Source organism: Lissotriton vulgaris, chromosome 3_1, assembly GCF_964263255.1.
Source record: "Lissotriton vulgaris chromosome 3_1, aLisVul1.2, whole genome shotgun sequence".
NCBI classification, from domain to species: domain Eukaryota; kingdom Metazoa; phylum Chordata; class Amphibia; order Caudata; family Salamandridae; genus Lissotriton; species Lissotriton vulgaris.
In genome coordinates, this window is record NC_141689.1 from 842,060,088 (window position 1) to 842,132,176 (window position 72,089).

The 72,089-nt window shown below is 49.0% G+C and overlaps 1 non-coding gene and 3 pseudogenes across 1 annotated transcript; all 4 read right to left on the reverse strand.

The window, feature by feature from the left end:
* Positions 1 to 34,294: 34,294 nt before the first annotated feature.
* Positions 34,295 to 36,796, reverse strand: LOC147727104 (28S ribosomal RNA; annotated as a pseudogene).
* A 468-nt stretch (positions 36,797 to 37,264) lies between these two features.
* Positions 37,265 to 37,417, reverse strand: LOC147727105 (5.8S ribosomal RNA). The gene has a single exon (XR_015309616.1). It is a non-coding gene; the product is annotated as a 5.8S ribosomal RNA (ribosomal RNA).
* Positions 37,418 to 47,574: 10,157 nt separating this feature from the next.
* On the reverse strand, positions 47,575 to 49,366 carry LOC147727106 (18S ribosomal RNA; annotated as a pseudogene).
* A 5,292-nt stretch (positions 49,367 to 54,658) lies between these two features.
* Positions 54,659 to 55,771, reverse strand: LOC147727107 (18S ribosomal RNA; annotated as a pseudogene).
* Positions 55,772 to 72,089: the final 16,318 nt, after the last annotated feature.

Genomic DNA, 72,089 nt, shown 5'->3' on the forward strand with positions numbered 1-72,089 from the left:
ATATATGGCGGTGAAATATTGTCCGGTCGATATTCCTCCCACTCCCATTTAGTTCCATTCGCTTGGGGATATCCATCTTTGTCTTGATGGCACTCTTTATTCAACCGGAAAAGCAGTCTGCCCACTGTAGGCTTCCTAGTCACAAAAAGCAAAGTATACCAGGCTCGACAGGAGCCATTATGCGAAAAATGGAGAGGTATTAACAGTGTACCTCCTTTCTTTTGATGTGCAGGCATCATCCCTCAAATCTAACAGTTTGTGGCATTCGTAGCAATGTGGGTATGATGTAACATCCGAATAAAAGTGTTATTGAGGTAAGATTGTCAATGCTTAATTCTTGATATGGGAGCGTAAAGAAATAATGCTCCTCTGGTGTCGGTGTAGTAACAACAAACAACTCACGAGCAGGAATTGTCTCCTCAACAGACCATGTTATTGTTGCTGCAGTCACCAGGACAACAACAAACCCTACAGCGCAAAAAATCTTCTTCTTTTCCATTTTAGTCACAGCACAAAACAATTCTTCCTGAAACTAAAGTAGTTATCAGAGCTCTTACCCCTGGGTAGCCGTTGATTTCTTCACCACGGACAAGACGGGTGTCACTACTCTAATGCAGGGCTGATCCCCCCCTTGCCACATCTGCTCTCCGTATCACTTACCCAGGGAATGCTCAGACAACTTTCACAAGCGCTGCAGATTTTTCTCTCGGTCTCAAATTATATCTTGTTGCTCCAAGGACTGTCTGGTCCGGGAAGAACTCCTCAGATCCGTCAGGTGTCATAGCACAGCCTTTCTCCACAGTCAGAACCTCTCGATGGTCGGTCAACACAGCAGGCTCCACCAAGGTAGAAAATACCCGCCAGCAATGGGTACTGTGAATCCAGTTTTTTCGGTTTGTGACTCGAACTGCTGTTCTTGTGGCAAGTAGCACTTGCTCTGGCCCATGCCACCTTGGCTCCAAACTGCTCGATCTCTCAAAGGACTTCAGGAGAACGAAATCACCAGGTCGGAGACTGTGGCCTTCACCTGTGGATCTATCAGGAAGTGCTTCTCGAACCTCTTGATGAATAGAAACCAAGTTATCAGTTAACTGTTCCAAATAGTCATTCATTAAGACACAAGGTACATCATACACAGAACTTGGTTTAGGAATTCCCCAAATATTCATGGGCCTACCAAACAGGATCTCATAAGGTGTGAGACCTGTTCGAGAATGAGGCACTGATCTAATAGACAACAATGCCAGTGGCAATGCATCTGGCCAAGTCAGAGAAGTAGAAGCCTGTATCTTGGCTAATTTCAACTTCAGAGTAGCATTGTATCTTTCCACCAATCCTGCTGATTGTGGGTGGAACAATGCATGAAACTTTTGTTTGATCCCTAATCCTTTCAGGACATACTTGATAATGTCCTCTATAAAATGAGGTCCGTTATCACTCCACAAAAATCTACAAATACCATCGCAAGGGAAGAATTCCTTCAAAAGCACCTTTGCCGTAGTAATTGCAGTGTTGTCCTTTGGGGGGTAAGCCTCAATCCATTTACTGAAGGCACATACCACCACCAGGACATACTTTAGATTGTTACAGCGTTCAAGCTGAATATAATCCATCTGCAAAACTTCAAAAGGTGCAGTCGGTGTAGCAAATCCTCCTGCTGGAGTTTGTGTCCCTTTCCAGGATCGAATTGTTGGCAGATCATGCAGGACTGTACTACTCTCTTAGCTGTGCTAGCAATTTCTGGATGCTCCCAAACTTGTGTAAGCAATTTCACTATTGCTGAAGCTCCAACATGTGCTAGCCCATATGCCATCTGAACCATAGGTTGTACAAAAGCTATAGGCAACTTCCATCTATCCATCTGTTTGTTTCGCCAACATCCTTCATCATCCAACTCTCCTTCCTTGGACCATTGCTCCCGTTCTTTGTTAGAAACTGTCCTCTGTATCTCTAATACTTCCTTCCTAGCATCGTGCCACCGTTCAGCTTATGACATCACTACATACATAGAAGTAGTGTCAGGCTGCATCGCAGTCTCACGTGCCACTCGATCTACAAAAGCATTTCCTTGTCCCACCTTATCAGTCACTTTCTTGTGCGCACTACATTTCACTATAGCTATCTTCTTTGGATATGTTAATGCAGTCAGAAGACTATGCACTAGTTTTCCATGCATTATATGCATCCCGTGTGATGTCAGAAAACCTCTTTCCTTCCAGAGCAGGCCAAAATCATGTGCCACTTCAAAAGCATAGCGGCTATCCGCATAAATGTTCACACACAAACCTGTACTAAGCTCACACGCTTGTGTCAAAGCTATTAGTTCCGCTGCATTAGCTGACTTCTGTGGTTTGCGAGCTGTCTCCACTATTGTGGAAAGCGTAGTAATTGCATATGCGGCTGAAGTTGTACCATCCGGTAACTTCAGACAAGACCCATCAACCCAAAATTCTCCACATACATCTGGAAGGGGCGTATCTTGCAAATCAATACGACCCTTTGTCTGTTCCTCAGTCAGGAAAATACAATCATGTGTTTTTTGCGTCTCAGACTGAGTCGCCTGAAATGGCAACAACGTGGCTGGGTTTAGTGTTGCGTCAACTCATATCCTGTCAGACGAGCGCTAGTTAAGTGCTGCATCTTTGTTTGATTCAAAAGGGCATCAACAGCATGGGGTACCAGCACCAACAGCTTATGTGATAAGAATATCCCTTCACTCTGGCGTATTGACACAGCTGATGCTGCAACCGAGTAAAAACATCCAGGCAACGCTCGAGCAAGAGGATCAAGAACTGCTGAAAAATATGCACAAGGGCATTGCTTATCACCATGTGTCTGTACTAAAACTGACAATGCACATCCATCTCTCTCTTGTACGTAAAGAGCTTAGTGTAATCTGGAGTACCTAACACTGGTGCTGAGCAAAGGGCTTGTCGTAACTGTCGAAAAGCATTCTCACATTCATCTGTCCAAGGAAGGCGTATTGGAGTATCTTTTGTCAAAAGTGCTAACAAGGGTTTAGCAATGTATGAAAACCCCAATTTCCATTGCCTACAAAAGGAAGTGAGACCTAAAAATGCTTGAACCTTTAGGCCTACTTAGTGCAAGGGGTTCGCCCTTCTCTGCACGGAGTCCTCAGACCATAGGAAGAAGTTGGCAATGAAACTGGAAAATACGAAAGCAAAGTTTATTAAACCTTTAAAGGTGGTACTCCAGTCCACACAACACCCTTCAGTATTGAATAGAGTAGCACACCGAACTAAAGCACATGGCCCCTTTTATACACAACTAGCAGCCCGTCCCGACGTTGTCCGGGTATGAATTGCTGCCGGACAGTAGTATATTGTTTTGTAGGATTTCGTTTTGATAGCATTTCTTATCTGTCACAGGCCTGTGAAACGCTCCGATTCAAAGTGCACTGCTGATGCACTTAAGAGTGCGCGTTCAGTAGTATGTGAAGTCGAGTTTCCCTACTTTATTTTTCCTTGTAATATTATATAGCGCGAACTCGACAACATGGCATGAGCACAATTTACATTACAGAAGAAAACATTCATTTGTGGTAGGCACGGGGAGACGAAGCGATTTGCCTGGAATCACAGGATGTTGGGCTGATGCCGAGATTCGAACGTAGCTCCCCAGCTCTAAAGTTTGCAATTCTAGAACTTGCGGCCGGAGGTGTGTCTAAAAGTGTATGTCGGTGCTGGCCATCAATAAGAGAGACCTGTGCATTTTTCAAATGGGTGGTGAAAAAATGTATGTTGCTGGAGATGTGGCCCGCCGTTCCACCAATGTACTTACCGGGCATCACTCCGCATACTTTCATTACGAAAGTATCATGACTCCGAAATGCCATTATAACTCATGGCATTACATTTTGTATGCTTTTTCCACACATACATTTACAATAAAATTAGTTGTAAATGCATGAATGGTAAAAGCATGTTTTTTTAAATGTTTGGATAAGGTAAGTATGGGTATAGGGGTATATGTTTTGGGGTACTGAGGTATATGTTTTGGGGTGTTTGGGTATTTTAAGGGTTCAAATATAGTTTTGGGTTATGGGGTACAGGGGTAGTTTTAGGGTTTAGGGATAGGTATGGGTTTTGGGGTACAGGGGTATTTTTAGGGTTCAGGGCTAGGTTTGGGGTATAGGGGTATTTTTAGGGTTCAGGGGTAGGTTTGGGTTTTGGGCTATAGGGGTATTTTAAGGATACAGGGTTAGGTTTGAGTTTTGGAGTACATGGGTATTTTTAGGGTTCAGGGCTAGGTTTGGGTTTTGGGGTACAGGGGTATTTTAGGGTTCAGGGGTAGGTTTGGGGTTTTGGGTACAGGGTTATTTTTAGGGTTCAGGGCTAGGTTTGGGTTTTGGAGTACTGGGGTATTTTTAGGGTTCAGGGTTAGGTTTGGGTTTTGGGGTACAGGGGTATTTTAAGGGTTCAGGGCTAGGTTTGGGTTTTGGGGTACAGGGGTATTTTAGGGTTCAGGGGTATGTTTGGGTTTTGGGGTACAGTGGTATTTTTAGGTTCAGGGCTAGGTTTGGGGTTTTGGGTACAGGGGTATTTTTAGGGTTCAGGGGTAGGTTTGGGTTTTGAGGTACAGGAGTATTTATAGGGTTCAGGGCTAGGTTTGGGTTTTGTGGTGCAGGGGTATTTTTAGGGTTTAGGGATAGTTTTGGGTTTTGGGTTACAGGGTATATTTATAGAGTTAAGATGGGTTAGTGTTTATGGGTGCTGGGGTATTTTGAGGAGTAAGGGTGGGTTATGATTATGGGGTGCAGGGGTATTTAAAGGGAGCAGGGTGGGATTAGCACACAATATGAGACATGGCATGAAGGGCGGAATGTACCACATGCCCCCAGCGTTTGTCACGCCCCCAGCACACGCCCTCAGCACAACGCAGACATGCCCACAAGGGACTACTTTGCTGGCACGGTTCTTTTACCTTTTAAATGTATATGGTGAGCGTCTGCATAGCCTATGTCCTTCTGCTGCAACTGCCCTTTCCAACGCTGTATTGGGTGTTGTGATTGGTGCTGTGGTCCTGAGATTACCCGCCTCAAAGGTTTGGGCTCTCTCTTTATTATATTAGTATGGATAAGGGGGCTCAAAAGGAGGCGGTACCGAACACAAGAGCAGTTTCATGACCATACAAGGACATATTGGAAGGCACAATCGTTAAGTGGGCGGAGTTAACAGTCTTCGGAAACTAGTAAACACATTCCTATCTGGAACTAATTAGTAACAGCCGCAGACTCTACTGGACATGTATGGACATGCTGGAACTCTAAAGTTTGCAATTCTAGAACTTGCGGCCGGAGGTGTGTCTAAAAGTGTATGTCGGTGCTGGCCATCAATGAGAGAGACCTGTGCATTTTTCAAATGGGTGGTGAAAAAATGTATGTTGCTGGAGATGTGGGCCGCCGTTCCACCAATGCACTTACCGGGCATCACTCCACATACTTTCATTACGAAAGTACCATGACTCCGAAATGCCATTATAACTCATGGCATTACATTTTATATGCTTTTACCACACATACATTTACAATAAAATTAGTTGTAAATGCATGTTATGTTATGTTATGTTATGTTATGTTATGTTATATTAATTTATTATGCGCACAGATACTCCAGCCAAGGAGCGTCCTGGCGCAGAGACAAGGTAGAATATAACACAACAACAGAGTGAAAAACATAGAAGCAGCTAAAACAGGAATGTTTTTATGGCCCTCCGGAAAGTCAAGAGGTCCTCCTTCAGGCGGATTTCAACAGGAAGGGAGTTCCATGCTGACGCGGCCTTTACACTGAACGAGCGGCCTCCCATGCGACTGAGCCTGAATCTGGGGACCACAGCAAGGGCCAAACCCTGGGAACGGAGGGTACGGGTGGGAACGTAGAAGGAGAGACAGCTAGATAAGCTTTCCGGGCCTATAACTCTCAGAATCTTAAAGGCAAGGCACAGAACCTTAAAGAGGATGCGCTTCCTTACAGGGAGCCAATGTAGGGAACGAAGTACACCTGCCACCGAGCTGAATCTGGGCAGTCCGACAATCGCCCTCGCCGCAGCATTCTGAACCCGCTGCCGACGGGTTAGCTCGGCCTGGTTGGCCCCAGCCAGAAGAGAGCTGGCATAATCCAGGCGGGAGATGATAGTTGCCTGGATCACCAGCTGCCTGGTTGGGGCGTCAAAGAACTTCAGAACAGGTCTCAAGCCCCTTAGCAGTCCAAAACAACAGGCCACAGTTTTTTTGGTGTGCCCTACAAAGGAGAGGCCCGCATCCAGCCAGACCCCCAGGTTTTTTACCTCCGATACCGGGGTCGGAGTGGGTCCCAGCTCTGAGGGCCACCATTGGTCACCCCACAGCTCCACTCCCTTACCGACAACCATCACCTCCGTTTTTGTGGCATTGAGCTGGAGACAGTTGCCTGTCAACCAGCTAGCCACTGCCTTCAGTCCAGACTGAAACCTGGGGGCCTCAATCTCTTCATCCCCGCTGAGAGTAACCGCCAGCTGTGTGTCATCGGCATATGAGACCAGAGTTAGGCCCCACTGCCTAGCGACATCAGCCAGCGGTCTCACGTAAAGGTTGAACAACGTGGGACTCAGCGAGGACCCTTGCGGAACCCCCATGGCCAGCGGTCGGAAATTGGACTTGAAGGGAGGGATGGCAACACAGAAGGAGCGGTCATCTAGAAAGGAGCGGAACCATTGCAACACCTGGCCGCCAATGCCAATCTCCTCAAGCCGATGCAGGAGGATGCTGTGGTCTACCGTGTCAAAGGCGGCGCTAAGGTCTAATAATATGAGCGCCGCCGTTTGACCAGCATCCAACCTTGCACGGAGATGTTCCACCATCACAAGTAACGCGGTCTCTGTGCTGTGACCGGCACGAAATCCGTTTTGTGTGGGGTCGAGGGCATTGGTCCGTACAAGATGTTCAGACAGGGCCAGATTGACATAGGCCTCTGTAATCTTGGCTGGCCAGGGTAGCAACGAGATGGGGCAATAACTTTCGGGCTTGGACGGGTCCAGTGAGGGCTTTTTGATAATTGGGGACACCACAGCTTGCTTCCACTTAGCTGGAACTACTCCCGTTTCCAAGGAAAGGTTGACAAGGGAACATACAGCTGCACGTCCCAAAAAAGCCTGATCTCGAAAGAGAGCAGGCCTTACTGGATCAGACGGAGAACCAGATTTGACTTGTAACGCAAGTTTGTCAAACCCGTCCACGGTGAGGGGGGGAAGACAAGCAGAGTAGTCTGATGGTGGGTCCCATTGGTGCTTTCCCGACCGGACCCTATGCTAGGGAATGTCCGATAGATGGCTTGGACTTTCCCCAGGAAATAAGAGGCAAGGGATTCACAGTGGGAAAGGGAACTTACGGTCGTAGAGGTAGGCCACTTTGCCATGAGATCTTTTACGGCCTTAAAAATGGCTTTCGACGGATTAGTACTGTTCCGGAATTCTGCGGCATAAAAAGCCGCTCGAGCTTGACAGATAGCCCGATGGTAGAGCTTGACGGACCTGGCATATGCAGCTTTTAAATCAGCCCCATAGGTCTTCCTCCAGGCCCTCTCAGCCCGTCTACAGGCACCCTTCAGAGCCCGAAGGGCGCCATCGTACCAGGGACTCGACTCTCTAGAGTTGATTTTAGTCGATACAATGGGCATCAGAGAGTCCAAGGCCCTAGTGATCCAGGAACAGAAGAGGTCATACCCCTTTTCTACATCCGTCAAAGGACCCAGCGGCTCCTCTAGTAGAAGACGATGGAAGTCTTCTAACCTAAGTTTCTTCCAGGCCCTCTTCTGAACCCGTCTAGCCGAGGAGATGGAAGGGGTGGCTGAGACAGGGCAAAGGATGGACACCAAGAAGTGGTCTGTCCATTCCACCGGCAAGATGGAGGTAATTTTAGTCCCCGGCAGATTGGTAAACAAGGGATCTAAAATATGCCCCCCCGAATGGGTAGGCTGGGAGACCAACTGGGGAAGTTGAAAGGCCTCTAGGTCAGAGGAGATGGAACGCACTGTCAGACCTGAGAGGGTGTCGAAATGCAGATTCAAATCGCCCATGATGGAAAAGTTGGCACAATCTGCGACCAAAGGGCCAACAATGTCGGGGAAAGCATTTCTAAACACCACATCGCTGCCGGGCGGACGATAGACGACCATCCCGGAAAGCGTAAATTCAGGGCTGACAGAGACCTTGAACAAGGCACTTTCACACCCAGAGATGTTTAGGGGAATCCAGACACAGGAATAAGTGGACCTTACTACTAAAGCTATCCCCCCACCTCTGGACACCCTATTCAAGGTGTACATAGAATAGCCGGGTGGGCAGGCAAGATTTGAAATAGCGGTGTCCGCATCCTGTAACCAAGTTTCAGTCATGGCAAATATGTCCGGAGCTTCCTCCTCGATAAGGTCAAAGATGTTCTGATAATGTTTCAGCGCAGACCTGACATTCAGGTTCAGGATCCGCAAGGAGGAAGGAAGATCTGTAGTACGACGGGTCGCCGGGCCATTAGTACTAGGGAGAGGACTCGGAGAGTCGAGAGCCCACCCATTACAAGGGCAATGGTACGGGCCCCGCAATGGATGTACCGGTGGAAGGGTACACCTACAGCTTACCTGACCGATGGCAAACAGGCACTCCCGTGAATGGTAAAAGCATGTTTTTTTAAATGTTTAGATAAGGTAAGTATGGGTATAGGGGTATATGTTTTGGGGTACTGAGGTATATGTTTTGGGGTGTTTGGGTATTTTAAGGGTTCAAATATAGTTTTGTGTTATGGGGTACAGGGGTAATTTTAGGGTTTAGGGATAGGTATGGGTTTTGGGGTACAGGGGTATTTTTAGGGTTCAGCGGTAGGTTTGGGTTTTGGGCTATAGGGGTATTTTAAGGATACAGGGTTAGGTTTGAGTTTTGGAGTACATGGGTATTTTTAGGGTTCAGGGCTAGGTTTGGGTTTTGGGGTACAGGGGTATTTTAGGGTTCAGGGGTAGGTTTGGGTTTTTGGGTACAGGGATATTTTTAGGGTTCAGGGCTAGGTTTGGGTTTTGGAGTACAGGGGTATTTTTAGGGTTCAGGGTTAGGTTTGGGTTTTGGGGTACATGGGTATTTTAAGGGTTCAGGGCTAGGTATGGGTTTTGGGGTACAGGGGTATTTTAGGGTTCAGGGGTATGTTTGGGTTTTGGGGTACAGTGGTATTTTTAGGTTCAGGGCTAGGTTTGGGTTTTGGGGTACAGGGGTATTTTTAGGGTTCAGGGGTAGGTTTGGGTTTTGAGGTACAGGGGTATTTATAGGGTTCAGGGCTAGGTTTGGGTTTTGGGGTGCAGGGGTATTTTTAGGGTTTAGGGATAGGTTTGGGTTTTGGGTTACAGGGTATATTTATAGAGTTAAGATGGGTTAGTGTTTATGGGTGCTGGGGTATTTTGAGGAGTAAGGGTGGGTTATGATTATGGGGTGCAGGGGTATTTAAAGGGAGCAGGGTGGGATTAGCACACAATATGAGACATGGCATGAAGGGCGGAATGTACCACATGCCCCCAGCGTTTGCCACGCCCCCAGCACACGCCCACAGCACAACGCAGACATGCCCACAAGGGACTACTTTGCTGGCACGGTTCTTTTACCTTTTAAATGTATATGGTGAGCGTCTGCATAGCCTATGTCCTTCTGCTGCAACTGCCCTTTCCAACGCTGTATTGGGTGTTGTGATTGGTGCTGTGGACCTAAGATTACCCGCCTCAAAGGTTTGGGCTCTCTCTTTATTATATTAGTATGGATAAGGGGGCTCAAAAGGAGGCGGTACCGAACACAAGAGCAGTTTCATGACCATACAAGGACATATTGGAAGGCACAATCGTTAAGTGGGCGGAGTTAACAGTCTTCGGAAACTAGTAAACACATTCCTATCTGGAACTAATTAGTAACAGCCGCAGACTCTACTGGACATGTCTGGCCATGCTGGAAGTGGGGGATGCTAAATATAGCCTGTTGCTGGGCAGACTTCAGGCGCAGTTATCAAGAAGGTAGGACAAAGCAAATGACAAGCACATGGGGATGTATGGCATACAAAATGGCCGCTACAAATACAAAATGGAGTCGGTACGTTTGCTACGACAATGGTCAAATACAGCATGTCTTCTGCTAATGCTTAACTCAATCGCCGTTGATTTACAACAGTTGATTGGCAAGTCATTGTCAGCTGCCTGCATTTCTGGTGGAGACTTCAGCATGGGGTGGTTCAGCTGTTCTTTAAAGTTCTCCACCCATCTTTGTTGTTGACCTTTGTTACTTATGATTATATTTCCAGCTTTGTCTTTAACAGGTCTTTCTGGATTGCTGTATCTGCCAGAGAGTTCCCTCATTATGATATAAGGTTCTTTCAAGTTTCCTCGGCTTCTGTCGCAAGACCATTGATGAATCTTCACCTGTCTACTCTTAAGCTTCTGTTTGCACCCTTGTTGGTTTCATTGTACTTCTCCTGAGTTTTCGCTTTTCGGTTGGCTGTACTAGCTCTAAATGCAAATATCGGTTTTTTGTAGGCCTCGTCTTAGTTTACTGTGCACAGTGGGTGGTTAGGCACAGGACCTGGCACGAGGTCAGGACCTGCAGCTAACGCCATGCTGCACCTAGGTGAAGAACATGAGCAACAAGGGTTTGGTAGCCCATGAGGGTTTTAAGAAAAGCTCCTGAATGTCCTTCTTCCTTTCCCAACTGCCCATGTACTTCTCCCCCTTGCTATCCAAATGGTATACCCCTTCCATTCCTCGTATATTCTTTACCCTTGGTTGTTATGCTGCACTTGCACTGTCATGCCACTACACCTCATGGTTGCCCCTGCCCCCCCCCCCTCCCTGTCTGTGTGGCTTTTCCCTGCCACAGCACTGTCTGGTGACTTGTGCTGCCCAAGCACCTGTGCTGCTACTGTCCTTCCTTGCTGCCCCATGCTTAGCCCTGCCTCTTTCCTCCTGCTGTTCATGTGGCATGTCCCAGCATTCGCCCTTCTTGGTTGCTTGTGCTGACACTGCACATTTGCTGCTACTGCCCTCTCAGGCTGACCCTGCCCCCCCTTGCACTGTCTCCCATCCATCTGTTATGTTGTCACTGCCACTGTGCTGCCACTGCTCTCTCTGGCTGCACCTGCCCCTCTCAATGTCCAGGTCGAGTGCCTCTGCCTCCTCCCTTCCTGGTCCCTTTGGCACCACTGCCCCTGTACCGCAATCCTGCTATCTCTACCCATTCCTCCTTTCAAAAGTCCAAGGGCAGCCAAACACTACTGGAACCCAAACCAACATGCATTTTTTTCACTGTACTCCTGGTATACCATATACCATAGCACAAGTTTCACTTCCATGATAAAGTGGGAGTGAGCAAGCATCAACATAGCTTGCATAGTCCCTCAGACCATGGAAATTAATCTTGCACTGTGTTTTCAGTGGTATGGAGTCAGGGTATCCACATTAGGCCATCTAATACTTTAAAAAAAACAGATTCGGGGCATGGAGGCTACATCCATGAGTCCTATAATGGGGCGCACAATATTTCTCTACCAGTTGCGGACAGCCAATCAAGTTGCCCCATCCCGCTGGGCTAGTACCGGTTTCCTGTGGCCGAAATGACAGACAGGAGAAAAAGTTTCTTTGCACATGGGACCCCATTAAAAAAACTGAATTGTCACAGGACTCGAACTGGATCTACCCATCCAGATATTACTATCTTTTAAACACCTCTATGACCACACTGAGCACCTTCTTAATGCAAATTTCTTGGAAACGGTGGAACAGATTTATACAAGCTAAAGAAAAGCACTTTTATAGGAATTAACATGGGAATACGATTTGGGACGCTGCTTTTTTGCCGCCTCTTGATGGATAACCCGATCATTTTCCAGGAAGAAGTAGATGTTGAAAAGCGTTTTTTGTTTTGAAAGTTTTGTGAATATTCATTAAACGGTGCCAAAGTTATTAGCAAAACAAAAAAAAATATTCCTAGGGAACTCTAGCCCAACTAAACTACACAATGGTGACCACCATTGTGAATTATATATATATATATATAGATATCGTCCACTCCTCCCTTATCCAGGAAATGAACACGCACTTGTAAGGATCTCGCTTTCCAATTTCTTTATTTATCCAAAGTTCTCAATATCAATTCGATTACCAATGCGTTTCGCTGCCAACTGACGGCTTGATCACGGTCAATATTCAATCTGCCCACTAACTTCCTTTAAGGAGTGGTTACACAAAGCCACATGATTATTAAGTGACTTCCTGTCATTACAGCTCAGAATTATGGGTATCGTAGTTCATTTCATATATACACACATTGTATTATCAAACACATTGTTTCCTTCTCATGCAAACATTATTATACATCATATTGTCGCAATATTATTGATGTCATTTGGGTGTTATGAGGTCCCGGCTCTTTTTATCCTGATACATACCCCAATTGGTCATACATTTATTCATTCATTGCCAGAATTCCGGGTTTACCATTGTGAATTTTTCGGGTATCGCCCTCTAGTGGGCCAATTTACCAGTGATATTTATTACTCAGAAATAACGCCCTCCAGTGGGCATGAGGATCTACCCTTCTAATCGCAACCTACAACTGTGTTTGCATGAATATGAGAAGCTCTCAGTTTACAACTAATTCTAATGTGTTTGTCTGTTACCCATATACTTTTATATCATATTACGGAAGGAAAGGTTTTTTATACAATTTATAAGTCATTTTCCCAATCTAATGGTTTCACAGTTAGGTGTTTTTTGTGTCTGTTTGTCTTATTATATACAAATTATATATATATATTACCTACTGGCGGTCGCCAGTAGGTAGTTATAGTTAGGATTATTTTCAATGCAAAATCTCAACATTCTATTGTGAATAACTTTGGCGCCGGTTGAGGAATCTGCCTGAAAATTTGCTCAAATTCGCCTCACGGCGCTCCGGTCCTTCCCTGAAAGTTTGGGGGGGGATTCGTCAAGCGGGGGCCGAGATAAAAGGGGGGTCCCAAAACGTGTTTTCCCCATGTTAATTTCCATAGGGCGGTCGACCTCACTTTTAGCCCGAACGGCTGAATGGATTTCCACCAAACTTGGCAAAATTGTAGGGAGTGCTAGCCCGATGTGCCTTTGCTATGTCTTAAGATATGTGCTCCAGTGGATTTTGAGTAATTTAGGTTCAAAAAAATATATATATCTATGGCCGCGCCCCGGTACGTGCCCCGGGGAGCGCTCCAGGCACGCTACGCGACTTGCGCGTGGAAAGCTGATTGGCTCTCGGGTGTCTGTAAACATTCCAAACAGTCCGGAGCGGCCGCCATCTTGTGTCTCGGTAGGATCGAGACACAAGAGGTGGCAAAAACAAAGGGGGAAATGACCAAAAGGGGGCAGGGTAGACCCCCCCTGACCCCATAGGTTTGATGTGGGGGCTATAAAAGGGCCCCGCGGGGCAAAAAAAATAAAAGAATTTTTGTTTCCGATTTTTGCGGGGGGAGCGCCCGGTACGCGCACCGGAGAGCGTACCGGGGGTCGTACCATGAGGAAAAAAGAATGAAAGAGTTTTTTAAAAATGAAGCCTTTTTTATAAATTGGAGGTAGTTCTAAAAAGAACTTTTTTTTATTCTTTTTGTTGTTTTATATTTTTTTATTGTTTTTTTGAACATTTGTTTCTTTTTTTGGCTTTTCTGAACAGTTTTATATTTTTTTTGTATTTTTTATGGGGAGAAATATAAAAAAGGGAATTGAAAATGGCTCAACTGGAGCACAAAAAAACAGGAAAAATTATGGTTTCCTCGGGCATTTGTGGTGATCCATAGCAACAGTGTTTAGTGTAATGCTTGTTTCACCATAACTAATGTTTTTTTTTACAATAAATACAAAAAATGTTGTATCACCCAAACTTTGTTTGTATATTTGGAATCACTTCACTTGCTTTCGGACCCGATGGAGTGGGTTCTTGAGTTGTGGAGGTTCTAGATGATGATTGGGGTAGGTTACTGCAGATTTCCCTCACCTCTGCTGCAGAATAGTTATTAGGGTGTAAACGCTGCATGTGTCGTATCATAGTATGATTCCCAAAGGAATATTTTTTAGCAGGGTTCCCCCTGGATAGCACAGCTTTACAGATGAGGCAAGTCACCTTTGCAGCGTTTACTTTTTTAAAACCCCTTGGGATTTTGAAAAACTCCCATATGAAGTGCTCTCTTGGTTTGTATGGGGGATTGTCTTCATGCAGGAACTGCCTTGTCCCTTCCTCCTCTTCCTCCTCCTCCTCCTCTTCTTTTTGACCACCAATGTGATCTTCTGGTGGTCCTTGTGGTGGTGGTGGTGGGGCAGATGCTGCAGCTGCTGATAGTACTGTAGCCATATCTGTAAGAAAAAAGCAGGTCTTCCTCACTCAAAGAATAAAGTGAGAATGAGGAAAAAAGTGGGGGCTTTCATCATTTGGAAATCAAAACTGTTTTGAACCAATGAAAAGTGTTATTTTCAGATCACATGACCCGACGCGCTTACGCTACGCGCCCCGGGGCGCGCCCGGCGGCGCTTACGTAGCGCGTTTGTATGCACGTGGGTGCTTCCGGGTGCGCATACGCCGTGCGTATCACGCGGACGCGGCTACGCGAAATGTCACGATGATGTTTTCGTTTGCGGCATTAGCGCTAACGGGACGCTCCCAGGTACGCGTCCCGGGGCGCGCCGTAGCAATGCGCTCACCGGTGAGCGCATCGGTACGCGCCCCTGGAGCACTCCGGGGCAAACAAATAATTAAAAAAAAACATAAAAAAAATAGTATTACATAATTATAAAATATAAAATTCATCATAAAAAATATTACATTTCATACCTATAGAGATTTGCTATTAAAAAACCTATGAAATTCACTGAAAAAACCATAGGTTTTACACCATTATAGTTAGGAATTAGCATTTAAAAAACCTATGAAATTCACTGAAAAAACCATAGGTTTCACACCAGTTATAGTTAGGAATTAGCATTTTAAAAACCTATTAAATTCACTGAAAAAACCATAGGTTTCACACCTGTTACAGTTAGCTGGAAATTTTACTCGCATAAAACCATTGAAATTCCAACGTTATAGTTAGTTGGACTCACTATAACTTGCGCGCCTGCAATGCACTGCTGATGACGTCACATATTACATCACTCATGACATGGTCAGTGACATCACTCATGACATCACTGATGACACCATCCTTGTGACAGAGTGACAGACCTCCTTTCAGTGTAATGTAACCCTTGAAACACATATTCAAAAATAGAAACTAACATTTAAAAAAAAAATGGAGATACACATACCAGTTACAACAACCAATTCAGTAATTCCACCATCTATATACACATCCACTTATTCACCAACAGTTCTATATAGTCACTCATACATATACTCATTCATCATATGTAGTGATACACCTGTACATCCTGTTACACACCAACAGTCATCCAAAAGTTACTCACACACATACTGACACATGCAAATAAACGATTGAACATCCATTTATTTGCATATACAGCTATAGACACACACTACCACCTTACTTCTAAGGAAACTTACACATACTTACTCTCTTAAACAATCACTTATAGAAACACATACTTATTTAAACAGGAACTCTTACAATCTCTCACTCTCACATATACTCACTTATATACATCAATACTCACATATACTACATTAAAACATATGTAGTTACTGATAAAAACACTAGCCAAACAGTCATTCACTCACTAACACACACATATACACACTCATCCACCCATACAGTCCTGCACATATGCTGTCTTCAAAACACATACAAACAGTGAGTCAGTCATTGATGCATCTATGTGCTAAGTAATACCCCTACCAAACCATACAGACACTCATACTGATACTAAAAAAAACATCTAATAACCCATACACACACACATGTAGCTACTCACTAACCCATGCAGCCACTTATACACAAAGTGAAACACTGATACATATATTTAAATATTTAAACATTACTCGCTAATATATGTATTCACTAAGATACACTTAATAAGCCAGTTAACCAATCAATTTTTTTTTTAAAAACATCCATTTAGACACTTATTTAAAAATGTATTCTTCCATCGACCTTTACAAATACATATGTAAAACATATTTATTTTACTGAAAGACACACATTCACTGGATGGTGTCATCAGTGATGTCATGAGTGATGTCATTAGAGATGTCATCAGTGATGTCATGAGTGATGTCACTGACCATGTCATGAGTGATGTAATATGTGACGTCATCAGCAGTGCATTGCAGGCGCGCAAGTTATAGTAAGTCCAACTAACTATAACGTTGGAATTTCAATGGTTTTATGCGAGTAAAATTTCCAGCTAACTATAACTGGTGTGAAACCTATGTTTTTTTCAGTGAATATATATATATATATAAACTTTTTCACAGAAAAAAAACGCTAAGAACCCACCATTCAAAAGGAGGGGGGTGGGTCATTCCAGACATTGCTGCCGAAACTGACTGCTCCGATCACTTTTGACAGATTGAACTGGTGCTCTGCAAATTGAAAGTCCCAATTCAAGTGTAGGACTACCAACCACTTTGTGTTAGATTCTTCGACATTTGCCAAAAGATAAATAATTACACCAAGTTAAGTAGTGGACTAATTGAAGCAGTCCCTCTTGTGTTTGTTCAAGGGTCACAACTGCTGATCTACTGCTCTCTGTCCTGAAGAAGGTCTCACTGATTCACTCTACGGGTGGCCGGAACATCGACTATCTAATCCTATTCCTGTGATTATGGTTCATACAACTAGATGATATATTTATTACAAGATTCATCTTGATTACACAAGCTAGGATTGGACTGTTTCACAGATGAAATATTGACTGATTGTACAACTCTTTATTTCATTTGCTTTGTTTTCGGTGTCTGTGACCTGAATTTGTTGATCTGTACCTTGTTTGTTCAATTTGATAAAAAATCCATAAAAGTAACCATTTTTAGCTAAATGCTATCTCTCTCCGTGTCTCTTTCTCGATTAGATATTTATCTGATGTGTGTTAGCTGATCGATTCTGATCACGTTTTTAAATTTTACTCATTATAGCAGTCTCTGATTATTCCGACAGGATCATTCAGAATTGTGTTTTCTTTTCCTGGACTGGCAAGCTACTAATGCAAAATAAATCCCTTTCAGGATTCAATACCTATCTTGTAAAGAACCCACCATTACTCGCATCGTCCTCCTTCTGGTTTTCCTGTTAACTCTTATACTGTTTCTGTGCTCTCAAACAATTTATGTTTTGAGAATGACAAATAGTTCAAAGAAACATGTACCATTTTTTATGAAATGTATAGTTTACTTTATTTAAATGACATCACAGACTTGGTGGTCTTCAGAATCCCGCATGCCACCGTTACTGTGATAGCCTTTGACTTGCTTGTGTCACAATTTGTGACTTACCTCATTAATATTCATGCGGAAGGCTGGATTATGACCAACTTTTATTTAGAATTTTATGAAATTATATTTTGGGACATAGTTCAGTTAGTAAAATACTTTACTGTTGCAAAAATACTGGAGCAAATTAAGAATGGATGTTTGCAACCAGTAAATAGTCCATATGGTCCTTAGTTCACACATAGTTTTAGGTTTTTCTACTGACAAGTGACCTTTTGAGTGTCAATGTATCAATATTGTAATGCAGATTTTTTGTATACATAAGAACATTTCCATGTATCCAAGAAGAAAAGCCTTACTTATTAACACATTTACTGTAGAAAACCCAAAGTTGTGAGGAACATCACAGGATATGACTTGTCTGAAGCTTTTCCTAGGACTTGTCTTATGTTTAACAAGAGGAGGGAACCAGATTCTCATCTACACCATCCCAAAAGAGTTCAGCCTGTGCTTCTTATTTCAGAAATGATTAAAGATGGACCCTCATATCTCAGAATTTCAGGTCAACCTTAAGCATCTCACCTGGTTCTAATATATGATTGGTGTCACTGTTCGGACAAGACCGGAGACAAATAGGCTGTAAGGCATCCATTTCATTAATGAATGGTAAATGTTAGGCCATTGAGTGCAGAACAGCAAGAGTCCCTGGAAAGTTTCCAGTAGGTTAGAACACCATTCAACATTTCCCAGCTAAACCCAGAAAACCTACAAAATCAGAAAGGTATAAACTGCTTATATTTCGGTATATCTATTTCAGTAACCTGGTCAGAACTATTTGAAAGTAAAAAAGAGTGTATATTAGTCATTTGTAAAATGAAAAGGATGTACAGTCGTAAATGTCTTCATATTAATCAGTACTGGAAGTATGCAGCAACGGAAGATCACGTTAACCTTCATTAACTATTCTTTAAACTCCCTGTCAGGCCTGGAAGACATTCATTCTTTTGGGGCTTTAGGCTAAAGCCCAACATGGTATGAGGGATATTTTTGTGGTTCCAGCAGGCCTCTCAGGTCAGCCTATTATCCGATACACTCATCAAAATATATGGAATAATACAAAGACTTAAACAACATTCATATTTTTTATGGTTCAATGGAAAATTGTTTTACTGTCTCACATCGCAGGGACAAGTAAGAACTAACCCCTTGTTTCTCCGTAAGTAACCTATTAGAGGGTTTTGATATTATGACTGGTGATTTAATGTATCTGCTCATCTTTGCATGCAAACCTTACTTTGAAAATAAACTTTAATAATGTAAAAAATGTCTACTTTTGTTTATTAGTAACACGCAGTGCAGCATTTTAATGGGTTTAAAGCATTCTAGCATGTTATCAACTTTTAACTTATAACAGTTTACCAAATTTCGTTACAGACTTTGCTTGGCCTCATTTAACATATACATCTTTAATACAAGCACAAATGCAAAGACGTAGAAGCCTATTCTACAGTTCTCTGTTTGTCTTCAGAACAAATCAGGCAAGTGGTTGTTTGTCAGTATATTGTTAGCAAAAATATAGTGTGGCGGACATAACATACCCTAGATATTGTTTGCAAAAATATTGTCCTATTAGCTTTAGATTTTCTATAAGAAACTCCAGATGTTGTAAACAATATTTAGATTTAGCACTCAATATTTCTGACAGGCAATATTTTGGTTAAGATACTCTGGTACTGTATCAGAAATTGAATCACTACCAATATAATGAATTTATCCCAGCTATAATTCATTGTGAATGCACGATTATCTAAAAGTACTGTTTGCCCATTTGTGAAATATTTGTGAAAATCCCACACTTGACATCTTATAGTTTCTCTCACTAAAATTTCAGTGAATCATATTTGCAACTCAGCCGATCACATTACTAGGGTGTAAATTATCTCTTTAGGCGATCAGTACTACTTCCAAGACACTCACCCTACTCGAGTATGCTTGCTCGTTACTTTGGGTTTGATTAGGATGGCGGACGGAAAACCATCCCGACCAGAAATCAACCGTCCGCTGGTACTGTGACAAAAGCAGCGGTCCGATTAGGATCAACCGACAAAAATTTCCGACCGCAGCGCGGACAATGTCACGAAAATCCATCTGTGGCAGAGTCACCGCACGTAAAATTACGATTTCATAGAGGTGACAGAGGGACGTCCCGCTGTTTCTGACCGCCACAATAGCAAACAGTGATGAATGGGAGAGCCGGCGGAAGGGTTGCGGATGCTCCGTGACAAATATGGCGGTCAACAAAAATAACACACCACAAGGCCACCAAGTGCACACATCAAACTAGCTCTGCCCCCAAAAACACCTAACACGCCCCAATGACACACTCCCATGGCAACTTAAAAAATACAAATCCCAGGACAACCCACACAACACACCTGACAGCAGTATTCCATTTTGACACACCCACATAGCTGAGTATGAAACCTACCCCTTCCCTGACCTGAATCATTTGCACTGTTACAGCCCTGAGGGAATCAAATCCTGCAGCACATTGGATAGGCAAAACACAACACATCTCACCTGCACAACAACACATACATACACACCACCTACACCACCCTCACAACTGCACCTCAAACCATTTGCACATCACACACCATGACCCAAAAGAAAATGCCCACATTCACTGACAGTGAGTTGTCATTCATGACAGATGAAGTTATCAGAGTAGAACCACAAGTGTTTGGTACGCTGGTCCAAAGAACACCATTAGCCACCAAAGAACAAATGTGGACAAGGATAGTCAACAAGGTCAAAGCAGTAGGGACTGTCCCACGCAACAAGAAGGAGATTGTGAAGCGGTGGCATGACCTCAAGAGCAAGGTGAAAGAGAAGAACAACAAAAACTGTCAGCTGGCTCAGATGACTGGTGCTGGCCCTCCCATTCCACCAAGAACATTCACTGGATGAGAGGAGAAGGTGTTTGCCATACTGCATCCAGAGAGTCTCACCGAAAAACCCAGGGGAGTGCAGGCTGGTACGTACAAACAAATGTATACCATTACACTGCTATGTACTGCCTTGCACAACTACAAAGCTACACCCCCTAGGCCCAATTCCATTAATCTGCAACACAATATCCAACACAGGTATCACAGATGTAGCATTCACTCCATCTGAAACACCCCAAAGGTAGCCAGCAACTTCCCCATGGTTGTATGTGTACAGGCATCTAACACTACAACTCCAAACAGGCCCCCCTGTCCCACCCCTGAGCAGGATGCAGCACTCCAACACACCCAGAAGCGTGTGACAGCCATTGCATTGTTCACCCTCTCCTAAAAGGTATGCAGCCATCTTCCCAGGGAGGGCTGTTTGTGGGTGGGAGGCCTGCACTACAACTCCCACCAGGCCCCCCTGTCCCACCCCTGAGAGGGATGTAGCACTCCATCACACACAGAAGCACGTGGCAGTCATTGCATTGTTCACCCTCACCTAACAAGTAGGTAGCCATCTTCCCAGGGAGGGCTGTTTGTGGGTGGGAGGCCTGCACTACAACTCCCACCAGGCCCCCGTCCCACCCCTGAGCAGGATGTAGCACTCCACCACACCCAGAAGCATGTTGCAGCCATTGAATTGGTCACCCTCACCTAACAGGTAGGTAGATATCTTCCCATGGAGGGGCGTTTGGAGGTGGAAGGCCTGCACCACAACTCCCACTAGGCCCCCTTATGCCACAGCTCAGCCAGATGGAATACTCTCACGACACCCAGAAGCATGTGGCAGCCATTGTACCTCCCTAACCAAACTTACAGGTAGGTAGCCATCTTCCTAGAGAGTACTGTTTGAGGGTGGGAGGACTGCACTACAACTCCCTCCAGGCACCCCTTGTGCCACAGCTCAGCAAGATGTGGCACTCTACCACACCCAGAAGCATGTGGCAGCCATTGTATTGTTCACCCTCACCTAACAGGTAGGTAGCCATCTTCCCAGGGAGGGCTGCTTGGGGTGGGAGGCCTGCGCTAGAACTCCTTCCAGGCACCCATTGTGCTATAGCTCAGCAAGATGTAGCACTCTACCACACCCAGAAGCATGTGACAGTCATTGTATTGTTCACATTCACCTAACAGGTAGGTAGCCATCTTCCCAGGGAGGGGTGTTTGGGGGTGGGAGTCCTGCACTACCACTCCCACCAGGCCCCCTTGTGCCACAGCTCAGCAAGATGGAGCACCCCCCCCCCACCCAGGAGCATGTGGCAGCCATTGTACCTCCCCAACCAAACTTACAGGTAGGTAGCCATCTTCCCAGGGAGGGCTGTTTGTGGGTGGGAGGCCTGCACTACAACTCCCACCAGGCCCCCTGTCTCACCCTTGAGCAGGATGTAGCACTCCACCACACACCCAGAGAGATGTTTTGGAAATTCCACCCAAATGTGACAACAGAACAGGTTAGTAGACAGTGCATGCACCCCAATATTCCTCTAAAAAAGCATGGAGTTATATGACAACACCAGCCCTCACATCCCACCAAAATTGACACATATCCAGTAGCCACTTACAGTGTGCAGACAAGTAAGTGTATGTAACTCTCACAGCAACCAAAGTGTCACTCACCAAATCACATGCTGAATAAATTCGGGACACATTCCTACACAGCACTGAATGCCATCTGTAAGTTCCATGGGGGAGCTTGAAGGACCATATGAAAACAAAGCAAGCATGGTCTGTAGAACAAATAAAGCAATACACATGACATGACAAAGGTATGTATGAGATAACAATGGCTAGTTCATGCTCAGATGTAACGTCTGCCAGGCAGAGTAATCAACAAAGATGCTTCACATAAGTCGTTGTGCCGCTAGTCGTTAAATGACCAGATGTACTCGTAATCACAAAATCTGTATGTGGCACATGGTATCCATTGACATTTCACACCATGGACATGTAATGTATGTACCTCCACATCATGATGCTCAGTACTGTGCAGTCATACAAAGTGATGGCAATGTAACCTGTGTGGTGCATAACATGTAACATCCAAACATCTAACACCAAGCATGTGGGGTGCACTTCAATGACCATTGCCCCTCTGTTCCACAGGTGACCAAGAACTGACAGGAGAGGATGACGACACCAACCTGCAGAGCCAATCTCCACCCTTTGGAACATGGACTCTCTGATGAAGTCTCCCTGGATTTTGAGGATGCTGAGCAAGAAGCCGGCCCATCAGGCATGCTAGGGTGCAACAGGTTCCAGGACCCCACTGCCCCGCCGCCACAAGATCAGCAACTATACCAACAATGACCCCTGCTGTAACGACCTGTGCAGCCTCCACCACCACCACCAGTGCTGCCTGCAACACTCTCCCTGCCCCAGAGGAGGACCAGCCTACTCCACCAACTGTGGAGGACAGGGAGAGTAGGCGGATGCATAGAGTGGTAAGGCAACAGATCCGTGACAGCAGGGCAGGTGGGAGGGCAAGTGGGAATCAAACACAACCGGACACTGGGACCAAAGCCCTGGCCAACATCGCCAGAGTCCTTGGGGCCTATGAATGAGCCCAAGGACAAATGGGCCAGGCTCAGGAAGATTTCCGTAAGCTCTGTGTGCTGCTGAGATGCATAGTCACCTGCATGGGCCAAATCGTGGACCTCTTGGGCCAGCTAGTGGCGGTTCTGAGAGATATGTCTGCGGGTCAACCACCTCCACCTCCCTCCAGTGGCCTGCAGGAGGACAGTTACCCAACCTCCCCTGTGGCCACAGAGAGGGGGAAGTCCTCAGACCCCACTGGGCCCACAGCAGAGGCCCCCCTGCCAAACGACCAAGGGGCCGTTCAAATAACTCCTAGGGAGGATCCTGTGGCAAAGCACCTGCCAAACGCCAATCAAGGAGCCAGTCATGATGGCCTCCCTCTTCACATTGACTTTGTTGACTGTCTTTATCCACACTACCACATTGTTGGCAGGAGTCTGTTGGACTGGGTCACCACATAAATGTGGTGACTATTCGATTGTCTCATCTTCCATCACTGACAACTCATTGATTCACTATTCACCTTTTTGTAAATATTCACTTCACTGTCACATATACCCATTGTAATTAAACACTCCTTACACACCTATGTATCTGTGTCTGCTCCATGTTTATCACAGGCTGTACAATGTTGACCATGATTACAATGTACCAGGATCACAGCTTGTTTGTAGGCAAGGAGAGGCTGAAGGGACCTAGGAAAACACAACAGAACAATATTCACTTGTTAGGCAGTGGCATCACAGCCATTACACATCACTTGTCTTCAAGGTACTCCTATCTGCACACATTACAATGAGCAACAGTACCGACATAGACATCCTGTAGCTGTGCATAACTATTCTGTCACCGAAACATTAGCAGCCAGCACAGAGCCAACAACAGGCAGCTGTCACAAAGCTATCCCAGACCTTTTCACCAACAACATCAGCAGACAATGGCCCCCCTGTACGTTTTTGCTCACCTTCAATGGAAGTAGCAATTAATGAGCTGTTGACGCAGGTCGACACCTTCCTCCTCTCCACTATCCTCATCACTGGACATGTGTGGGTTTGTAGGCGGGGCCTTCGGCTGCTCATCAATGTCCAGGAGCAGGGGGATCTCCTTGCGCAAGGCCAGGTTGTGCAGCATGCAGCATGCAACTGCAATCTGACACACCTTTTAGTCGAGTACATCAGTGCACCTCCAGTCTTGTCCAGGCATCGAAATCGTGACTTCAGGAGACCAAACGTCCGCTCCACCACACAATGTGTCCTCCCGTGGGCATCATTGTAGCGGACTTCGTTCGGGGTCTTGGGACTCTGCAGTGGGCTCAGCAAACAAGGCTGGTTGGGATATACAGAGTCACCTAGGTGTGAGATACACATACCAATTTGGCGATAGAACTGTGGTAGAGGATAGCATGTCTCACATACAGCATGCTACTTGACTCTGCGTACTCTCCCATTATCCATGCATGTTCCTGAAGCAGATTAGCCATCAGCTGTGGCACAATGCTGTTACACAGAATGTACGAGTCATGGGCAGAGCCGAGAAATTTGGCACAGACGTGTGAGATGATCATATCTGCCTGGCACACCACTTGCACATTGATGAAATGGAAATGTTTCCTGTTCCTGTAGATGTGCTCATGTGCGTGTGGTGGAACCAGGCCAACATGTGTGCAGTCAATGGCATCATTAACATTAGGGATGTGCCCAAGGGCATAAAAATCACCCTTCACAGCCGCCAATTCATGCCGCCTGGGGAACTGGATCTATCGGTCCTTGTAGATCATCATAGCGGAAAGGTCATCACGTAGCACCATGCTTAACATAGGTTGCAACATCCCACCTGCGTGGACACCATGAACTGGAATGAACCAATAGCAAAGAAATGCAGGGCTGCCACCACCTTACACATGGGTGTCAAAGCAGTCGGATACGGTCTGTGAAGCCGCAGGTGGGACTCCAACTGAGCACATAGGTCTTGTAGGGTGGGTCGATCCAGACAGAATTTCCATATGATGTTGTCATCCTCCATGTCAGCCAGCACTGTGAAGGGATGATGCACATTTGGTCGCCTCCTAGGTGAGATGAAAGGGGACACATGTCACTGCAATCCACCATGAGATGTGTCCAACATCCTACATTTTGACTGACACAACTCCAATAATGACTGGCATCACAGTTCAGCTTACAGCACAACTTACATGAAGGGACACCTTCAGCTACATTAGACATACACTTGTCCACTTTTCACACATTGAGTACCTCTAAAACAAAATCTGAATATGTGAATGCCCAAAGGTACATGTCCACATCTTGCGTAACCAGCCCTGAGAGTAGTTCATACAGCATATGTGTGAAACCACTACACTGCTGGCTCCAACCTAGTTGTTGTACCTACCACACCTTCTTGCGTAAGTCAAACAGGGCACACATCATCAACACATTGAGCACAGTCTGTGCATTCGGATTTTGTATGTTAATGAGCAAAGCAAAATACACTGTGAAATATGCACATTGTGTACCCAGACATTGATCACTGTGTGCTGCCTGGCCATATCACACTTTGACATGTGTACATATTGGAGAGTCCATTACAACACAGATCTGTGTATATGCCCAGCAATATCACAAGTGACATGTGAGTGAGTACATTCCAATGTTTGCAGTCATGTTCCCTGACATGATGTAGTCAGCAGTGGTCCAAATGTTACATTGGCATTGTGTGCACTATCTTGTGCCATGAATCAGGTGTCTACTGTACACTGGTGAGATATGGCCATTGCCATTGACACAGCATGATGTGTCCATAGGCGCTGTTGACGTGCTCCGCCACCCAAACCACGGTCATTGGCACCATCTTGATAGCAGCCATATCGCAGTAGCGACCGCCTGGCCCCTGTGATGTGTCACCACCAATGCCCACTGAAATCGCGGAAGTGATTAACACATTGGGAAATGGCGGTTTGTATGCTCCGCCACCACAATCAAGGCAATAGGCACCAATATCAAGTGGCCAAATCTCGATAGCGACCGCCTGGCCCCTGCGGTGTGCCACCGCCAATGCCCACCGCAATCGCGGTTGTGATTTACACATTGAGAAATGGCAGTTGGTATGCTTCACAACCCAAATCACGGTCATTGGCACCAATTTGATATCAGCCATATAGCTGTAGTGACTGCCTGGTCCCTGCGGTGTGTCACCGCCAATGCCCACCGCAATCGCGGTTGTGATTTACACATTGGGAAATGGCAGTTGGTAGGCTTCACAACCCAAATCATGGTCATTGGCACCAATTTGATATCTGCCATATAGCGGTAGCGACTGCCTGGCCCCTGCGGTGTGTCACCGCCAATGCCCAAGCCCTTACAGCCTATGCGAACTGCAATTTTTGGAAGCCTAATTCAATTTTGAAAATCGGGGTAGGCGTGCTCCGCTACCGCGGTACGGTCATTGGATGCCATTGAAAGATGCACAATTGCGGTTGCGACCGCCTGGCCCCTGCAGTGTCCCACCACCAATGCCCAAGCCCTTACAGCCAATGGGAACCGCAATCGCGGTAGCCTGATGCAATTTTGGAAATCGCAGTAGACGTGCTCCGCTACCGCGATGCAGGTCATTGGATGCAATTGAAAGATGCACGATAGCGGGAGGGACCGCCTGGCCCCTGCAGTGTGTCATCACCAGTGTCCAAGCCCTTACAGCCAATGGGAACCACAATCGCAGTAGCCTAATGCAATTTTGAAAATCGCAGTAGGCTTGCCCCAGGCCGGTCATTGGATGCATTTGGAAAAAGCTGACCTGGAACACCAACTGCAGCAGCTTAGAACTAGGTGTGGGCAGAAAACTCTGCTCTGGCACCGTAGTGGATGAAGCCAGCCACCCCTACTCCCCGGCCCAGTCCCTGCTTCTGAAAGCAGCCAGGCCGGGGAGAACCTGCCCGGGCCCCAGTGAACCCCCGTTCCCAGCGCCTGGACTCTCGGCTGGCTTGCAGGACGGGGGGCTCCCGCACCCCGGGCCCCCCAGACGCAGCATGAGCCCCGGGCCTGGTCCCAGCTTCCGAACAGTAGCCAGGCCGGGGAGAGCCTCCCCGGAGCCCGGCGGACCCCCGTCATCAGCGCCCGGACCCTCGGCTGGCTTGCAGGACAGGGGTTTCACACACACCGGGGCCCACTGGACGGAGCTCAAGCCCCGGGCCCGGTCCCAGCTTAGCCAGGCCTGGGAGAGCCTCCCCGGGCCCCGGTAGACCCCCGTCCCCAGCGCCCAGACCCTCTGATGGCTTGCAGGATGGGAGGCTCACACAACCACGGGGCCCACCGGACGTAGCTCAAACCCCAGACCAGGGGCGGGTCCCAGCTTCTGAACCCTAGCCAGGCCAGGGAGAGCCACCCCGGAACCCAGTGGACCCCCGTCCCCAGTGCCCGGACCCTCTGACGGCTTGCAGGATGGGGGCTCACGCACCCCAGGGTCTGCCGGACAGAGCTCAAGCCCCAGGCCGGTCCCAGCTTCTGAACCCTAGCCGGGACAGGAAGAGCCACCCCGGGACCCAGTGCACCCCCATCCCCAGTGCCCAAGCTCTCCGATGGCTTACAGGACGGGGGGGCTCACGCACTCCGGGGCCCGCCAGATGGAGCTCAATGCCCCGGCCCCAGTCCCAGCTTCCGAACCCTAGCCTGGCCGGAGAGAGCCTCCCCGGGCCTCAGTGGACTCCCGTCCCCAGCGCCCGACCCTCTGATGGCTTGCAGGACAGGGGCTCATGCACCCCGGGGCCTGCTGGACGGGGCTCAAGCTCCAGGCCCGGTCCCCGCTTCGAGCCCTAGCGAGGCCAGGGAGAGCCTCCCCGGGTGGACCCCTGTCCGCAACACCCAGACCCTCAGCCGGAACCAAGGAGGGTGAAGCCCAGGCCACGTCCTCTCCCCGACAGCCTGCTTGGGGAGCCCATTTTCCTCGATTATTAAGCCCCCACGTAGTGGGGGATATAGAATGTTGGGGAAGGACAAAAATTGGAGTTAGCCCGGATGCCAGCCCGCAGGGCCATCTGGTCACCCAGCCCGCAGGGCCATCTGGTCACCCTGCCTGCAGGGCCATCTGGTCGCGCAGCCAGGCTGCCAGATGGCCCGTGATGACCCAGCGCCCAGATGGCCTGGGAGGGTGCCTTACCCAGTCACCCTTGAAGTCCGACGAGGGTGGCCTGGCGCACCGAGGCAGCCGCTCTGGAGGCTCCTTCCACCGGGTGGCTGCTGCTCACCTCGCTGTCCGACTTGCCCGGGAGCAGTGAGAATAGGAGGCCATCTGGTCACCCTGCCAACAAGTGATGGATGGTGGCCCCCATCCCAGCACCCTGGTGGGGAAGGGACAGGATGGGGAGGCCCCCATGCAGAAGGGCACTTGGTGGAGGTGGCCACCCGTGGACCCGCGTTACCCCCTCCGCATCTCTCCCACCAGCCTGGCAGTAGAGGGACCCACCCCTGGGTGTGGTGGAGGGAGGAGTCCGCGGGTGCACGGAGAGACAAAAGCTTGGCTCAGAGGATGATTTTCAATAGATCGCAGCGAGGTAGCTGCTCTGCTACTTACGAAACCCTGACCCAGAATCAGGTAATCTACGAATAATTTAGTACCGGGTGCCCCACGAACATGCGGCACACTAAGGGCGATGGAGGCGGGAAGAGACAGGTGGCTCCTCATCCCACACACCTCCCACCGAGAGGACCCAAGGTCCCCCTCACAGGCCCATGGCCCCTTCTCTTCCAGGCTGCCCTGCCGCGCGAGAAGGGCCACTCTACCAGTAGCCCAGAACCCGGTCGAGCTGGGCCAGGACTCTGGTGGGGGAGGACCCAGCCGGCGCCAGGGCCTTTCAAGGGAGGGGTGGTACCAGCCCGGGGATGCACTGCCATTCGGTTTCCCCCCTCCCGAGGGGATGTTGTGCCGGGTGAACTTGGGTTCCGTCAGAGAGGGACAGGGGACAGCGGCCGCCCCCCATCCCCGGTCCCTCACATGTCCATCAGGCCCTCCCCGGGAGGGATGAGGCCCTCTGAAGTCCCGGTACTCACCCAAGCACCCCATGTGGCCATGGACCGCTCCGCCAGCCGGGGCGCACCTGGGCAGGGTCGGGTCCTGTGCCTACAGTGTGTGCTTTCAGGATGTGGCCGAGTGCTTCAGGCTGGCACCGTCAGTCACTCGGGCCGCTCCGCCGTTAATGATCCTTCCGCAGGTTCACCTACGGAAACCTTGTTACAACTTTTACTCCCTCTAGATAGTCAAGTTTGATCGTCTTCTCGGCGCTCCACCAGGGCCGTTGCCGACCCCGGTGGGGCTGACCTGAGGACCTCACTAAACCATCCAATCGGTAGTAGCAGCGGGCGGTGTGTACAAAGGGCAGGGACTTAATCAACGCAAGCTTATGACCCGCACTTACTTAGGAATTCCTCGTTCATGGGAAATAATTGCAACCCGTCGGTGAAGGGTAGACACACGCTTATCCATTCAGTGTAGCACACGTGCAGCCCCGGACATCTAAGGGCATCACAGACCTGTTATTGCTCGATCTCGTGTGGCTGAACGTCAATTGTCCCTCTAAGAATTTGGACGCCGACCGCTGGAGTTTATGTAACTAGTTAGCATGGAGGAGTCTCGTTCATTATCAGAATTTACCAGACTATTTGCCTGTTCTGGGTTTGACAAGATCTTTGCTTAACCCTGGTGACTTAGTGGCGCTTGGCCGAAACAATGTTGGAAACCCTCATTTATCAGGATATGGTCCAAACTCTATAATAAGAGTTGACCGTTGTGTTAAACTTATCTCCTGGAACACAGCGGGACTAGTGGGTAAAATGGGCTCTACAGAATGGTCTGCTTTTATTGAAACTCTAAACCTGCTGAGCATGGTCAGTGAGGTTGGCCTAAAGGAGGACTGACCATATGGGTAAGACAGTCCCTCTAACTCAGGCTGGAGGAAATCCATATTGAATCATCAAGGGATATCCTTATTATAAAGAAGTTCAAGGGATTTCTCCCAGGCACGCTATTAATCAATGTGTATTCTAGAGGAAATCAGGGGGATAAAGCCTCCAAAACGGCTGCCATCCTAGACTCTTTTTTTACTAAGAACTAGGGGAATGACCCAGTCCTCATAGCGGGAGATTTCAATTGAACTTTTGAACCTCTCAATATCTATGATATGAACTTTTGCGCTGAAGAGGATGATTTGTGGTCTATTCCCATACTTGATCTCCCTCCTATAAAAAAATGGTCCAGCGCGGCTTTACAATTGAATATTTTTTGTATGGAACATGGGGTGAGAGCAGCTAATGGGCGCACTAACTCAGATAAAACAGGGATGTAATCTTCGTAAGTGGGCAACGTGCAAGTAGGATAGACTTTTTTTTGCTTACCAAAGAACTCTGGCCGTGTTTAATGGATATGGAGGTAATAGTCCTCGTTGAAAGTGATCACAATCCGTTGCTCCTTTCATTACACCGCAATGACTCCTTGCATGTAGAGGGTTTGGTAGGTAGCCCAGCCCATGTAGAGGCTCACGTGACCAATGATTCACATCACCTCAAATGGTCGAAGGTGGCGTTAGATGCTAAGACTGTGTCCCAGATTAATACGTTGGCTTTCAGTGCTGTAGCAACCCTTGAGGCAGAGGCAGCACAAGAAGTACAAAGTGATAGAGCAGTGGACGTCCACGAGCACCTTTTTAAGGATCTTAAAATGTTTTTCATTGCTAAAAATAAAATATTGAATAAACTGCCACGTTCCAAAGCAGCAGAATGGTACAATTCATCTTGTCGGAAAGCTTACAGATTGTTAGCTGCGGAAATAAGATCACAAGATAGGGCTTTAATAAACAAAAGTAGGGCTTTATATAAGACAGTGCAAGTAGCAGCCAAAGGGACTGGGATGAGGAGCATTGGGAAGCCCTGTTGGAGGCAAGTACAAGGAGAGACATGACCGCATTTTGGCACCTGGTGAAGTGGGGCAATGGCGCTTCGGCCAATGTACCATCTAATCATGTGTGAGGTTCTTTGGTTTTCGACTTCGTCCCGTATTTGGCTGCCATTTTGTGTCCCGTCGCCATTTTGTGTTGCCCTCACTCAGGCAGCACGGCGAACTGAGTGTTTTTGCCTTTTCCAGCTGCTACGAGTCTCTTCTGTTAAAAAGTAACCCCCTGCCCTTGTTTACGAAACCGATGTCAGGGTCTGGCCGAGTACACTAATCCATGTCTAGGTTGATTGATCCCTGTCTCGACTGACTGTTTGGCTTCCCCTATTCTTTCCTTACTTTATCTTATCCGACTGGCCTTCGCTATTCTCTCCTTGTATTCTCTTGTTACACAACTATCCTTTGAGGCATACAAATACGTCCTGACACCTGCAAATTGGATTGTAGGCACTAGCACTGATTAACCTGTAGGGAGGGGTGAAACACAGAGTCTGAAAGAAGGGCGTATTTGGGACACTTGATAGCTTGTTTTCCAACTTTTCCTATTGGCTAGCCTTGTATGTATTGGGAGTATACGTTGTAAATATGTGTGCTATAAAAGATTGTGCGCCACAGAATAAAGTGGCAGTCTCCTGAGAACCTACTCTGTACTTCTGGGACAACTGTGCTTAGCTGCAGCTAATAAACCTGGTTTTCTACGCCTAACAGAGTGTCTCGTGTCTCTGTCCGACAATGCAGGTGAACTCGGAGATTTAAGGCGTACCCTGCGCCGCCAGGCCCATAAGGCCCAGTTCTTCATATGGAGATGCAGCAGTGGGTCTCCTACTTTGGAGGTCAATTTACCTGTGACTCCGTTATTAGTGCCAACACAGGTATCCCTCCAGATAGCCCAGTTCTTGGGATCACTAAGCTTGAAGTTGAAAATGCCCTGCTCAGGTCCCCAAGGGCAAGGCGCCGGGGCTCGATTGTATACCCGCAGACTTGTTTCTTCAAGACACAGGATTATGGGCTGAATACATCCGGCACTTAGTGAATATAAACGGGGTGGTAAATTACTTCAAGGATTTCCCCACTGATGCACCCATATTAGCAGGGAACAAGATACCATTATTAATTTTCGCGGACGACACTCTCATACTTTCTAAGACCAGACAGGGCCTTCAGCATGCCCTGGCCAGATTCGAGGAGTTCTGTCTGGAACATGAACTTGTTGTCAACGTTGACAAGACCAAGTACATGGTACTGACGAACTCCCCCAAAGCTGTTGGTGCTGTCCGCATGAATGAGGTTTCCTTGAACAAACCCAGACCTTCTCCTACCTGGGCATCTTAGTAGATAGGAAGGTCACTTAGAAACCACAGGTCACTCAACAAGCGGTTAGACATGCTCAACTCGCGGGTGCCCTATTGAAGGAACACAGGCAGTCCCACACGAAACCCATTGCACTGGTGCTCCAGCTTTATAAATCCAAAATCGGTGCTTTGATACTCTATGGAGCTGGGCTGTGGGGCTATGCCAATGTTCACAGTCTAGTAGTGGGTCAGAATAAATTTCTTTGCTCTATAACTGGTCTTCCACAATCAACCCCCTTAGTCCCCGTGTTTATGGACTTAGGATGTAACTCCTTTAGAGAAGTGGCACACTACAGGTTGGTGGCTTATTGGAGAAGATTATGGGTTACCCCAGAACTCATCCACTATGCCAAAGTGTTGCAGTAAGTCAAGGATTTGGATGTCAACAAGAAATTGGGGTGGTTTAGGACAGTTCACAACATACTGTCAGATATGGGTTTGGTCCACTTGTGGACTTCCCCAGCTGATAGTATATTTCCTTATGAGGCGTATCCAGTCCTCCTCCATCACTTATCTTTCTAGTGCTTTTTTGGATACTAAGCAGGAGCCCAAACTAGAGGAGTACTCAGATATCATTTCATTGACCCGTGATAGGAAGCTGTTCCACCAGTTCAGAGTGGGGACGCTCCCTACCAACAAGTTTATGAACAAGTGGGCCAACTCACAATCTAGCAACTGCCCGTTTTGTGTTGACACTATAGAAACCATAGGTCATATATTCTTTGCTTGCCCTGCTTATAGCAAACCAAGGAGGAGATGGCTGAAACCAACCTGCGCCAATATGGGTATTAGGTCCAGTATGGAGGTCCTTTGAATTTTTAAATTTTCTGTGGAGGTTCCAGCTGTGGTAGCCCTAGCAAAGTATCTAGGGTGGGTATGGGTGCTCCGCTGAAAAGAGAAAAATGTAGAAGCCAAGGCTCAATCCTAGTGAGGCCCCTTTAAACCTGAATTATTTTCCAGTGTAAATTTCGCAGTTTAATTGTACCATACATTATAGCTCAGAGCTAAACTTAAGCAATGTACTATGTCTTTTTTAGTAGTTTTTTAAAAATGTCTCAATGTTTTTAATTAATTTATACATACTAAGTTTTTTATTTTTTTATTTAGGTGCTAGACTGTATATACTGCTTTACATAACTACATGAGCTGCCCAGTCACTGTTTTTAATATGTATTTGGTACATGTGCTTTAACTTTTGTGATTTTATATAAATTGAAATAAAGTTATAAATGAAATGAAAACATTCTTGGCAAATGCTTTCGCTTTGGTTCGTCTTGCACCGGTCCAAGAATTTTACCTCTAGAGGCACAATACGAATGCCTCCGGCCGTCCCTCTTAATCATGGCCCCAGTTCCGAAAACCAACAAAATAGAACCAGAGTCATATTCCATGTTGTTGATTCAGTGTGCAAGTCTTTTATTATGTCTTTGATGTAAGATGGAACTCTTTGCCTTGCAAGACTCTGTATAATGTGACCATGACTGACAGAGTCGAAGGCTTTCGATATATCTATGAACACAACTGCTAATGAGTGACTGTTTTTTCGTGCCCCTTTTATGATATTTTGCAGGAGAGTCAGATTCTCGAGACAACCTCTCACCTCTCACCTTCATGAAGATTTTTTGTCTCATATTCAATTCAACAAAAAATGAGAGTCTTTTAGTTAATATTTTTGTGAATAACTTCATGAATGCAGTACCGGTGCCCAAATTGAAGTTAATTTCTTTGTAACCCTTTTGTAAAAGGTTGCAAAAAATTAGCTTCAACTTTTTCACCTGCTGCTGTAACCCTGTAAGTGCTTGGCTGAAAACTCCTCCCCACTGATTACCGCGATTTCGCGAGATTCGCGGATCGTGAAATCGCGGAAAATCCACAAATTCTGCAAGCGGAACGAATTTTCAGCCCATGCTTAATCGTGATCTGAATCATTGTTGCTTGTTGCATTGTTTGAAGCATGTGCTGGTTTGTCAAATTATGTGAGGAGGTTAATGATTTCTGGGAAAGACAGCACCTCCTTACGCCATCTTAACGGGGTTCTTATTCTCCAGGAACTACCCCATCTGGAATTGGATTTGTTTGCTTCACCATTTCTCACTATCACGCTCGCTGCCATGATAGAACCTTGTTTGGTCGGATTCCCCTGGTCCGCACCAGTTCTAATCAGCTGCTAGGCACTGGCCGAGGCAGAACGCCGCCTCCGCGCCCCCAGGGAGGGGGCACGGGGAGAGGCAACCACAGTAGCTGGGGCGATCCACCGGAAGGGCCCGGCTCACGTCCAGAGTCGCCGCCGCCCCGGAGGGAGGCGCCTCGTCCACCATGGCACGCGCCCATCCCCGGTTCGCGCCCCCGTCCGACTGACCCAGCCCCAATCCTTATCCCGAAGTTACAGATCTGTTTTGCCGACTTCCCTTACCTACATTGTTCCAACATGCCAGCGGCTGTTCACCTTGGAGATCTGCTGCGGATATGGGTATGGGCCAGCGCAAGATTTACACCATCTCCCCGTGAGGTTCGGGCCCCTCTTTAGGGGTAAACCCATTCCAGGGCGCCCTGCCATTCACAAAGAAAAGAGAACTCTCCCCGGGGCTCCTGCCGGCTTTTCCAGGATTGTTTGCGTGACTGCACTGGACGCCGCAAGGGCCCCCGTCTCCACCACTCCGGGTTCGGGGATCTGAACCCGACTCCCTTTCGATCGGCCGGGGGCAACGGAGGCCATAGCCCGTCCCTTCCGAACAGTGCTCGCCCATCTCTTAGGACCAACTGACCCATGTTCAACTGCTGTTCACATGGTACCCTTCTCCACCTCACCCTTCAAAGTTCTCGTTTGAATATTTGCTACTACCACAAGATCTGCACCTGCGGCGGCTCCACCCGGGCCCTCACCCCAGTCTTCCGTGCTCACCACAGCGGCCCTCCTACTCGTCGCGGCTTAGCCCCCGCAGCTCTCAGCGCCGGGGACAGCTGGGTATGGGCCTGACGCTCCAGCGCCATCCATTTTCAGGGCAAGTTGATTCGGCAGGTGAATTGTTACACACTCCTTAGGGGCCACCGTCCTGCTGTCTATATCAATCAACACCTTTTCTGGGGTCTGGTGAGCGTCGGCTTTGGGCTCCTTAACCCGGAGTTCGGTTCATCCCGCAGCGCCAGTTCTGCTTACCAAAAGTTGCCCCCTAGGCACTCGCATTCCATGCCCGGCTCCATGCCAGCAAGCTGGGCTTCTTACCCATTTAAAGTTTGAGAATAGGTTCAGATTGTTTCGGCCCCAAGACCCCTAATCATTTGTTTTACCAGATAAAACTGGGGGCTCCGAGCGCCAGCTATCCTGAGGGAAACTTCGGAGGGAACCAGCTACTAGATGGTTCGATTAGTCTTCGCCCCTATACCCAGGTCGGATGACCGATTTGCATGTCAGGACCACTACGGACCTCTACCAGTTTCCTCTGGCTTCGCCCTGCCCAGGCATAGTTCACCATCCTTCGGGTCTTATCACGCATATTCATGCTCCACCTCCCTGACGGAGCGGGCGAGACGGGCCGGTGGTGCGCCCTCCGCTGAAAGCGCGGCGGGATCCCACCTCAGCCGGCACGCGCCAGCCCTCAACTTCATTGCGCCACAGGATTTCACTTGGCCCTCCGACTTGCGCACGTGTTAAACTCCTTGGTCCGTGTTTCAAGTTTGGTCGGGTCGGTAACGGACATCGCCGCAGTCCCCTGGTGCCCGGCTTGGCCTCCCTGCCAGGCTGCGCGACGCGGTTGGGGTGCACTGAGAACCGTACGGCCGAGTTGACAGTCGTGCCAGGAGCAGGGGGCCCCTTCTCCCCTTCAACCACCCCGGCGCGCCCCGAGGGGCGCCCAAGGAGTGGAGCCCGGGGGGGGGGGGGGGCACGGAGGCAGTTGAATCTTCCTCTGCCCTGCAGACACTGCAAAGCTGCTGTCAGGGGGGGTGTAACACCCTCCACCGAAGTAGAGGACCACCTGCCACCCCAAAGCCTTCCCAGCTGACCCGGAGCCAGTCGCGGTACACCGCCGCAGAGAAAATGCGCCCTGCGGGGGCCGGGTAGGGCCCGGGCGCTGGTCCCACGGAAGGGATCTGGAACTTCCAGGCCACCGACCTTCCCACCGTGTTGAATCCTCCGGGCGGACTGCACGGACCCCACCCGTTTACCTCTCGACGGTTTAAAGCCCTCTTGAACTCTCTTTTCAAAGTTTTTTTCAACTTCCCTTACGGTACTTGTTGGCTATCGGTCTCGCATCTTTATTTAGACTTAGATGGAGTTTACCACCCGCTTTGAGCTACATCCCCAAGCAACCCGACTCCAAGAAGACCCGTTCCCGGCGCGCCGGGGGGGCGCTACCGGCCTAACACCGTCCACGGGTTGAGCCTCGATCAGAAGGACTTGGGTTCCCTGAGCGACGCTGGGGAGTCGGTCTTCTGTATGCCACATTTCCCGCGCCTGCCACTGGGCAGGGATTCGGCTCTGGTCTCTTCCCTTTTCACTCGCCATTACTGGGGGAATCCTGGTTAGTTTCTTTTCCTCATGTTAGTAATATGCTTAAATTCAGCGGGTCGCCACGTCTGATCTGCAGTCGTAGTCAGAAGAATGATGCCGGAGCATCAAAGGGGGTTGCCGGGGAAGGCCAGGCCCCTTGCCGTAGCAGGGGGGCCTGGTGTCCCAGCAGCGTGCGCCCTCTTTCCCCAGATCACATCTGGAAGGGTTTCGCTCTAATTGGGAGCCGGTCATGGAGGTGGGCCCCCGAGGCGCATGCGCGCTGGCAGCCGGTGGAACATCAGAGTCAGCCACGCACGCCACGCAGTCAGGTGCCCCAGGATGGGTCCCTGGGCGGACCGGTCGCCGGGCCCCTTTCTCAGGGGCCAGGCGTGCCGGCTGCATATCTCCGAGGCAGGACCCAGCGAAGGACCCTGCCATGGGCGATCACTGGGTCTCACCTTGTGGGGGACGAAGGGGAAGTGGAGCTAACCCTGCGATGGCCCCAGCCATGTCCCGGGGAAGCCCCAGGGCGATTGACGATCGAGCGACCATCAGACAGGCGTAGCCCCGGGAGGAAACGGGGCCGCAAGGTGCGTTCAAAGTGTTGATGATCAATGTGTCCTGCAATTAACACTAATTCTAGCAGCTAGCTGGGTTCTTCATCGACGCGCGAGCTGAGTGATCCACCGCCAAGAGTCGCAGGCAACTTTTTGAAAACTTTTGCCCACCTGTGGGTGCTGGAGAGGCGGGAGGACGGCGATGCCGTCAGTCAGCCACCTGCGCGGCTAGACGACCTAGGCGCCCCATTCAAGGTTTCCCCTCTGGGAGTCAAACTGCACCGTTGGGAGAGAAAAAACATTGTCTGGTGCTCGGCCCAGGAGTCCCCCCACACACCCACGGGGGAGGAAGGGGGCTCCCAGTGCAATGGGGGGAGGCAGCCCCGCCAGTCCCTACTGGGAGGGCCCACACGAGTCTTCAAACCCCTCGGCCCGGCCGCACGGGACCGGGTCAAACAGGGTACCTGGTAACAGGGGAGGGTCGCTCCACATGCACATCAGCCGTCCGTCACCGTTCAGTCTGATCCATGCCGGAAGGCTGGCAATTAGCCCACCAGCATCCTCGCCCGGGTTGGAGGCGCCGGAAGGGAGAGGCCAGGTGGCTCCCCAACCCACACACCTCCCACTGAGAGGAGCCAAGGTTCCCTCACAGGCCCTTGGCCCCTACTCTTACATGCTGCCCTGCTGCGTGAGAAGGGCCACTCCCAGGCATCCCAGAACCCGGTCGGGCCGGGCCGGGACTCAGTCGTGGGAGGGCCCAGCCTGTGCCAGTGCCTTTCAAGGGAGGGGTGGTACCAGCCCGGGGATGCACTGCCATTCGGTTCCCCCCACCCGAGGGGATGTCATGCTGGGTGAACTTGGGTTCCATCTCGGAGAGGGACAGGGGACGCATCCCATCCCCGGTCCCTCACACGTCGGTCAGGAGGCAGCCGAGGGCTTCAGGCTGGCACCGTCAGTCACTCAGGTTGAAAAAGGTCTATAGCCAAGTACTCAAATCTTATAAAAACAGTGTGATATTTCTAATGGTAAGTTTCCAGTGTTATAAGTGAAAAGGTCTCCAACAGAGCCAATTTAGAAACAAATTATTTTATTTATTATAGAAATTAGTTCCAAAAATATATAAATCTTTTTTAGTAATATTTTTGTAGGTTTTTTAAAAATTGATTTTTCTTGTTTTTTTTATACAATTTGTTAAATCATTGATAATACATATACATTCATGCTGCAAATGCTTTTGAATACACAGTGAAATAGAAAAAGACAAGAGATGTTAGCAATACGGCAAGGTGGATCACGACGCGCGTTTCGGCCAAGTAGCCTTCTTCAGGTGGCCGTGTATTGCTCTGAAAGTTTAGAAAAAATATTACATATAAGACTCAAACACTATATCACACTGGACCATGTATAACACACAGCTATATACATTATCTCATTAATACCACGCAATTTATATACATTTTTAAAAACAACAGAGAAATGAATATATAGTTACATATTGTCCACAATAGGTGCATCTCATCGTAACTGCATACCATCGTATGTACACATGAAATTATTATATTGATGTTCAGAGATATATATTCTATATCACCATCCTAGATAGTACTGCAGATTAAGTTTATAAACTTCAATTTTGAAATCATTGTGACATCATGTTGGCACCATTTTAGCATGGCATTTTTATGTGTAGCAGCCTTATCTTCTTGTATCCAGATTTGTAAAAATAGGCATAGATTTTCCTTACTTTTACCCTTCTTTCACGTTTAATAGTAAGACAGATACAGGCATGAATATAATTAATAAATAAAGATTTATACAAACGAGGAAGACTAGGTGTTGGTAATAGTACTAGGAAGGGTTGTAAATATATACAGAAGCCACTTACTTGGAGGCTATTTTAAAAGATCTTGGAATAGCCACACTGTATTGATTGATGCGTTTTCTATTTCTGGTTAAAATTATGTACCTATTAGTAAAAGGATAACAATTACCATGTAATGACTGGATGGTAAGAGCTGTAAATAGCAATGGAGATGGGCCGGCGATCGTAGAAAATTTACCTATAGTATCATGATGCTGCCAGAGAATATGGAAATAGTCGTCCCAGCAGTGATTGTCCAGGTAGAAAACTGCGGATAAATATGGTGAGAATATGCTTGAGTAGCGTGTCTGATAAAGATGGATACACATTAATAAATGATATAGGTCATAAGTTTATACCTGATTATATCATTAACTTGCTTCAGAGATAATCTTTGATCGTTGTTGGCTTCTCTTTATAAGGAGTTTACTGGATAGGGTAACTTTCATGAAGTTTCCACTTGGGGGTTGATTCCTTTAAAAAATATTCTAAATGTAACATAAATAAGAAGACATTAAAGGTACGCTCGGCGGTATGGTAAACACAATAGGTACGACTTAATATAGTTAATCTAGTTTATTATGGCTGTTTGAAAGCCAAAGATATATTCTGGTTTTGCAGTGGATACAAGGCGAGAAGTCTGTGTATGCTCGGCGATCTGGGATCCTGTTCTATGACAAGTATTAATTGGTATTACTGTGTCAAATTCTTAAACGGGTTAAACTGAGAAAAAAAACAATCGGTGCTATTATGTGGGCTAGTCAGTTACAATTATGAGTCGGCAGTAATAAGCGCTATGGAAAAAGCGCATGTTTACCTAGACATTCGGGATTTCAGGCAGACAAGGGGCTCAGTTCTATCGTTTTTGAGGTCCGTTTGTTGGACTACGGAAAGGGGAAATAATGATGCGAAGCAAATGCGTTAATAAGCGCTCAGCAGTTCTAAAAGTAAAAGTGCAATAATGATTGCTCGACACTTCTTAGATAAATGTCCGTGGTCACGGGTATGTAGACTTACCGATACACAACGTGGGAGATGGACAGGAGCCTCTTGGTATTAGTGCTGCATCTCGGTTGGTCTGGCGTGATGTGGGATAGCTTGCTGGAAGTAAACGTTTGTCTCTCCAGCGGCGCCTATTATATATAGGGCGATTTGATTGGGTCTACCTGGGTGCATAATCAGAATGGAGAAAGGACTGGGGTCGCGTCGATATGACGTGGCTTAGATGCGCTCGCCTCGGTAAGGAATCAACTAACCGATAGGTATGTTGATGAAAAAATCGGCACACCCAGTTTACGGAATTAAAGGGCGAACTAGGAACGGGAGGTTAGTGTTAAATAACATAACAGTCCAGAGGCTGTAAATGATACGATCAATCTGTTGATTGGATCGAACCTCGACATGTCTGGACTATGAAATTCGAAAGTTATGGAAATAAAGAGCACTCTAGAAAATGATGTGTATGATCTAAAACTAAAAAGTGGCTAGAAGGCAATTGCTATATCAATTATATAATTAATATTATTAGGTGATTGATAGCAAAGATACATGTAAGATATAAGTAGTAAATATACATAATACAATTAAATTAATGACGCTAGAGATGACCGCGTCCAGTATTTTAGATCAAATTTATGCTGTTTAGGTAATGGCCCAGACAAACGCGAAGTGAACAAATAAAGATACTGTTAAGTGGCATACATATCAGATGGATGGGATGGGATGGAGGTAAGGGTATATGATTAATTTAGCCATAGATCTGTATTACTACAGGCTTAAAACGTGAAAGAGTGGTAATTACATAGGTGATAAACAAAAGTTCTAGTAGACATCTCATCAATAATATGTGCATGTGGACCAGGTAGCAATTATAAAAAAATCTTCCCTATATGATTGCATGCTCCCATGCAATTTCTGAGTTCAGGCCATTAGTGACTGTATTAAACATAAAAATGTGGTAGACCTCTCTTTTTTTCCTTACTTGTTCACAGCAGAGCCCTGCTGTGGGGAGGATTTTTTCAATTATGAACCATCGAATATCTTCAGGCGAGTGATGGTTTTCCATGTAGTGTGATACCATTGGTGCAGACACTTTTTGGGTTCGGATTGCGGATCGATGTTCCGTTAACCGGGTATTCATTGATCTGGAAGTCTCACCTATGTACGCTTTTTCACAAGGGCACATGAGAAGGTAAACCAAATTTTGGGATTTGCAGTTGGTGATACCTTTACTCTCTATGGTAATGCCATTATAAGATATAGATTTTCCCTCTATACATTGCTGGCATGACTTGCATCCTCCACATTTAAAGTTTCCATGAATGGGACGGGAGTTTGTTATACTCAGTTGCGTCATTTCTTTTTGAATAGGCATCCTGGATTGGACTACAATGTCTTTTATATTCTTGTTTTTTCTATATGCAAACATAGGCTTTGACAGTTGGTCTGAAGAATTTTTATTCACATTGAGAAGATACCAGTGGGAATTGACGATTTGTCTGATCTGTTCGTTTAGTATAGAGTGTCTTGTAACAAACACCAGGTTATTCTCGATAGATCGGTTATTGCAAGTTAACAGATGTTGACGATCAAAAAATCGTGCCCGTTTATAGGCATCACGGATAACCCGATTGGGGTATCCTCGGTTTTTAAATTTGATTTTCATTTGTTCACTTCTTTGATCGTAATCCGTTATTTTTGTGCAATTACGATGAAGTCGTAAAAATTGCCCAAAGGGAATAGAGTTTTTCTGTTTTGTTGGGTGGAAACTGTCATGATGCAAGATCGTATTACGAGCTGTAGGTTTTGTGAATAGATCGACATAGATGCGGTTATTCTCATGTTTTAGAGTGATGTCTAGGAATTCAATTTCAATGTTACTTTGATGAACTGTAAACAGTAAATTTTTGTCGCATAGGTTTAGCCATTGAGTGAATTCATGTAGAGTATCTTGATCACTGTCCCATACGAAGATGATATCATCTATATACCTCGACCATTGAATTACAGACTCGAAAAAAAGGGGGCTTCTTCCTTAAATATAAACTTGTGTTCAAAGAAGGTGACGTAGATATTCGCTATAGTCGGTGCACAAGATGTGCCCATGCTAACACCTTTTGTTTGTTTATACAGGTTACCATTAAATTCAAATATGTTCTCTGACAAAATGATAGTTAAGCAATCAATTATAAATTTACTGTTACAGTTTACTTGGTATGTTTCTATGAACCAAGTAACTGCTTGTATCGCTCCATCGCATGGTATATTGGAGTAGAGGCTCTCCACATCTAATGTGACCAATGATTGCATATTTGGATTAAATGAAAGCCCTTCAAAGATATTAATTACTTGGGTAGTATCTTTGATATATACAGGGGTGTCTTGAATGTATGGACGTAGTATTGCATCAAGGTACTTTGAAATTGGTTCTATGACTGAGCCAATGGTACTTACAATCGGCCTAAAGGGAGGGTCAATGGTATCTTTATGGACTTTCGGTGTACCATATATGCATGCCATCTTCGGGTTTTCCACATTTAAGAAATCATACTCTTTTTGACATATGATATCATTATTGAATGCATTAGTGGTCAGACGCAGTATTTTCGATTTAGTTGTGCCTGTAGTGTTTCTATTTATTTTCATGTAAAACTTGGTGTCACTAAGCATTTCTTCCATTTTGGCAATATATCTCTCAGTGTCTATAAGGGCGATTCCTCCACCCTTATCACAACTTTTTATAGTTATGTCTGAGGAGATTTTAAGAGTTTTTAATGCTTGATATTCCTCCAAAGAGATATTATATGGAGTTCTCGGTATGTATTTCGTAGCTGTTATCAATTTGTTGTAAACAACTTTTTCGAAGATGGCTACCTCCGGGGCAATTTGATCTAGGGTAGGTGTGAAGATCGACTTTGGTGCTAGTCCCGATCTATTTTCAGGCTGTGACTCTGACGGGTTTTCAGAAAAGAAGAATTTTAATCTAATTTTGCGAAGAAAAGCCATGAGGTCAGAAAAAAGCTCAAATTTGTTTACTCCTGAATGGGGGACGAAAGATAAGCCTTTTGATAATAGAGACAGGGCTGGTGGGTCAAGGGTCTTTCTGCTCAGGTTAAAAATAGGGATGATGTCTATTGCCGCCAGTATCGGGCATTTCTGGTTTCCAGGAATTGGTTGGGGTTCAGTATTGGAGGTCCCTGGAATTGGTGAGGGTATTGGGCTTGAGGCTGGTATTGGATAGGTTGTTGAAATTGCTGTTGGTGATAGTTGTTGTAATATCTCGGTCTCCAATTGCCCCTGTATGGGGTACGTCTCCCTAAAAAAGAAGAACGCCCACCTTGATTGTATCTTTGACCTTGTCCTCTTTGATCTGAGCTGAACGAGCCACCATCACTATCTGAATCAGATGAATTCGAGAATGTAGTAATTTTTCTAGGTTTGGTTGGTTGATTGGATCCTAAGTCAGTGTTAGTGTCATCAGATGACGTATAGAACCCATCAACTAAGTAGGGATAGATCTTCTCCTTACTAAAAAATCTTATGTCTTTTTGTAGTTTGTCAGATTTGCGTTTAACTAAATAGTCATTGTATGAGTTTAATTCGGATTCAATATCTTCCAGCGCTTTTTTTGCATCAGTTATAGCTGGAGAGGCTTTAATTTTGTTTTCTAGTTCGTCAATTTCTTTTAGTAATTGTATCATGAGATCTTTTGCTGTTTCGACAATCAACATCATAAGATCCCTGGAACAGCGGTTTGCAATTTGGGACCATTTTTCTAAAAACGCCTTTAGGTGAGCAAATAAGCCGGGTATGTTCTTGATTTGTAATCCTTGCGGGATTACACCTGCTCTTAGGTATTTGAGCATGTATTCACCATGCAATTCAATACGTTTAGTTTTATTTCTGAGGGCTAGGAGTTTTGTAAGTTCTACATTTGTTCCTGCGTCATTCGAGGTTCTATTATCAAACGATACTGAGGTGCCAACCATATTTATAAACTCTGCATCGCTAAAGCCAAAGGTGGAAAAATTGGCCATAGTGAGAATTGATCTATAACCTACAATTATAGGTCAGGTAGTTACGTCTAGGTGTATAATTCTACTTTATGTACATACGAGAGTGATGACTTCCTTCCTATTGTGGATCTAATTATGAGGACAAGAAACCATAAAAAAACAATTTAATAACAACAATAACGTATACTAGACAGGTGGTGTGTGACAGTGAGCTCCCCTCATAGACAGGCTATGAGATTAATTATTTTTGAAAGTAGGGGACCCCTATATATTGGACAAATTTTACTTGCTATACATAGGGAAGAAACTTAGGTTGAAAAAGGTCTATAGCCAAGTACTCAAATCTTATAAAAACAGTGTGATGTTTCTAATGGTAAGTTTCCAGTGTTATAAGTGAAAAGGTCTCCAACAGAGCCAATTTAGAAACAAATTATTTTATTTATTATAGAAATTAGTTCCAAAAATATATAAATCTTTTTTAGTAATATTTTTGTAGGTTTTTTAAAAATTGATTTTTCTTGTTTTTTTTATACAATTTGTTAAATCATTGATAATACATATACATTCATGCTGCAAATGCTTTTGAATACACAGTGAAATAGAAAAAGACAAGAGATGTTAGCAATACGGCAAGGTGGATCACGACGCGCGTTTCGGCCAAGTAGCCTTCTTCAGGTGGCCGTGTATTGCTCTGAAAGTTTAGAAAAAATATTACATATAAGACTCAAACACTATAACACACTGGACCATGTATAACACACAGCTATATACATTATCTCATTAATACCACGCAATTTATATACATTTTTAAAAACAACAGAGAAATGAATATATAGTTACATATTGTCCACAATAGGTGCATCTCATCGTAACTGCATACCATCGTATGTACACATGAAATTATTATATTGATGTTCAGAGATATATATTCTATATCACCATCCTAGATAGTACTGCAGATTAAGTTTATAAACTTCAATTTTGAAATCATTGTGACATCATGTTGGCACCATTTTAGCATGGCATTTTTATGTGTAGCAGCCTTATCTTCTTGTATCCAGATTTGTAAAAATAGGCATAGATTTTCCTTACTTTTACCCTTCTTTCACGTTTAATAGTAAGACAGATACAGGCATGAATATAATTAATAAATAAAGATTTATACAAACGAGGAAGACTAGGTGTTGGTAATAGTACTAGGAAGGGTTGTAAATATATACAGAAGCCACTTACTTGGAGGCTATTTTAAAAGATCTTGGAATAGCCACACTGTATTGATTGATGCGTTTTCTATTTCTGGTTAAAATTATGTACCTATTAGTAAAAGGATAACAATTACCATGTAATGACTGGATGGTAAGAGCTGTAAATAGCAATGGAGATGGGCCGGCGATCGTAGAAAATTTACCTATAGTATCATGATGCTGCCAGAGAATATGGAAATAGTCGTCCCAGCAGTGATTGTCCAGGTAGAAAACTGCGGATAAATATGGTGAGAATATGCTTGAGTAGCGTGTCTGATAAAGATGGATACACATTAATAAATGATATAGGTCATAAGTTTATACCTGATTATATCATTAACTTGCTTCAGAGATAATCTTTGATCGTTGTTGGCTTCTCTTTATAAGGAGTTTACTGGATAGGGTAACTTTCATGAAGTTTCCACTTGGGGGTTGATTCCTTTAAAAAATATTCTAAATGTAACATAAATAAGAAGACATTAAAGGTACGCTCGGCGGTATGGTAAACACAATAGGTACGACTTAATATAGTTAATCTAGTTTATTATGGCTGTTTGAAAGCCAAAGATATATTCTGGTTTTGCAGTGGATACAAGGCGAGAAGTCTGTGTATGCTCGGCGATCTGGGATCCTGTTCTATGACAAGTATTAATTGGTATTACTGTGTCAAATTCTTAAACGGGTTAAACTGAGAAAAAAAACAATCGGTGCTATTATGTGGGCTAGTCAGTTACAATTATGAGTCGGCAGTAATAAGCGCTATGGAAAAAGCGCATGTTTACCTAGACATTCGGGATTTCAGGCAGACAAGGGGCTCAGTTCTATCGTTTTTGAGGTCCGTTTGTTGGACTACGGAAAGGGGAAATAATGATGCGAAGCAAATGCGTTAATAAGCGCTCAGCAGTTCTAAAAGTAAAAGTGCAATAATGATTGCTCGACACTTCTTAGATAAATGTCCGTGGTCACGGGTATGTAGACTTACCGATACACAACGTGGGAGATGGACAGGAGCCTCTTGGTATTAGTGCTGCATCTCGGTTGGTCTGGCGTGATGTGGGATAGCTTGCTGGAAGTAAACGTTTGTCTCTCCAGCGGCGCCTATTATATATAGGGCGATTTGATTGGGTCTACCTGGGTGCATAATCAGAATGGAGAAAGGACTGGGGTCGCGTCGATATGACGTGGCTTAGATGCGCTCGCCTCGGTAAGGAATCAACTAACCGATAGGTATGTTGATGAAAAAATCGGCACACCCAGTTTACGGAATTAAAGGGCGAACTAGGAACGGGAGGTTAGTGTTAAATAACATAACAGTCCAGAGGCTGTAAATGATACGATCAATCTGTTGATTGGATCGAACCTCGACATGTCTGGACTATGAAATTCGAAAGTTATGGAAATAAAGAGCACTCTAGAAAATGATGTGTATGATCTAAAACTAAAAAGTGGCTAGAAGGCAATTGCTATATCAATTATGTAATTAATATTATTAGGTGATTGATAGCAAAGATACATGTAAGATATAAGTAGTAAATATACATAATACAATTAAATTAATGACGCTAGAGATGACCGCGTCCAGTATTTTAGATCAAATTTATGCTGTTTAGGTAATGGCCCAGACAAACGCGAAGTGAACAAATAAAGATACTGTTAAGTGGCATACATATCAGATGGATGGGATGGGATGGAGGTAAGGGTATATGATTAATTTAGCCATAGATCTGTATTACTACAGGCTTAAAACGTGAAAGAGTGGTAATTACATAGGTGATAAACAAAAGTTCTAGTAGACATCTCATCAATAATATGTGCATGTGGACCAGGTAGCAATTATAAAAAAATCTTCCCTATATGATTGCATGCTCCCATGCAATTTCTGAGTTCAGGCCATTAGTGACTGTATTAAACATAAAAATGTGGTAGACCTCTCTTTTTTTCCTTACTTGTTCACAGCAGAGCCCTGCTGTGGGGAGGATTTTTTCAATTATGAACCATCGAATATCTTCAGGCGAGTGATGGTTTTCCATGTAGTGTGATACCATTGGTGCAGACACTTTTTGGGTTCGGATTGCGGATCGATGTTCCGTTAACCGGGTATTCATTGATCTGGAAGTCTCACCTATGTACGCTTTTTCACAAGGGCACATGAGAAGGTAAACCAAATTTTTGGATTTGCAGTTGTCACTCAGGCCACTCCGCCGTTAATGATCCGACTTTTACTTCCTCTAGATAGTCAAGTTGATTGTCTTCTCGGCGCTCCGACAGGGCCATTGCTGACCCCGGCGGGGTTGATCCGAAGACCTCCCTAAACAATCCAATCGGTAACAGCGACGGGCGGTGTGTACAAAAGGCAGGACTTAATCAACGCAAGCTTATGACCCACACTTACTGGGAATTCCTTGTTAATGGGAAATATTTGCAATCCCCAATCTCTATCACGAACGGGGTTCAGTGGGTTACCTGCACCTGTCGGCGAAGGGTAGACACACACTGATCCGTTCAGTGTAGCGCGCATGCAGCCCCCGAAATCTAAACACATCACAGACTTGTTATTGCTCGATCTCGTGCGGCTGAACGCCACTTGTCCCTTTAAGAAGTTGGACGCCGAATGCTGGGGGTCACGTAACTAGTTAGCATGGAGGAGTCTCGTTCGTTATCGGAATTAAACAGACAAATCACTCCACCAACTAAGAACGGCCATGCACCAACACACACAGAATCGAAAAAGAGCTATCAATCTGTCAATCCTTTCCGTGTCCGGGCTGGATGAGGTTTCCCGTGTTGGGTCAAATTAAGCCGCAGGCTCCACTCCTGGTGGTGCCCTTCCGTCAATTCCTTTAAGTTTCAGCTTTGCAACCATACTTTCGTTTCCCAGAAGCTACTCTGCGGGTCATGGGAATAACGCCGCCGGATCGCAAGTCGGCATCGTTTATGGTCAGAACTACGACGGAATCTTATTGTCTTCGAACCTCCGACTTTCGTTCTTGATTAATGAAAACATTCTTGGCAAATGCTTTCGCTTTGGTTTGTCTTGCACCAGTCCAAGAATTTCTCCTCTAGCGGCACAATGTGAATGCCCCCGGCCGTCCCTCTTAATCATGGCCCCAGTTCGGAAAACCAACAAAATAGAACCGGAGTCCTATTCCATTATTCCTAGCTGAAGTATTCAGGTGACCGGCCTGCTTTAAACACTCTAATTTTTTCAAAGTAAACACTTCGGACCACCAGGACACTTAGTCAAGAGCATCAAGGGGGCGCCGAGAGGCAGGGGCTGGTACAGGCGGTAGCTCACCTCTCGGCGGACCTCCATCTCGATCCCAAGATCAAACTATGAGCTTTTTAACTGCAGCAACTTTATTATATGCTTTTGGAGCTGGAATTACCGTGGCTGCTGGCACCATACTTGCCCTCCAATGGATCCTCGTTAAAGGATTTAAAGTGTCCTCATTCCGATTACAGGGCCTCAAAAGAGTCCTGTATTGTTATTTTTCATTAGTACCTCCCCGACTCGGGAGTGGGTAATTTGCGTGCCTGCTGCCTTCCTTGGATGTGGTAGCTGTTTCTAAGGCTCCCTCTCCGAAATCAAACCCTGATTCCCCGTTACTCATGGTCACCATGGTAGGCACAGAAAGTACCATAGAAAGTTGATAGGGCAGACATCCAAATGTATTGTCGCCGTTACGGGGATGTCCGATTGGCCCGAGGTTATCTAGAGTCACCAAAGCGGACGGGCGAGCCCGGATTGGTCTTGGTCTGATAAATGCACTGATCCCAGGAGGTCCGCGTTCGTCAGCATGTATTAGCTCTAGAATTACAACAGTTATCCATGTAAAAGATGGAGCGATCAAAGGAACCATAACTGATTTAATGAGCCATTCGCAGTTTCACTGTACTGGCCGTGTGTACTTACACGTGCATGGCTTAATCTTTGAGACAAGCAAGTGCTGCTGGCAGGATCAACAAGGTAGGCGCATCCAATGACGGGGTGGGGGCCGAGTGCCCATTCTCCCAAACGGAAACCTTCATGTACCCCCTCCATCTCTCCGGAGCCTGCCAGGGGAAGGAGCCCGCCCACCTGGGTGGGAGGGCACTCTGGAGGGGTGTGGAGCGGTGCGGTCGCATAGGCACCGGCGGGCCCAGCCGTCTCCCCCAGTAGGGAGAGGCAGGCCGAGGTGCAGCCTGAGCGAGACGCAGGGGTGCTGGGGTCTGGCAGCAGCAGAACCCCTCGGAACGATTGTTCCGAACTGCTGTGGAAACATGATGGGTGGAGAGGGGTGACGGCATGATGCACAAGGCCCACAGAACTGCTGGCCAGGCAGCATCCGAGGGCCTGGTGCCACCTGACCCCTTCCGCTTGGGTCAGACCACTGGGGGGCATGAGCTGCCGGGGCCGCTCAGCCTTTGCTCTGCTGGGTAGGGTGAATGACTTACCGCCATGCGGCAGGCCCTCCCTCGAGTCGGACGGTCCATGCGGGTTGGAAACAACAGCTGAGGCTGGCGAAGCAGTCCATCCGTAAATGGACAGAGAGTGCCCAGTCGATCAGAGTACAGCCGGGGCATCCCCTGGCAGGCCTCACTGCACAGGGGGTATGCTGGCTTAGCATCCCCTGCCTGCCTGCTGCTGTGGCAAGCAGACTATGAGAAAAAGGACCATCAGAAAGGGGCCCGAGAGGCAGCTGCATAACCGGGCCCCTGTGGACCCCGGCGGGCAGGCCCTGGGTACTGCCTTCCCTGTCTTGGTATCGCCGGACCTCACAGAGGTCTGCCTGAGCAAACTTGGAGAAAAAGGACCATCGGGAAGGGGCTGAGAAACAGGTGTATACCCGGGCCCCTGGGGGCCCCTGCGGGCGGGCCCTGGTGCCACCTTCCCCATCTCAGCTTCACCGGACCTCACGGAGGCCTGCCTGAGCAAACTCGGAGAAAAAGGACCATGGGGAAGGGGCTGAGAGGCAGGTGCATACCCAGGCCCCTGGGGGCCCCGGCGGGCCCCGGCGGGCGGGCCCGGGTGCTACCTTTCCCCATCTCAGCTTTGCGGGACCTCTCGGAGATCTGCCTGAGCAAACTCGGAGAAAAAGACCATCGGGAAGGGGTTAAGAGGCAGGTGCGTACCCAGGCCCCTGAGGGCCTCGGCGGACGGGCCCGGGAGCCGCTTTCCCCGTCTCAGCATCACCAGACAGCACAGAGGTATGACTTAGGAAAAAACATCAGAGAAAAAGGAGCATCAGGAAGGGGCTGAGAGGCAGGTGTGTACACGGACTCCTGGGGGCCCCTGCAGGCGGGTCCAGGTGCTGCCTTCCCCGTCTCAGCATCACCGGTCCTCACGAGGTATGCCTGAGCAAACTCAGGGAAAAAGGACCATCGGCAAGGGGCTGAGAGGCAGGAGCATACCCAGGCCACCGGGGGCCTCGTCGGACGAGCCCGGGTTTTGTCTTCCCCTAATTCAGAATCGCCGGACCTCACGGAGGTCTGATTGACCCTCTCTCTAGTAATCTGGAGGAAAATTACCCCCCTTTCTTGTAATCCGTGCACACGAGGTGACAGAGGGGACCCAAGGTACGAAAGTACATGACATCCTCGAGCCCACGCTGGGATCCGGGAGGCAAATGGCACCTCATTGGGACTTCCAGGGAAGTTCGGCCATCTGGTCGCCAAATAGGAAGGCATTGCGGGTGACCAGATGGCCGAGGAGATCTGAGCGACTAGATGGCTGATGGGATCTGGGCGACCAGATGGCCGAGGGGATCTGGGCAACCAGATGGCCGGGCACGAAAGGGAAGCCATCTGGACACCCTGTGCCCAACGAAGGAGTGAGTGGGTGCCGGGACATGGCGGACCGGAGGCCCAGGGCCCCAGCTGGGCCCCAGCCATGGAGGTTGCAAGGGATACCCAACAGGACCTCCGACCCGGGGTGCGCGGACACCTTGACAAGCAGGGGAGGCCTGCACGGGACTGATGGACCCCTGTCCTGGGCCCTTGGTGGAGCAGCAGCCCGGGGGACAGGCCCAGGACCAGAGCACCGGACTCGGGGCCCGTCTGGGCCCCTGGACCCAGCCAGGGCTCCCAGGCCCGGAGGCGCAGGGGATGCGTCCCCGGGCCCTCCAAACCGCACCCAGGAGCACCCTGCCACGCTGCAGGACCCAGGACGGAGCCCGTGGTGGAGAGGCCAACCTCCAAGGGGCCCTCATGGGCCCCAGCCAGAGCTCCTGAACCCAGCCAAGCAAGGGGAGGCTGGTGGGCACTACGGAACCCCGACCCGGGCCTTTGGCAGTGCAGCAGGGAGGGGGACAGGGCCTAGGGCCAGAGCAGCCGATCCGGGGCCCGGCCAGGCCCCTGGACCCAGCCGAAGCTCCCAGGTCCAGATGCGCAGGGGAAGCCTCCCCGGGCCTGCCGGACACAATTCTGGGCACCCTGCCATGCGGCAGGACCGAGGACGGAGCCTGGGGTGGGAAAGCCACCCTCCCCAGGGCCCTCAGGAACCCCAAATTGAGCTCCTGAACCCAGCCAAGCAAGGGGAGGCTCCCCGGGCACAACGGAACTCCGTCCCGGGCCTTTAGCAGTGTGGCAGGCCGGGGACAGAGCCCAGGGCCTGAGCTCCCGACCCATGGCCTGGCCAGGCCCCTGGACCCAGCCAGGGCTCCCAGGCCCGGAGGCACAGGGGATGCCTCCCCCGGCCCTCCGGACTCCTTCCTGGGCACCCTGCCACACGGCAGGACCCAGGGTGGAGCCCAGGGTGGGGAGGCCGCCCTCACCGGGGCCCTCAGGGGCCCCGGCCGGAGCTCCTGAACCCAGCCAAGCAAAGGGGGGCTGCCCGGGCACCACGGAACCCCGACCCGGGCCTTTAGCAGTGCTTTAGGCCGAGGGATGGAGCCCAGGGCAGGAGCACCTGATCCGGGGCCTGTCCAGGCCCCTGGACCCAGCCAGGGCTCCCAGGCCCGGAGGTGTAGGGGAAGCCTCCCCGGGCCTGCCGGACACCATCCTGGGCACACTGCCACATGTCAGGACCAAGGATGAAGCCCGGGGTGGGGAGGCCACCCTCCCTGGGCCCCTGAGGGCCCCGGATGGAGCTCCTGAACCCAGCAAGCAAGGGGAGGGCTGCCCAGGACCCATGGAGCCCATCCTGGTCAGTCAGCCATGACGTTGGCCTGGAGGAGGGAGCCCCGGGTGCCCAGGCAAGACTGCCCAGGACCAATGAAGCCCGTCCCGGGCACTTGGTCATGCCGTTGGCCTGTAGGAGGGAGCCTTGGATACCCAGGGGAGGACTGCCCAGGAACCATGGAGCCCGTCTTGGGTACTCAGCCATGCCGTTGGCCTGGGGGAGGGGACCCCAGACGCCCTGGGAAGGACTGCCCGGGGCCCATGTAGCCCATCCCGGTCACTCGGCCATGCCGTTGGCCTGGAGGAAGGCACCCTGGGCGCCCTGGGCAGACTGCCCGGGACCCATGGAGCCCACCCCAGGCACTCAACCATGCCCTTGGCCTGTAGGAGGGAGCCCCGGACATCCGGGTGAGGACTGTCCAGGAACCACGGAGCCTGTCCCGGGCACTCGGCCATGCAGTTGGCCTGAAGGAGGGAGCCCGGAACGCCTAGGGAGGTGTTGCCCAAGCATAGCCCTTCTGTTCCCCGGCAGTGAGCAGCCAACAGGGGAGGAGTGTCCGGGCATACCCTGCCCCTAGTAATCCAGAGGAAGGCTACCCCTCTTTCTTGGAACCCGCGGACAGAGTGACAGAGGGGACCCAGGGCACGGAGGCACCGACCTCCTGGAGCCCTCGCTGTGATCGGGGACGCGAATGGCACTCCATCGAGACTTCCAGGAAAGCCCGCCCATCTGGTCGCCCCATTCGAAAGCATTGGGTGCAACCAGATTGCTGAGGGGAAAGGTGCAACCAGATGGCCGGGACCGAAAGAACTCCCAGCTGCCCACCCGAGCCTTCACGGAAGGGCTCTCACCCCGCCTACCCTTGTAGGGCTCCAGGGCGGCAGGGCTCGGGGCTGCAGGGCTCGGGGCTGCAGGGCTCGGGGGCTGCAGGGCTCCAGGGCTGCAGGACTCCAGGGCTGCAGGGTTCGGGGCGGCAGGGCTGAGGGGTTGCACGGCTCGGGGGCTGCAGGGCTCGGGGGCTGCAGGGCTCGGGGGCTGCAGCCACACTGGGCATCAAGCATGGGGAGGCAGTAAGCGCTCCTGGGACCCAACTGCCTGGGAAAGGACTGCCCGGGGGCCTTGCAGGTCTCCGGGGCTCTGCACCAGGGACCCTTCTCCTGGGCAGATGGACTCTTGGCAGGCCGTAGGATGGGGGCTCTGAAACCCAGGCCCCAGGGCCGGTCCCTGCTTTCCAACCCATCCAGGTCAGGGAGATCAGGGAGTCTGCCCAGGCACAAGGGACCCCTGTCCTGGGCACACAGACCCTCAGGACGTGCCCTCGTTTTCCACATATTTTTTCCAAAATTCTGCGTAGTGTGCGTAGTGGCGCTATGCAAACTATGCCCAGCCGTACCCAAACTCTTACTACGCAGTGGAAAAGACTTAGCCAGCCACCCCCCTACCTGGCCCAGTCCCTGCTTCTGATCCCAGCCAGATTGGGAAAGCCTCCCTTGACCCGATGGACCCCGTTACGGGCTCCCCGACCCTCGCCAGGCTGCAGGACGGGGTCTCCTGCACCACAGGGTCATTTTGGGGTGGGCAGAAAACTCAGCTGTGACAGCGTAGTGGATGAAGCCAGCCACCCCTGCTCCCTGGCCCAGTCCGTGCTTCTGAAAGCAGCCAGGCCGGGGAGAGCCTGCCCAGGCCCTAGTGGACCCCCGTCCCCAGTGCCCGGACCCTTGGCTGGCTTTGCAATCCCCAATCTCTATCACGAACGGGGTTCAGTGGGTTACCTGCACCTGTCGGCGAAGGGTAGACACACACTGATCCGTTCAGTGTAGCGCGCATGCAGCCCCGGAAATCTAAACACATCACAGACTTGTTATTGCTCGATCTTGTGCGGCTGAACGCCACTTGTCCCTCTAAGAAGTTGGACGCCGAATGCTGGGGGTCACGTAACTAGTTAGCATGGAGGAGTCTCGTTCGTTATCGGAATTAAACAGACAAATCACTCCACCAACTAAGAACGGCCATGCACCAACACACACAGAATCGAAAAAGAGCTATCAATCTGTCAATCCTTTCCGTGTCCGGGCTGGGTGAGGTTTCCCGTGTTGGGTCAAATTAAGCCGCAGGCTCCACTCCTGGTGGTGCCCTTCCGTCAATTCCTTTAAGTTTCAGCTTTGCAACCATACTTTCGTTTCCCAGAAGCTACTCTGCGGGTCATGGGAATAACGCCGCCGGATCGCAAGTCGGCATCGTTTATGGTCAGAACTACGACGGAATCTTATTGTCTTCGAACCTCCGACTTTCGTTCTTGATTAATGAAAACATTCTTGGCAAATGCTTTCGCTTTGGTTTGTCTTGCACCAGTCCAAGAATTTCTCCTCTAGCGGCACAATGTGAATGCCCCCGGCCGTCCCTCTTAATCATGGCCCCAGTTCGGAAAACCAACAAAATAGAACCGGAGTCCTATTCCATTATTCCTAGCTGAAGTATTCAGGTGACCGGCCTGCTTTAAACACTCTAATTTTTTCAAAGTAAACACTTCGGACCACCAGGACACTTAGTCAAGAGCATCAAGGGGGCGCCGAGAGGCAGGGGCTGGTACAGGCGGTAGCTCACCTCTCGGCGGACCTCCATCTCGATCCCAAGATCAAACTATGAGCTTTTTAACTGCAGCAACTTTATTATATGCTTTTGGAGCTGGAATTACCGTGGCTGCTGGCACCATACTTGCCCTCCAATGGATCCTCGTTAAAGGATTTAAAGTGTCCTCATTCCGATTACAGGGCCTCAAAAGAGTCCTGTATTGTTATTTTTCATCAGTACCTCCCCGACTCGGGAGTGGGTAATTTGCGTGCCTGCTGCCTTCCTTGGATGTGGTAGCTGTTTCTAAGGCTCCCTCTCCGAAATCAAACCCTGATTCCCCGTTACTCATGGTCACCATGGTAGGCACAGAAAGTACCATAGAAAGTTGATAGGGCAGACATCCAAATGTATTGTCGCCGTTACGGGGATGTCCGATTGGCCCGAGGTTATCTAGAGTCACCAAAGCGGACGGGCGAGCCCGGATTGGTCTTGGTCTGATAAATGCACTGATCCCAGGAGGTCCGCGTTCGTCAGCATGTATTAGCTCTAGAATTACAACAGTTATCCATGTAAAAGATGGAGCGATCAAAGGAACCATAACTGATTTAATGAGCCATTCGCAGTTTCACTGTACTGGCCGTGTGTACTTACACGTGCATGGCTTAATCTTTGAGACAAGCAAGTGCTGCTGGCAGGATCAACAAGGTAGGCGCATCCAATGACGGGGTGGGGGCCGAGTGCCCATTCTCCCAAACGGAAACCTTCATGTACCCCCTCCATCTCTCCGGAGCCTGCCAGGGGAAGGAGCCCGCCCACCTGGGTGGGAGGGCACTCTGGAGGGGTGTGGAGCGGTGCGGTCGCATAGGCACCGGCGGGCCCAGCCGTCTCCCCCAGTAGGGAGAGGCAGGCAGAGGTGCAGCCTGAGCGAGACGCAGGGGTGCTGGGGTCTGGCAGCAGCAGAACCCCTCGGAACGATTGTTCCGAACTGCTGTGGAAACATGATGGGTGGAGAGGGGTGACGGCATGATGCACAAGGCCCACAGAACTGCTGGCCAGGCAGCATCCGAGGGCCTGGTGCCACCTGACCCCTTCCGCTTGGGTCAGACCACTGGGGGGCATGAGCTGCCGGGGCCGCTCAGCCTTTGCTCTGCTGGGTAGGGTGAATGACTTACCGCCATGCGGCAGGCCCTCCCTCGAGTCGGACGGTCCATGCGGGTTGGAAGCTCTTTGCTTGAAACAACAGCTGAGGCTGGCGAAGCAGTCCATCCGTAAATGGACAGAGAGTGCCCAGTCGATCAGAGTACAGCCGGGGCATCCCCTGGCAGGCCTCACTGCACAGGGGGTATGCTGGCTTAGCATCCCCTGCCTGCCTGCTGCCGTGGCAAGCAGACTAGGAGAAAAAGGACCATCAGAAAGGGGCCCGAGAGGCAGCTGCATAACCGGGCCCCTGTGGACCCCGGCGGGCAGGCCCTAGGTACTGCCTTCCCTGTCTTGGTATCGCCGGACCTCACAGAGGTCTGCCTGAGCAAACTTGGAGAAAAAGGACCATCGGGAAGGGGCTGAGAAACAGGTGTATACCCGGGCCCCTGGGGGCCCCTGCGGGCGGGCCCTGGTGCCACCTTCCCCATCTCAGCTTCACCGGACCTCACGGAGGCCTGCCTGAGCAAACTCGGAGAAAAAGGACCATGGGGAAGGGGCTGAGAGGCAGGTGCATACCCAGGCCCCTGGGGGCCCCGGCGGGCCCCGGCGGGCGGGCCCGGGTGCTACCTTTCCCCATCTCAGCTTTGCGGGACCTCTCGGAGATCTGCCTGAGCAAACTCGGAGAAAAAGACCATCGGGAAGGGGTTAAGAGGCAGGTGCGTACCCAGGCCCCTGAGGGCCTCGGCGGACGGGCCCGGGAGCCGCTTTCCCCGTCTCAGCATCACCAGACCGCACAGAGGTATGACTTAGGAAAAAACATCAGAGAAAAAGGAGCATCAGGAAGGGGCTGAGAGGCAGGTGTGTACACGGACCCCTGGGGGCCCCTGCAGGCGGGTCCAGGTGCTGCCTTCCCCGTCTCAGCATCACCGATCATCACGAGGTATGCCTGAGCAAACTCAGGGAAAAAGGACCATCGGCAAGGGGCTGAGAGGCAGGAGCGTACCCAGGCCACCGGGGGCCTCGTCGGACGAGCCCGGGTTTTGTCTTCCCCTAATTCAGAATCGCCGGACCTCACGGAGGTCTGATTGACCCTCTCTCTAGTAATCTGGAGGAAAATTACCCCCCTTTCTTGTAATCCGTGCACACGAGGTGACAGAGGGGACCCAAGGTACGAAAGTACATGACATCCTCGAGCCCTCGCTGGGATCCGGGAGGCAAATGGCACCTCATTGGGACTTCCAGGGAAGTTCGGCCATCTGGTCGCCAAATAGGAAGGCATTGCGGGTGACCAGATGGCCGAGGAGATCTGAGCGACCAGATGGCTGATGGGATCTGGGCGACCAGATGGCCGAGGGGATCTGGGCAACCAGATGGCCGGGCACGAAAGGGAAGCCATCTGGACACCCTGTGCCCAACGAAGGAGTGAGTGGGTGCCGGGACATGGCGGACCGGAGGCCCAGGGCCCCAGCTGGGCCCCAGCCATGGAGGTTGCAAGGGATACCCAACAGGACCTCCGACCCGGGGTGTGCGGACACCTTGACAAGCAGGGGAGGCCTGCACGGGACTGATGGACCCCTGTCCTGGGCCCTTGGTGGAGCAGCAGCCCGGGGGACAGGCCCAGGACCAGAGCACCGGACTCGGGGCCCGTCTGGGCCCCTGGACCCAGCCAGGGCTCCCAGGCCCGGAGGCGCAGGGGATGCGTCCCCGGGCCCTCCAAACCGCACCCAGGAGCACCCTGCCACGCTGCAGGACCCAGGACGGAGCCCGTGGTGGAGAGGCCACCCTCCAAGGGGCCCTCATGGGCCCCAGTCAGAGCTCCTGAACCCAGCCAAGCAAGGGGAGGCTGGTGGGCACTACGGAACCCCGACCCGGGCCTTTGGCAGTGCAGCAGGGAGGGGGACAGGGCCTAGGGCCAGAGCAGCCGATCCGGGGCCCGGCCAGGCCCCTGGACCCAGCCGAAGCTCCCAGGTCCAGATGCGCAGGGGAAGCCTCCCCGGGCCTGCCCGACACAATTCTGGGCACCCTGCCATGCGGCAGGACCGAGGACGGAGCCCGGGGTGGGAAAGCCACCCTCCCCAGGGCCCTCAGGAACCCCGAATTGAGCTCCTGAACCCAGCCAAGCAAGGGGAGGCTCCCCGGGCACAACGGAACTCCGTCCCGGGCCTTTAGCAGTGTGGCAGGCCGGGGGACAGAGCCCAGGGCCTGAGCTCCCGACCCATGGCCTGGCCAGGCCCCTGGACCCAGCCAGGGCTCCCAGGCCCGGAGGCACAGGGGATGCCTCCCCCGGCCCTCCGGACTCCTTCCTGGGCACCCTGCCACATGGCAGGACCCAGGGTGGAGCCCAGGGTGGGGAGGCCGCCCTCACCGGGACCCTCAGGGGCCCTGGCCGGAGCTCCTGAACCCAGCCAAGCAAAGGGGGGCTGCCCGGGCACCACGGAACCCCGACCCGGGCCTTTGGCAGTGCTTTAGGCCGAGGGATGGAGCCCAGGGCAGGAGCACCTGATCCGGGGCCTGTCCAGGCCCCTGGACCCAGCCAGGGCTCTCAGGCCCGGAGGTGTAGGGGAAGCCTCCCCGGGCCTGCCGGACACCATCCTGGGCACACTGCCACATGTCAGGACCAAGGATGAAGCCCGGGGTGGGGAGGCCACCCTCCCTGGGCCCCTGAGGGCCCCGGATGGAGCTCCTGAACCCAGCAAGCAAGGGGAGGGCTGCCCAGGACCCATGGAGCCCATCCTGGTCAGTCAGCCATGACGTTGGCCTGGAGGAGGGCGCCCCGGGTGCCCAGGCAAGACTGCCCAGGACCAATGAAGCCCGTCCCGGGCACTTGGTCATGCCGTTGGCCTGTAGGAGGGAGCCTTGGATACCCAGGGGAGGACTGCCCAGGAACCATGGAGCCCGTCTTGGGTACTCAGCCATGCCGTTTGCCTGGGGGAGGGGACCCCAGACGCCCTGGGAAGGACTGCCCGGGGCCCATGTAGCCCATCCCGGTCACTCGGCCATGCCGTTGGCCTGGAGGAAGGCACCCTGGGCGCCCTGGGCAGACTGCCCGGGACCCATGGAGCCCACCCCAGACACTCAACCATGCCCTTGGCCTGTAGGAGGGAGCCCCGGACATCCGGGTGAGGACTGTCCAGGAACCACGGAGCCTGTCCCGGGCACTCGGCCATGCAGTTGGCCTGAAGGAGGGAGCCCGGAACGCCTAGGGAGGTGTTGCCCAAGCATAGCCCTTCTGTTCCCTGGCAGTGAGCAGCCAACAGGGGAGGAGTGTCCGGGCATACCCTGCCCCTAGTAATCCAGAGGAAGGCTACCCCTCTTTCTTGGAACCCGCGGACAGAGTGACAGAGGGGACCCAGGGCACGGAGGCACCGACCTCCTGGAGCCCTCGCTGTGATCGGGGACGCGAATGGCACTCCATCGAGACTTCCAGGAAAGCCCGCCCATCTGGTCGCCCCATTCGAAAGCATTGGGTGCAACCAGATTGCTGAGGGGAAAGGTGCAACCAGATGGCCGGGACCGAAAGAACTCCCAGCTGCCCACCCGAGCCTTCACGGAAGGGCTCTCACCCCGCCTACCCTTGTAGGGCTCCAGGGCGGCAGGGCTCGGGGCTGCAGGGCTCGGGGCTGCAGGGCTCGGGGCTGCAGGGCTCCAGGGCTGCAGGACTCCAGGGCTGCAGGGCTCGGGGCGGCAGGGCTGAGGGGTTGCACGGCTCGGGGGCTGCAGGGCTCGGGGGCTGCAGGGCTCGGGGGCTGCAGCCACACTGGGCATCAAGCATGGGGAGGCAGTAAGCGCTCCTGGGACCCAACTGCCTGGGGAAGGACTGCCCGGGGGCCTTGCAGGTCTCCGGGGCTCTGCACCAGGGACCCTTCTCCTGGGCAGATGGACTCTTGGCAGGCCGTAGGATGGGGGCTCTCAAACCCAGGCCCCAGGGCCGGTCCCTGCTTTCCAACCCATCCAGGTCAGGGAGATCAGGGAGTCTGCCCAGGCACAAGGGACCCCTGTCCTGGGCACACAGACCCTCAGGACGTGCCCTCGTTTTCCACATATTTTTTCCAAAATTCTGCGTAGTGTGCGTAGTGGCGCTATGCAAACTATGCCCAGCCGTACCCAAACTCTTACTATGCAGTGGAAAAGACTTAGCCAGCCACCCCCCTACCTGGCCCAGTCCCTGCTTCTGATCCCAGCCAGATTGGGAAAGCCTCCCTTGACCCGATGGACCCCGTTACGGGCTCCCCGACCCTCGCCAGGCTGCAGGACGGGGTCTCCTGCACCACAGGGTCATTTTGGGGTGGGCAGAAAACTCAGCTCTGACAGCGTAGTGGATGAAGCCAGCCACCCCTGCTCCCTGGCCCAGTCCCTGCTTCTGAAAGCAGCCAGGCCGGGGAGAGCCTGCCCAGGCCCTAGTGGACCCCCGTCCCCAGTGCCCGGACCCTTGGCTGGCTTGCAGGATGGGGTGCTACTGCACCCTGGGGCCCGCCAGACGCAGCACGAGCCCAGGGCCCGGTCCCAGCTTCTGAACCCTAGCCAGGCTGGGGAGAGCCTCTCCGGGGCCCGGCGGACCCCCATCACCAGCGCCCAGACCCTCAGCTGGCTTGCAGGACGGGGGTTCACGCACCACGGGGCCCACCCAACGGAGCTCAAGCCCCTCCCCGAACAAAAACACATTGACCTGAAGCCTAAGTGTGTTTTGAGTCAAAAAAACTTGATTTGGTGAAAAAATATTGTACAATCACTTTTTTACACTAAAACTCACTATTTTACACTTTCTTTAGAGAAAAAAAAAATTGCAATTTTTTTTAAATTGCCCGATTTTCAAAAAAATGCTCTTGTTGGAAGCCTTTGGACATAAGGTCACACAAACAAAAGGAATTTTTCAAGTATCTGTTTCCCTCACTTCTTTATTGCTGTTTAAATATTCAGTCTTGACCTTTTGCATCATTGGTGATGCATGCTTTTATCATTGAGCTTGGGAAAAATGGAAAAAATCGAGTTTGGGGATTGTTTACTAGGGCAAGTGATATATCAATTTAAGACTCATATTAAACTGAACCTCAAGCTGAAAAAAAAACTAAACAGCATTTACACTCACTATTTTATAAGTGACTTTTACAATTGTCTTTTAGCTATATTAAAAAAACAAGGTAAAGCGGTAAATTTTAGGAAATAGATGTTTTCAAAGTAACACATAGGTTTGACTTGCCTTCACATTAGGCTTCATAAACAAAAGAAAAAACATCTCTAGGTGTTATTTTCACTTTTTTATAACACATTTTTTTAGGCATAAGCAAAAAGCAGCATTGGTGATGCATGTGTATTTCAATAAGGATTTTTAAAGTCTACCAAAATACGGTTTACCAATACATTTTCATTATTTTCTGTTTAGTATCTCATTATGCACATGTTAAGAAACAATTCCATGCATTACTAGCTAAATAGCATAAAACCACACTGAATTATTAACAATGGGGTATATCACTCAGCATGGGCGGAAAATCCGTTCCGCTCGCGGATTTTGCGGATTTCCGGTAAATTCGCAATCCGCGAGATTCGCGAATTTCCCGCAAAATCCGCGAGCGGAACGGATTGGGTCAAAAGTTCAAGCTGACTTTTGTAACTCTTTTAGAATGGCACCGGCAAGCTGCCAGAGCCATTCAAAATAGTTACAAAAGTCAGCTTCAACAGGACGCTGTAATAGATAAAGTAAAGCAGGTGCTCGAGCTCAAATTCAGTTACACAATCATTAATCACCCTAAACTTGGGGTGATTAATGATTGTGTAACTTAATTTGACCTTCAACTCGAGCACCTGCTTTACTTTATCTATTAGTGCTCCCTGTTAAAGCTCTTTGTAGCTATTTTAGAATGGCGCTGGCAGCTTGCCGGCGCCATTCTAAGTGGGGCTGAGGGCAGAAGGGCACAAAAGTCGGACAGAGGGCAGAAGGGGACAAAAAATGAGTGGGGCAGAGGGCAGAAGGGCACAGAAACGAGTGGTACAGAGGGCAGAAGGGTGGCAGTGATTAACCAGGCAAAAAAAAACTTGCGAACACGCAAAGCGCCCCGCGAACACCCGCGAACACGCAAAGCGCCCTGCGAGCACCCACGAACACGCAAAAATAAAAAAATCCTGCGGATTGCGAATTCTCGTATTTTGAGGATTGCGAATTCGCAAATTCGCGGATCGCGAATTTGCAAAGTTTGCCCATGCTTACATATTACTAACGTTTAGCGATATTTATCGCTAACGATGCTTAGCAACAAATTTTTTAACGCTAAGCATCGCCGGATATTATCGCAGAGATAACTTGCTATTAGCAATGTTTATCTCAGAAGTGCTAAAAATCCTCGCGCTAACTGCCAATTGAGAGATTATCGCTAGGAAACCAACGATAATCTCTCGAAGTTTGGCGTTAGCTTGATGATAGAGGCTCACAAACTTAGCCATGATATCCACCTTCCATAGGATATCATGGCTAAGTCAGGAAAATACCATGTGTAAAAAAAAGCAGTGCTAACCGCGGTTAGCGCTGCTTTTTTTATCACTAACAGGGTTAGCAAAATCCTTGATAATAGGAGAAATGTCGCTTAACAACATTTCTCCTATTATTTTTCTCTGGAACGCCCCCTTTGCATCTCATTAGAGATGCAAGGGGAAGCGTAGAGAAAAAGGGTGCTAACATGTGAATTTGCGTGTTAGCACCCTGTTGCTGATAGGGAGATAATTTTTCCGCTTTCTTGGCTTTTAAAGCCATAAAAGCGGAGACAAATCCCTTGATAATATGCCCCAATATTCTTAGGGAATTGGGTGACCAGATTGCCAGAAATCGAAAATCACCTCATATAGATTTAACTTCCATTTTATGTACTTTCCGTTTGGGACAAATGCATAAGAATTGGTACAATAATGTGTACTTATCTTAGCTACAATCTGCATACCCTTTAAGAATTATAGGGCACATACTGCTATGTATTGTATCCTATCTATTTCAATGGGGTGACCAGATGGCCAGAAATTGAAAATCGCCTCGTATGGATTCAACTTCCATTTTGTTTACCTTCTGTGTAGACCACATGTATTTAAATTGGCACGCTGTAGTACGCTATGCTATAGAATAGATGCAAATAAAGCTCTATCTAGTGTGGATCATGAATTATGACACAATATATGTGGCACATTTTCCCAAAACTGGAGGCAACATTCTAAAAACATGAATGGAATCAGTGGATTATTTGTACTGCTTCTAAACATGCCACATGCATGATAATTGACACACAACAGTGGAATGGTGTCATAATAATGCTCTCCTTTGAATTATGTCTGCAGACAGAACGGTTTTAGAATTATAGGCAAAAACATAAAGTGTTATTCAACCTACCAGAAGCCGAAAAAGCAAAACATACCTTGAGGTTACACTTAATTTGAACCTTTTTCCTCTAAGCCACAAACATAAGAATTAGTGCAATAAAGTGTACATATCTTAGCAACAATCTGTGATTCAAATTAAGTCTTTACCTTATACGCTTCAAGAATTATAGGGCACATTCTACTGTATAGTATATCCCATCCATTTCAATTGGGTGACCAGATGGCCGGTAATTGAAAATCACCTCATATCGATTCAACGTGCACTATATGTACCTTGTGTTAGGGCCACATGCATCCCCTGAGGGTCCCGGTGAGGGTGGCCTCCCCACCCCAGGCTCGGTCCTCGGTCCTGCCGCGTGGCAGGGTGCCCTGGATGGTGTCCGGCGGGCCCGGGTAGGCTTCCCATGTGACTCTGGGCCTGGGAGCTTCGGCTGGGTCTAGGGGTCCAGCCGGGCCCCGGGTCGGGTGCTCCGGACCTAGGCCCCGTCCCCCGGCCTGCTGCACTGCAAAAGGCCCGGGTCCGGGTTCCGTTGTGCCCGTCAACCTCCCCTTGCTTGGCTGGGTTCAGGAGCTCTGGCTGGGGCCCCTGAGGGCACCAGGGAGGGTGGCCTCCCCACCCTGGGCTCCGGCCTAGGTTCTGCCCAGTGGCAGAGTACCCGGGTTGCGGTCCGGAGAGCCCGGGGAGGCGTCCCTTGCACCTCTGGGTCTGGGAGCCCAGGGGACAGGGTCCAGGGGCCCAGCCGGGCCCCAGGTCGGGTGCTCGGGCCCTGGACCCTGTCCCCTGGGCTACTGCTCCACCAAGGGCCCAGGACAGGGGTCCATCGGTACTGTGCAGGCCTCCCCTGCTTGTCAACGTGTCCATGGGCCCCGGGTCGGAGGGCCTGTCGGTCCCCCTTGCAGCCTCCATGGCTGGGGCCCAGCTGGAGCCCTGGGCCTCTGGTCCGCCATGCCCCGGCCCCTGCTCACTTCTTCGTTGGGTGCAGGGTATCCAGATGGCTTCCCTTTCATGCCTGGCCATCTGGTCGCCCAGATCCCCTCGGCCTCTGGTCACCCGCAATGCTTTCCTATGGGGCGACCAGATGGCCGAACTTCCCTGGAAGTCCCGATGAGGTGCCATTTGCCTCCCAGATCCCATCGAGGGCTCCAGGAGGTCGGATACTTTCGCGCCTTGGGACCCCTCTGTCACCTTGTGTGCACGGATTACAAGAAAGTGGGGTAATTTTCCTCCGGATTACTAGGGTGAGGGCCAGTCAGACCTCCGTGAGGTCCAGCAATTCTGAATCAGGGGAAGGCAGAACCCGGGCCCCCAGGGGCCTGGGTTCTTTCCTGCCTCTCAGCCCCTTGCCGATGGTCCTTTTTCTCCGAGTTTGCTCAGGCATACCTTTGTGAGGTCCAGTGATGCTGAGACGGGGTGATGCTGAAACGTTTCTCTGTTTCTCTGTTGCGCAGTATAAGAGAATATCGTTACACTTTGCAGTATTGTTTTCTTTTGCAGCGTGTGTGATTCTAGCAATACGACTTGCCTAACCTTTTGGGAAACGGTTAGACGTGAGCTTAACTGTTGCTTAAGAAGCGGTGGTTGGGATTAAAACATACCAACCCACCGGAAAGAATACTACCCATTCTTATATGTTGATTTTGTATTGTGTGGTTGTTGCGTATAATTGCTTATATAAAGATTATTCTAATTTTTATCAATACTCGTGAAAAGAATAGTTGTGATTACATCATGGGGTTACTGTGAGCACGGTTGCACATAGTGAACATGTGTGCCTTGGAGATGAGCCTGGCTGCTTGTGCCAAGCTACTAAGGGGGTGAGCAGGGCTATCTCAGACGGTGTCCTTACTTAGTCTAACGTTGAAGCGAGGGGTCGGGGACACACGCCTCCTGCATTTGATGGCGGTTTTAAGCGACAGGGACCTCCACTTACAATAAGTGGTTTCTCCGCTGCAGTGTGACGGGCTATTTGGGGCATCCTGATTTGTACAGCGGTCGGGACGTCATTCCGCACGCCGGTGGGTCTCTATCGGCTCCTTCCGCCGCGGTGGCAGGCGCATTTTTATGGCAGTTCACGTCGCACAGCGGCAGAAGGGAAATGGGCTATGTTTGCCCATTGAAATATGGCAGACGTGAGGACCACTGCTGGTGTGCGTAAAATGACATTTTCCGCCACCGCTGGCACCACGGAGGTGCCTCCGGCCACCATCCTAATGAGCCCCTAAAAACCCAAAGTTGTCCAAACACTTGTCAATTTCTCTCAGACATAACTGCATTTTATATATCTAGCTTATGGAAAAGGGATTCATTAGCTCTGTCAAAATAAAGAACTCTGAAGTTTCACTTTGGTACAAGTTACTAAAGGGTACACTTGTCAATCTACAGTGTTAAAAATAAGAAGGGAATTTGGCTTACCACAGTAACGATTATAGAAGCGTCTGTCAGCCTGAGGGCATTTCTAGGATGGGCTCTAAAGGAGGGAGCTATCTAGGTGGCTACCTGCATGAAGGCACCGTCATTGTCCCTGCAAGGGATACACCTCCTGGCCTACACTTCTTTGTAATGACAATCCTGAACCTCACATGACTATGTTTTTCTCCCAATTTTCCAAGTCCTCAACGCAACTAACCATCATTCTCCTTCACCTCAATGTTCAGATCTGGTGAGTTTGGAGCATTTTGCATTACTGTAACTGGTATGCATGTCTTACAGATAAAGAGATAAATCATAATTTGTGTTGACCAATATTCACACTATGTGACTCCAGCGACACAATGCCCAGTGCGCTAGTGCTACTTGCACTAAATAATGATTCCTTCTCAAACACTCAGATAATACATCTCATGAGATTTACATCTGAACTTATATTGAAGCTGAAAACCACTCATGGACTAACACATGAAGAATATCAAAAATGTAATGAGTTAAATTCATTGCACAAAGTTCTTTATAGATTTCTTAAAGGAAAAGAAAGAGTGTAATGTTTACTCGGTATGAATCCTGAACTAAGCTAAATTAAAAGTATGTTTAACTTGTTTCAAAGTTGCAATAAACAATAGAATATTAGGCAACCAGTGTAAAGTGGGATGACTCTTTATTTCTTCTTCATTTTACATTTGCACATTACTGTGAGGATTAGCCTTGACTAACCCATCACTATAAAACACATTAATATACAAGTTCAAGATAAGAATTTAATGTATTTTTTTGTCACACACAAAATATTCACTGGCATGAATGATTTATTTGATAGTTTGCCAGATCCTCTGTCATAATAGCTCATGTCATACATCCACGCTTTGGTCAGGCGGCTAGATCTGCAGCATATATGTCTAGTATAGCCACTAGTACACAATAAGCATATGGTAGAAGAAAGGCTAAAACCATTTTGCGAGGCCCAGAGGTGCTAGCGCCTGCTCATCGCGCGCACCTGGTGCCTCTTCCCGCCCCCTCCTCCCTGAAGGCTGTCTTATCGACTCGCGGCCCCCGCTCCGCGGGAGCCGCTCGCAGTCGTTGCGTGCACAACTCTGTGGGACCATTGTGGATAGTGCCTGGTGAATCTGTCAGGAAATTGTGAGGAAATTGTGTGCAGGACGCCGCGGGATTACAGCGGACAGCCGACATTGCCTGGAGAACACGGTGAGGAACTTTGTACCCATGTGCTCCATCCCTGGTTTTCACGCACCGCCGAGGGAGAGAGACGCCTAATCACCCAGCGGGACTGCGAGGCCCAGAGGTGCTAGCGCCTGCTCATCGCGCGCATCTGGTGCCTCTTCCCGTCCCCTCCTCCTCCTCCTATTTAGCCCCGCTTCCTGACGCGAACGCGGGTCGAGCGCGGACGGAAGCGCGGGCGAAGACCGGGCGAAGAGCGGGCCATTTGAGGCCGTTCGAGAACGTTAGAGACTGGACTGGGCCACTCCACCTACATCAGGAATTTCATCAAAATTCACCTTTGTTTCCACTAAATCCTTACTCTCTCCCTAGCCGTCCTTGAGCGATATAGCTCATTATGAGCAAAATGGAGACGAGGAGCAAAGCCAGTCTGGCAGCTAATGGCCCCATAACAACTGCCCCTAATCAAGGTAATATTGATAACTATTTTCTGAAGGCAGGTTCCCTCTTGATAGATGATATCACTCTTCTAGAAAGACGAATTTTGCAGGAAATAGAGTGGGTTAGGAGGTCATCAATGGGCGTTATAGCGATGGCAAAAACTCCTGAGGATAGGAGGATTATAGGTAGTTCACAGCTCGGTGCTTGTGGTGGGGTACAGCGAACCACTAGTATAGACCTCTCTGAGGGAACGTTAAGCGATCTAGAGGATATGAGTCTTCTTTCACTCCCATTGACGCAAATTACTCAACCACCAAAGACAACAAACACAGGGGAGGAGACTGATCTAACCATCCAAAGCCCTATCTCACTGAGGGAAGAACTCCCCTCAACAACCGACACCCCAAATTTAGCAAGGTCATCTAGTGTAGATCGGGGCTTAAGGGAGGGTGCCATACAAAAGAGGAAAATGGGGAAACAGAGCAATAAGGAAAGGAAGGCAAAAAAAGCGAGGCAAAAGGCAGGGTCAATACACAACACATCTAATACAGACAATACCATCCAGGACAGAATCTCACCTGTGATATCGATTGACCCCCTCCCATGAACCGCCTAGTGACACCCTCACTGATCTGCCACCGCCCACCACTGAACACATTTCCGAGGCAGCGGAAGAGGACATAACACTAGCTGATATAGGTCATCTCCTTAAGTCAAACTTAAGTCCCCTAGAAGCACGCCTGATGAAAATGGAGGCGAGATTAATTAAAATTGAGAAAACTGCCCTACAATTTATGGACTGCTGGAAACCGGGGGCCCCCCGGCCCACATTTTCCAACATCGATCAAAAACACAAAAACAATTCGGATCCTCCTAAACCTTCAAAAATCAGCGAGGCAGCAACATCTTCATCGGGTGTTAAAAATACCAAAGCACATAGTAACCAACCATCAAACCCAAAAGCCAAATTATCAACGCTAGCGACTTCTGTAGGCGCCCCCAAAAAGCAACTTCTCACCCCACAACAACAATCATCTTTAGCTAATGATAACACGCAGCTCATTCCACAACACAAAAGCCCCCTCAAACCCCCCTTGACTATCAACCAAAACGTACCAGACCTGAATAATCCAGCGGCAAAACCACCTAGAACAGTCACTGTCAATCTCCCACCTGAGGTAGCTCCATATACTGTCATTCTAGTTGGGGCACCCGAATTAAAATCGGATTCAAATGAGACAGGGGAGTCATTAAAAAATAAAGTAATCAACTGGCTCTCAATACATAGACCTCTTCCCAGAGGTATGACCAGCGACATTCGCATGGTAAGAAGAGTCTTGTGGGTAGGCAAGAGACCCAAAACAATCAGCGGTGACTGTATACTGGTGAGTTTCAAAGAACCAGGAACAGTCTCATTTATCTGTAGTTCCTTTCTGGAGGATGAAGGGAGTACTATTCACCCAGTCCCTCTCTCGTTCTTTTACCCAGCAAATGATCATATAACCAATGACCAGAGAAGAGGATACCATCAGAACTCACAGGGAAATTGGGAGGTAACCAGGGAAGGAGGATACTCCCCTTTAATCAAATGCGAATACCCCCTGACCATCAGACCATATATAACAACTGCCAGGGATGGGAAACTGTACAGAGAAGAGGAATGTGAAGGGGTGGATTTGATAGAGAGGTGCCATGGCCCCCAAGATTCTACCAGCCACCATTTCTACCGCTGTCTAACCGTTATGACTGCCTTGAAATGGTGGACTGACAGCTGGCCTCCGTAGAAGGGACATATGAGCAACCACTAGGGTCGGAACAAGGCAACCATGACTCCCCGAACTTTAGGGAGGAAAAATCCACTACTGGGAATTCAGATCTACCCCATGAGTCAAAAAAAAGGGAAATTATCCTGGAAGGCCTACCCATGGATGAAGGGCATATAGATAGTGCATTACGGTTAGACCATACAAGTCAAACGGTTAACCAACCTGGTACGCAGACTGCCCCACAAACTTTAAAATTGCTCTCTTGGAATATGGCAGGCCTGGCCAACAAAATAGACTCGGACTCATGGGCCGAGCTAATTCATCCAAAAAGCGTTTGTCTCCTTCAAGAGACCTGGACAAGGGATGAGACTTCATTTAGGGGCTTCCAGACATTCTCAATCCCAGCTACCTGGGGTGGGAGAGGCCGGCCATCTGGAGGCTTGGCAACATGGGTGGCTTCCGACTTAGGATGTCTAGCCTCAAGATATACAGTAGACTCGGAAGATATACTGGCCGTCCTACTTGAATGGCCGGGCCCTTTTAAATTAATAGTCATAAATATCTATTCCAGACCAGTCCAAATAGCGTCCACTTCCAAAACCATAGAGGCACTGTCGCGCCTTCTTGAAACCATCCCTGGGGATATGTCTTACCTAATAGGGGGGGACTTCAATTCACATTTTGAACCATTACCTGGACTACTTGATGGACCCTCCCTAGAGGAGGATTCAAGTTGGCAGGTTCCCCAGACAGAAGCGCCCCCTCCTAGAGCATGGACACCGCTGGCCGTCCAAATAAACACACTAAATCTCACCTACGGTTTGAGAGCCTGTAACGGCCGCACTAGGTCTGACATCCTGTGCAAATGTACATTTAATAAAGTAGGGAGGGAATCCAGATTAGATTACTTCCTGGTACAAATGCAGGCATGGAAAAGGGTAGTGGATTTTAAAATAATACCCAGGCATGACAGTGACCACAATGCCTTGGAATTAGAGTATGCCATCCCTTCTCCGTGGGTGATTGTGTCAAGCGAGCAGGAATTGAAAGGGGGACACCTCTTGGACAACAACAGGAGGCGGATAAGATGGGAAAAGCTTGCCTCTAGTGAAGAGAAGCTAGCCTCTCTCTATGCTGGAATCATCCCTATCCTCGAGGAGGCCTTTGACCTATGGAATTTAGACTCCCTAAAAGATACTAGTGAGGACTTAGCACAAGTACACGAACACTTAATTAAGAAGCTTGAAGTCGATCTTTTTAGCACAAGGCGACCAAGAATTCAGGGACCAACCAAAAACACGTGGTACAATAGCACCTGTCGATTGGCAAAACGAGACCTCCTATCCACCATAAAAGAAGGAGGCCCCAGGGAGGAGATCCGGTCTAAAAGGAGTGCTTACAAATCACTTATAGCTAATGCTAAAATAGAGTGGGACGTTCAGCATTGGGAGAATCTATCGGAGTCCCTAGCCAAAAGGGACTCCCCAGTAGATTCTGGAGAATAATCAACCATGGGAGCGGGGATCTTCCCTCGGCAATTGAACCCAACATAGCAGCAAACGTCTGGCAAGATCACTTCCAGCAGCTATATTCCCCCGAAAACGAGGAGTTAGAAACAACAACACCTATTACTCTTGCCACACATACTTCTGCTCCCTTCACCATAAAAGACATCAGGGCGGCAATAGTGGGGCTCCCCGCTGGAAAGGCGCCGGGCTTGGATGGAAAGCCGGGTGACCTCTTCAGACAGGAACCGGGGATTTGGGCACCCCACTTGACGGTTTTATTCAATGCAGTGCTGGGGGGAATGAAAATACCGGATACTTGGCTGGGAGCGGAGGTGGTCCCAATATTTAAAAAAGGGTCGCCCATGCTCCCCGCCAACTATCGCCCAATCAGCCTCATTGATGTATCCCAGAAGTTGTTTGGCAGATTAATCCTGGATAGGCTCCAAAGCTGGATGGAGGAGACCGATATTTTAAGCCCTCTCCAGGCGGGATTTAGGAAGGGAGTCTCAACAGTTGATCAAATACTTAGACTGAACATCCTGTACTGGAAGACGGTACATCTAGAAGGAGGGTCACTGTATGCGGTCTTCGTGGACCTCCGTGCCGCCTTTGATTTGGTCCCTAGGGCCAAATTGTGGGCGGTACTGGCTGATCTGGGTGTCCCTGGAGATATTCTCCAGATTCTAATCAGGCTACACACAGACAACTACGCCCGAGTAAGATATGGTAAGGGCGGTAGGCTGACAGATAGGTTCCCTGTTCAAAGAGGGGTAAGGCAGGGTTGTGTGTTAGCGCCGACCCTGTTCTGTCTATTCACGAACGGGGTGATAGAGCATTTGAGCAGGATCCCTAATATTGATGCGCCGCAATTGAACAGCAGCAGGGTGCCAGCGATTATGTTCGCGGACGACACCCTGCTGTTGTCAAAAACACCAATGGGGCTACAGAGAGTCTTCAATGGGTTCTTGGAGTTCTGCAATGAAAGGGGATTAGAAATAAACCCCTCCAAGACCAAATTCATGATTCTCAATCATAAACCCAAAAGCTGCCCAAATCCCCGCTTGGGATCCACATCCCTAGAAAGAGTCCATGTAATTGAGTATCTTGGCATAACCCTCAATCAGAATCTAACTTGGTTGCCACATAAAACAAAGGCAACCACTAAACTAATTCAGAGGGCTGGTGCTATTACAAGAATC